This window comes from Mobula hypostoma, chromosome 5 (genome assembly GCF_963921235.1).
Source record: "Mobula hypostoma chromosome 5, sMobHyp1.1, whole genome shotgun sequence".
Classification (NCBI taxonomy): Eukaryota; Metazoa; Chordata; class Chondrichthyes; order Myliobatiformes; family Myliobatidae; genus Mobula; species Mobula hypostoma.
In genome coordinates, this window is record NC_086101.1 from 109859193 (window position 1) to 109911987 (window position 52795).

A 52795-nucleotide genomic window follows, 5' to 3' on the forward strand; every position below is an offset into this window, starting at 1 on the left:
GAGATTAAGCCGCTAGGTGAAGCGAGTGTTATACGTCCCTTTAGAACAGAGATGAGGAGGAACTTATTTAGCTAGGAATTGGTGAATCTGTGGAATTCATTGCTACAGACAGCAGTGGAGGTCAAGTCACTGGATAAATTTAAAGTAGAGCTTGATAGGTTCCAGATTAGTAAGGGCGTCAATGGTTACAGGGAGAAGGCAGGAGAATGGGGTGAGAGGGATAATATTTCAGCCAGGATCAAATGGCAGAGGAGACTCAATGAGTCAAAGGGGTTAATACTGTTCCTGTGTCTTATGAAGGCAAACAATTATCTTGTCCTCAGGAATTTTATTTTCTGTTGGTATATTTTCACAGTACCTAGTGTAACGGGTTTCTTCTTTCATGTTACTTGCTAAGGCTAATAAAATGGCTTCTCTGTAATGTTAACTGATGAGGTAATGTTCTCTGTAGCAGCAAGTTTGGGTTATAATTAGTGATAATGGGACATGTATTCATTTGCTAAAAAAATTGGGATAGATGTTATTCTTTCTTGTGTATCTGAAATCTGTTGTTTGCGTGGAACTTGGCGGAGAAGGCGTGAGGAGGATGAAGAGAGAAGACGTGGCTTGAGGAGACGGTTGCCGGACCCGCTGGGCCTGGGCTCGGGGCGGGAACCCAGAGGCTGACAACAAGCGGAGGAGGATCAGCGAAAGGGAATCCGTGAGCTCCAACGTTTGTGCACTGGACATGTTTATGAGATTACAGCATTGGCGCCTTTTATTTGTTTTCCTTGTCTTTTGTTTCTCTACTAACCCCATACTTAAATATAAAATCTTAATCGTGTAAACGCACATCGTGGACTGAATGTTATTTCGGGTACTGATGTTACACAGGGGACACAACACACAGTATCCACCCAAACAGGAGTGCTAAAGTTTGGCCGGGTAGAGGGTGCCACCCCCGAGATCATGCCACTAGGCAAAGCGAGTCTTACAATGTGGGGTTACTTGTCCGGGATACGGATTTTTGTGGGGTGCTGTGTGTTCACCCTGTTTAAATCAGTGCTGGTGTGTCTCTGTGGGATTGTGATTAGACACGTGTGCCCCTGTGGGATTGGGGTGAGTAACGGGCTGAGTGGGGTGGATATTCGTACCTTAGATGGATTGTTATTTCGATTTTTGAGTATGGTTAAAGCTGATGGTGAATGTGAAATTGTAGAGCAAAAAGTTGATAAAATGGTGGGCTCAGACCTTGCTTTAGTGCGGGCCAGCGCTGACGTCACAGAGGTGGGATTGCCAGTGTCTATTGGTGCCCTGGGTGAGGCGGGGCCAGGGGCTGTCCATACTGTCAGGAGGGAGGGGGCAGAGGCGTACGAGACGTGGGCGGAACGGATCCCTCAGTTGTTAGATGACTGGCAGTGCTCGGCTGAGGAAGAGCGGCAGGGATTGGTTGAAAGTTTGAGTAGGTGGGCTGGTGATGGTGTTCGAACAGTCAGGGCCAATTACCCCATAGTGACAGCGGCCAGTTATCTGAAAGCGGGGGAAAATGCGTTTGGTTCCACTGGAAGTAAAATGCAGCACCAGGGGGCTTTCCATACCTGTGTCAGGAGATTGGGGGAAAGTTTTCAGGGTATCTTCTCTGGCTAGGGGGGGCAGATAAATTGCTTGTGGTGCCAGGGGGATTAGCCCCTCCCTTAGTTGTTCAGCTGATCAGAGAGGTGTCGGTAAACTTAATGGAGGTCCAGTGGGGGAACGGCTTGGGGTCTCTGGGGGAACACATTCCCAGCAAAGTACCAAGGAACTCCAGGAAGAAAATGACCCTATTTCTGAGGGCTTAGTGGGACCACGCTTCAGTGTGTTACGGATGGAGGGAAGCTATGCTAAGGCCTCCTCAACACTGGGGCGCAGGTCAAGTTGCTGTACAGTTCGTTTTACAACCAGTATTTGAAGTATTTACCCTTGACACTATTCTGGGCACTGGAAATTCGGCATATCAGTGGTGGGGATTATCCAGAAGATGATTATTGGTCAGCGAAACTGGAGCTCTCGGAGGCCAAGGTGTAGGTGTCTGAGGTTCAGGGATCGTTAGTGCTGATGTGTCTTGACACTGTTGAGACGGGCAGCGTTTCAATTTTGCAGGGAACCCACACCCCGCTGGTGAGGAGGTGCATGGGGGCCTGCCAGGAGGAGGTGGGTGAGAGCTGTCTGGGGGCATTATCTGTGCACCCAGTGTTTCGAGCTGCTTGTGAGGATGTGCATAGCAGCAATTGGGCCAGGTACCGAACTTAAGTAAGATCCGATGGTGGTACGGCACGGGTGAAGTAGCTGAGGGTGAGACCCTCTTAGTGGATGCTCCGACATACCACGCGGGGGGGGGGGGGGGGAGTTGACCACTGAAGACACCTCGGTGAGAGAGAGGTTGCGGCGACTGGCCCCTGCAGACATGGAGGATGCAGGCAGCATGTGTGTGGGTTATAGGACCCTGAACAGGGGCACCGTCCCTGACCAGTATGTGGTCCCGAGGGTGGAAGACGCGCTGGTCTGTCTGAGAGGTGTGAAGTGGTTTAATGTGCGGGATCTGAGGAGTGGATGTTGCCAGATCCTGAGGCTGACAAGGAAAAGACGGCCGTTATAAGTCCCCTGGGATTCCTCCAATCCGAAAAGATGTTCCAGGGCATATCCGGAGCCCTTGCAACTTTCCAGCGGGGCATGAAGAAGACGGTGGAGGATGCGGAATCATTTGGAGTTTTGGTGTATTTGGATGATCTCCTAGTATTTGGATCTGCCTCGGAAGAATATGAAGCGAGGCTGTTGCACGAGCGGCTGAGAACTAAAGAGTTAAAGCTTTCGCTGGACACATGCCAGGTCTGGCGAAGGTCACAGCTCGTGAGTGACTGGCTCTACGGGATCAAGTTTGAAGTGAAGACGGAGAGACAGAATTCCCAGCAGAGACTGGAGAAAGTGATCCAGAACAAGTTGGAAGACTTGCAAGTTGGGGAAGACAAAGAAAGCTGTCTGACTAAGGCCAACAGAAAATCGAGAGCCCAGAGAGGGAGGTTTGACTACACTTCCGAGGAGGTGAAGCAATTGAGGACAGATCTCAAAAGAGGGAAGTGGAAGCTTGAAGGGAACGTGAAGATGACCACTGACAGTTTAAATGAAGTGGAAAACCTGAAAGTTGACCTGGAAGAAGTCATTAGTTAGAAAAAGCTGGGGATAAGTTCAGTGAACACTAAACTGGAGGCTGTACCAATCTTAACTGCTGCTTTTCAGGTCGGGGTGGAAGAAGCCGATGGAGTAACTGTGTCCCAGATTGAGATGGCCAAGAAGCATTAGTCAGAACTGCTGAGACTGTGGCGAGAGTTGGAGGAGTCCAAGAAGAAGCTGTCGTCTGGATTACAGGAGGCTGAAGCAGTCCAGGCCAAGTGCTCCAGCGTGGAGAGAACAAACCAGCAGCTACCGATCGAGGAAAAGGGGAAGAATACAGATTCGACGGATGGTGAGATGGAGGTGTGGTACATGCTGCCTTTCGCAAACTTCCCCTTGTTGGATGAAGAGGCTCCTGGCTCTTCTCCCGCTGAGCCAGGTGAGGTGGGGGGGAATAGCTGTGGGCAGCCTGGGTTACTGCAGGACCCTGAAGGAGAAACAGGGTGCCTGGACACAGGACAGGAGGCTCCGGGTTGTAGTGGGGGCATGAGTGAGAGATTGAGAGAGGATTTGGCAAGGAGACCCGAGGTATCCCCAGTAGAGTCCGAGCCTGAAGGGTTTAGGTGAGGGGGTACGGAGGTCTCGGAAGATTAGGAAACTCCCAGATAAGTTGGCCTATGTAGTGCCTGGGGAACAGGGCATGAGGTCTACTGTTTGGGGAGCAATGTCACTGTTTGTACCTGGATTGGGTTTTTGTGTCTGCAGGAAGGGTTGATGAGTTATTTAAAAGTCATGAGGACATGACTAAATTTGGTAGGGGGAGAGTGTTATTTCGGGGTACTGATGTTACACAGGGGACACAACATGCAGCACCCACCCAAACAAGAGTGCTAAAGTTTGGCTGGGTAGTGGGCACCACCTCCGAGATCATGCCACTAGATGCAATGAGTCTTACACTTGATATGCACTTAACACAATGATATAATTCAGATGGCACAATATACCAAGTGTTGCAAGACTCCAACTTCACAGGCTGGAGAGAAACTACACAGACTTCCTCTAGATCTCCCGATTATGACAGAGTCATCACACAGCCGAACAGAACCACCAGTAATAAGGTTAGTATGTAGTGACTGTGAATCAGAGTTGGTTCTGTGCCGCTCCAGGTCTCTGTTGGAGAGAAGAAAAACTGGATGAAAACTTGGGCACTTTGAATTCTGAGTTCCCCATTTCCACTCTACCCACTTACAGAGAAACGACGCAAAGCATGGCTTTATCTCCTGGAGAGCACCCCAGTGCCCCCCCCCCAATTAGTCACCACGAATCTTTTGACCCCTCCCACTCTGCTATCTATTCCCCCCCACTCCCCAAACATGTGCTGATGTACCGGTCAAACCAGTCCCTGTAAGAACAGAAAAAAATAGGAGCAAGAGTTGGCCAGCTGGCCTACTATTCAATTAGATCATCGACTCCGCTCCACCTACCTTCCTCTTCCACATAACTTAATTTAGGCAAAAATCTACCTAACTGTGGCTTAAATATATTTAATGGGGTAGCCTCTACTGATTCCTGCACAAAAGGGCACAGCCTCAGGATAGAGGGGCGCCCTTTCAAAACAAAGATGTGGAGAAATTTCTTTAGCCAAAGGGTGGCAAATCTGTGGAATTTGTTGCCACATGCAGCTGTGGTGGCCAGGTTGTTGGGTTTATTTAAGGTGGAGATTGATAGGTTCTTGATTGGACATAGCATCAAAGGTTATGGGGAGAAGGCTTGGAAATGGGGTTGAGGAGGAGGGGGAGAAAAAGGATCAGCCTTGACTGGAGGCCAGAGCAGACTCGATGGACAAGATGGCCTAATTCTGCTCCTATGTCTTATGGAGAATGATCACTATTGCCAATACTACCATCGGGGTGGGGTGGGGGGGAAGAGGTATAACAGCTGGAAGACTCACACACAACATTTTAGAAACAGCTTCTTCTATTACACGCGGAAACAGAATTAGGCCATTCAGCCCATTGGGTCTGCTCCAACATTCGATCATGGCTGATTTACTATCCCTCTAAACTTCTGCCTTCATCCCCCTAATCTTTGACACCCTAATTAATCAAGAAACTACCAACCTCCTCTTTAAATACACCCAATGACTTGATCTCCACTGCTGTCCATGGCAATGAATTCCAGATTCACCAGCTTCCGGCTAAAGAAATTCCTCCTCATCTCTGTTGAGAAGAGACATCTTCCCTGTCATCAGATTTCTGAATGGTCGATGAACCCTTAACACCACCTGACTATTCCTCTTTCTGCACTAGTTATTTATCTACTTATCTATTTATTTATAATTTTTTTTATTGGAACTCACAGTATTTTTTTGTCTTACACTACACTGCTGCTGCAAAACAACATACTTTCTGACATTCATTCTGTGGCCATTTTATTAGGTATTTGCTCATTAATGCAAATGTCTAATTGGCCAATCATGTGGCAGCAACTCTATGCACAAAAGCATACAAACATGGTCAAGAGGTTCAGTTGTTCAGACCAATCATCAGAATGGGAAAGAAATGTGATCTAAGTGACTTTGGCTGTGGAATGACTGTTGGTTTCAGACAGGGTGGTTTGAGTGTCTCAGAAACTGCTGACCTCCTGGGATTTTCACACATAGCAGTTCCTAGACTTTACAGAGGATGGTATGAAAAACACACAGAAGAACAACCAGTGAGCGGCAGTTCTGTGGGGTGAACACGCCTTGTTAATGACAGAGGTCAGAGTAGAATGGTCAGACTGATTCAAGCTGACAGGAAGGTGACAGTAACTCAAATAACCACATGTTACAACAGTGTTGTGCAGAAGAGCATCTCTGAATGCACAACACGTTGAACCTTGAAGTGGATGGGCTCCAGGAGCAGAAGACCACAAACTTAATAAGGTGGCAACAAGAGGCACCTAATAGAGTGGCCACTGAGTGAATGCCAGTGATCATAAACCCGATTCTGAAGAAAAGACTATTCCAAGTTACCTGCAACGATGACATTTGAGACCGCACAGCATTCTTGTTTGGAGGCGGAATCTTTGAAGCAACTTGTGTAGTTTCCTGCTTGGGAAGTTGTGATGTTTTTTAGCAGCAGAGTAGCATTTCCACTTGCATAGCTGGCCAAAACACCAGGGATCTCTTTTACAGGTGGCTCCTGGCCAATGCTCATGGTAGTAATCAAGTTTCTGCCTTGCATCCAGGTTAGGTGTAGATTAGATGTAAAACATTTCAGATTGTGGGAAAAGTGGAGGATTAGATCTTCCCCTGCCCTTACTGTGACCTCTGTGGAGCTTGCCCAGACATCTCTTTCACCTAAGGATGAAAGGAACACATAACTATACAGCAACATGCCCATGATGTTGTGCCCACCTTTCAACCTACCTTTAGTTCCTTCCCTCCCAGGTAACCCTCCATTTTCCTCTCATCCATCTGCCCCAAGGTCTCTTGTTGTTGTTGCTCCTTTCCACGCTTTGTGGCTCATTGGGTGGGACCTTGCTGGTTCTGTAGCATTTTTTGTCTGCTTCTTTTTACCAGGCCAAGTTGCTAGCTTGGCGCTCAACCCAACACGGTTGGAAAGCGTGTAAGGAGCTGGCCAGATTCGAACGCAGGACCACTCGCCTCAAAGTCCAGTGCAGATGGCACTTTGCCACCGGCCGGCAAATAATCCTCCCACATAATCCTCCAATTTTCCAATCATTCATGCGCCTAAGGGTCTTTTATATGCGCCTAATGTATCTGCCTGTATCACTATTCCTGGCAGAGCAATCTACACACACACAGTGTTAAAACAAAACAGCTCTGACATACAGTACCTCCCGCCGATCACCTTGAAATTATGCCATCTCGTATTAGCCATTTGTGTCATGCAGGTGTCCATTCTATCCATGCATCTTAAGTCCAAGCTCATTCAATCTATCCTCATAAGACTTGCTCTGTACTGCAGGCAACATCAAGGTAAATCACTTCTGCATCCTCTCTAAAGCCTCCACATCCCTCCTAAAATGAGGCAACCATAACTGAACACGATACTCCAAGATGTTGTCTAACCAGGGCTTTATAGATCTGCAATATTACCTCATAGCTCTTGAACTCAATCCCCCGAAGAAACACCCTCCACCTTTGCAACAATCCTATCAATTTCCATTGCAATTTTGAGGGATCAAAGTTCATGCTGTACAACTCTCATCCTCCAACACAGAGATTGCGAGTAAACATGTTCATCATGGGGGTACATTTTTACCCCACTAATCGTAGGGAGGTTGAGGAAGGCCAGCAGATACACTGACTCCTTCAAATAATCTTCCCATTTGCCCCCATCTCACTGTTTTGTTACTCTCTCTAAATATCCATTCAATGGACTTTTGAAGGCTTCAAATGAATCTGTCCTTAGATATGAAATCATGTAACTTGTTTACTGCACGCTGGTGAACATAGAGTACTGTGCAAAAGTCTTAGGCACATTATTACAGCTAGGGTCTATACCAGCTCTCAAAACAATGCCATTTCATGACTTACTCCTCTGTAACAAACTCACTGTCTCTCATATACCCTTCAGCTTCTCCCAATTCTCCCACCTACTCTTGAGGCCTTGGTCAGTCAGAGTTGGCCATGGATATTGTGTCCTAGCTGTTTAGATATGCAAGCCTAGGCAGTATGATATGGAGAGCAAGCCTGGGCAGTATGATATGGAGAGCAAGCTGTTGCCCACGTAGCAAACTCACCTTCTTCACACATTTGATGAACCCAAAGGAACGGCAGAGTTTGGTACCAGCGGCGTTGCGGGAGTTGCCAGTCAGCATTGAACTCAATGTCGAACTGTATTAGGGACTCCAGCTCCGGACTTTTCCCCTTGGGGTTTTACTCCCAAAGCCTTCCCCATGGGCAGGGCAGCGGAGGTTTGAGATCAGAGTTTTTCTTCTCCTAGAACAGCTGCCAACCATGGCTGACGAGCCCCATCTGCTGGAAGCGACAGGTTTTAAGGTGTCGGTAACCTGCCTTTGCCCATTCTCCTGTCAGAAACTGGTCCGCTGGGCTTAGTAGCCAGACCACACGTGAAGGCCAGGAACTGGACTTGGTTGCCAGAGTTTATTTGAGGTGCACACCATTAAGAACATTTAATAGACAGTGGGATCTTGGCCCCATTACCACCCCCGGCAGGGAGAGGGGAATCACGGTTGGGAAGAGGCGAAGGAGCGGAAAGCACCAGAGAGACACTCTGTAACAATCAATAAACCAACTGTTTGGATTCAAATGACCTTGCCTGGTGTGTCAAGGTTGGGCCTGTCTGTAGACGTGCCGCCCCCTGGCACTCCTCTGTCCCAAAGCCCTCCCGCGGCGTTCCACCCTCGCATTCCCAACACCCTTTGCTCCCGCCAGATTTAGAAACTCACCCTCCGCTCCATGTCGACAAATACAGTACTGTGCAAAAGTCTTGGGCACCCTAGAAATATATATGGGCCTAAGACTTTTGTACAGTACCGTATATGCACCCTGCAAGGAGTTTCACCTGGTTTACCACTGCACTTTAGGTATGTCCAATACTGCCTTCAACGTGACCTGTTATTCTTTATTGAAACATCCTAATCTTTCAGTAATATTTTCCTCTTGCTCAAGATAGAAGAGACAGAATTATGCTTTGAGAAGAAAGTACATAAAATACTTTGAAAAGAAATCGATATAGGGAGAGGTTGGAAGGCTAGGTCTTTATTCTTTGGAACGTGGGAGAATAAGGAGAAAACTTATAGAAGTGTTTAAAATTAGATAAGGAGGGTGGTAAAAGCCTTTTCTCCTGGGTAAGTGGACACAGATTTAGCTTGAGAGGGGAAAAGATTCAAAAGGGACTCGAGGGGTAACTTTTCACTGGGGGTGGGCAGTATGTGGAATGAATGGCTGAGGCAGGTACAACAGTATCATTTAACAAACACTTAGATAGGTAGGTGCAGGAGCGGGGCTTAGAGGGGTATGGGCTGGACGCAGCAGCTGAGAGAACAAAAGGAAAGGAAAATGTAGTCACAGTCATTTCATACTCAGACTAAAGATAACCAAAAATTCCAGTGCTAACAATTAACCTATAACATAGCCAGGTTCAAGAGGCAAGACACATGCTACTGAAAACTACAGGGTTTCTAGAAAAAAATACAGAAGCAACTGTACCACAAGTAATGGCAATAAGTAACTGAACAACTACATGAATAGGTAGAAGTGGAAAGAGTGAACAATTCCAAGTTTCTGGGTGTCAACATCTCTGAGGATCTATCCCAGGCCCAACATGTCGATGCAGTTACTAAAAGCGGCAGGACAGTAGCTATGCTTCTTTAAGAGTTCGAGGAGATTTGGTTTGGTACCAAAGACACTCGCAAATATCTACTGATGTACTATGGAGAGCATTCTAACTGGTTGCATCACTGTTGTGTGTGCTTGTGCATGGGGAGAGGGGGCTGCTAATGCACAGGACTGAAATAAGCTACAGCAAGTTGTAAACTCAGTCCACTCCATCATGGGCACTAGCCTCCCCAGCATCCAGGACATCTTCAAGGAGTGACACCTCAAAAAGGCGGCGTCCATCATTACCCAGGACCCCCCATCACCCAGGACATGCCTTGTTCTCATTACTAACATCAGGGAGGAGGTTCAGGAGACTGAAGGCACAGTCTCAATGTTTGAGGAACAGCTTCTTCCCCTCTACCATCTGATTTCTGAATGGACATCGAATACATAAACACTATCTCACCACTTATTAACTGTGTGTGTGTGTGTGTGTGTGTGTGTGTGTGTGTGTGCGCGCGCGCGCACACGCGCGCTCACACTATATACATATATAATTACTGTAATTCAGTTTTCATTATCAGGTACTGCATTGTACCACCGTCACAAAAACAAATTTCATGACATACGCTGGTGATATTAAACCTGATGCTGATTCTACAAAATTTCAAGCACATACATAGCAAAGTTAAAACTACAAGGAAAATAACAATTTTATTCAGGACCTACACTTACCTTCAACAAATTTTCTTATTAATATTTGTGGAAACATTCAGAAAAAGCAAAGATAAAGATCATCTTTTAACCATCCTAATATGCTCCCTCCTACACAAGTTTTTATTTTCTGCAGTAATCTTTGAGACAGCCCCTAACTAAATGCCTTCTGGAAATCTAAGAATAGTACATCCACCCTCATCTGGCAGTTCCCCCTTGATCCACAGCATATTATTTATTTATTCAGAGAACAGTCAAGTGTTCTAATGTGAATCCCGTTTCACGGAACCATGTTTACTCCATGTGGTTACCTTCAATTTTTCAAAGTACCGTGCTATGACAGTTTAATAAGAGTTTCTAATATTTTCCGTGATGTTAAACTAAATAGAATTTGGTTTCCCTTCTCTTTGAGTAATGGTTACTTTTGCTATTTGCTTCTCGTTGTTACCATCAGGAAGGAGGTACAGAAGCCTGAAAGCATACAGTCAGCGATTCAGGAACAGTTTCTTCCCCTCTGCCATCTAATTCCTAAATAGATATTGAACCTATGAGCATTACTTCACTTTTTAAAAACATATATTATTTCCACTTTTGCACTATTTTTAACTATTCTATATATAAGCACGTGGCCAAGTGGTTGAGGCATTGAACTAGCGACCTGAAGGTCGTGAGATCGAGCCCCAGCCGAGGCAATGTGTTGTGTCCTTGAGCAAGGCACTTAATCACACATTGCTCTGTGACGACACTGGTGCCAAGCTGTATGGGTCCTAATGCCCTTCCCTTGGGCAACACTGGTGTGGAGAGGGGAGACTTGCAGCATGGGCAACTGCTGGTCTTCCATGCAACCTTGCCCAGGCCTGCGCCCTGGAGAGTGAAGACTTTCCAGGTCTCACAAGACTAACGGATGCCTTTGATATTATATATATATATATATATATATATATATATACACACACATATTTACTGTATAATTTTTAAATCTTTTTATATTATGTATTGCATTGAACTGCTGCTGCAGCTAAGTTAACAAATTTCACACACATGTCACACATGTCGGTGATAATAAAACTGATTCTGATTTTTCAAATCTTAATGGAGTCTTCCCATTAGTTGAGGAATGCTGGAAAATCAGAACTAATACCTCAGCTATTGTGTTAAGCCACTTCTTTCAAGCCCCCTAGGATGAAGTTCACCAGGATCCTTGGACTAGTCAGCACGTAGCTCTAACAGTTTGCTCAGCACCACTTTCTTGGTGATTGCAAATTTCCCCAGCTGCCCCCATTTTGCTTCCTATTGCTAATTCCTGGGGCACATTTTTAAAATGACCAAAGGTCACTTTGTTAAAAGGGAGCAGGTTTAAGATCAGAAGCAGGAGATTTAGAAGGGACATCAGGGGCTGCTTCTTCACGCAGAGGGTGGTGCATATTCGGAAAGAGCCACCAGAAGTCGTGGCACATTAACGACATTTAAAAGCCATCTGGTTAAGTACACAAATAGGAGTTTCAGCAGGCTAGGGGCCAAATGTGGGCAGATGGGACTAGTTCACTGGCCAATATAGTTGGCATGCATGAATTGGGCTGAAGGCCTACTTGCATGCTGTAGGATTCTATGACTCAACCTAGTTATCCATTCTTACATTTCTGTTTTGTTTAATCTCATACTCATAAACTTTCCTCCTTAGAGTGGGAGGAGTTCTAAGGAAATCAAGAATCCTACAAGAGGTGCAGGTATGATCTCCGGAAAGCCACCTCACGGGCAAAGTGGAGATTCCGGACTAGACTGGAATTAAAGAGGGATGCACGACAAGTGTGGCAGGGTTTGAATGCCAAAAACTCCTACAAAGTTAAATCTGGTGACATAGGGAAGAGCAGAGCTTCACTTACAGATGAGCTCAATGCCTTCTATGCTCACTTTGGCCACTAGAACAGGGAGGAACCATTGCTCACCCCCATGTCCCCTGATGATCCTTTGGTCTCAGATTCTGAAAATGATGGAGAGTGAATCCAAGGAAAGCATTCAGTCGGGATGGAGTACTGATGATCTGTGCTAAAGGTTCAAAGGTTCATTTACTATCAAAGGAAACAACTCTGAAATTCTTCTTCTCCAGATAGCCACGAAACCAAGAAAGATCATCAATCCCTAAATCCCTCCTCCTCCGCACAAAAAAAAAGACACATAAACATCAACCACCAAATTCCCCTTTCCGCAGGAAAATAAGATGAGAAAGATCGGGTGAAAAACAGAAAATTTAAATAACTATAAGACTGAGAAAAAGAAGTCCATTGGCCATAGTCCAAGTCCATAATCCATATCCAAAACACAGAAAACTTTGGGCACAGTAGCAGGCCACACAGTTTCCTCTCTCCAGTATCAGAAGAAAAAGCAGGCAGACAGCGCTCACCACCTGCATTTGCCTCAATGTTTCAATCTCCCTTGCCGCTTTAATCAGCGAACAATGGAAGCTTTACTCAGCGAAATTAAGTCTCGATATTTCAATCTCCCTCATCATTTTAATCAGCAAACCATGGAAGCTTTAATCAGCAAAACGGAGTCAAACATCGGCTCACAGCCTCCTCGCCACGAGGCTTGCATTTGCTGCCTCTGCGTCCCGGAATCCTCTTGGAGACTGCAGAGTGCTGGATGTCCCAAACAATCGTCAGACTGCAAATCACAGGCTCCAACAGTTCCAGAACCACATTCAAGATGAAAAACAGGCATGAGAGACATGAAAGTGAAATAAATTGTTTTGTGGTCTATCAGAAGACGTTGCCCATTGGAGCATTGTACTCAGCCGCCATTTTAACCTGCCTCAATGGCAATTATCCAATGGCACTTACATCCACAGTGAAATGTCTTGAGGCTGCTGTTGAAGCATATCAGCTTCCGTCTCAGTGAAGACTTGGATCCCCACCAATTTGCCGACCAAAGCACATGTCGTCTTCATTGCCTCTTCACTCAATTACGATTGAGAAGGTGCCAGACAGCCCACCTCTCCCGGAAGTTCCGGGAGTCTCCCGCAAATTGATGGTGCTACCTCCCTGAAATGAGTTTTTGCAGGGTGGGATGTCTGAGGTGCTCAGGAAGCTTAATGGTCTGAGGGTGGATAAATCTGGACCTGAATGAATGCACCCTCGGGTTCTCAAGAAACTAGCTGGAGAGACTGTGGAGGCATTAATGATGATCCTTCAAGAATCGACAGATTCTGGCATCGTACTGGATGACTGGAAAATTGCAAATGTTACTCCACTATTTAAGAAGGGTAGGAGGCAGCAGAAAGGAAACTATAGACCTGTTAGCCTGACATCAGTAGTTGGGAAGTTGTTGGAATTGATTGTTAGGTATGAGATTACGGAGTAACTGGAGGCACATGACAAGATGGACCAAAGTCAACGTGGCTTCCTGAAAAGAAAATCCTGCTTGATAAACTTACTGCAATTCTTTGAGGAAATTACAAGCAGGGTAGACATAGGAGATGCAGTAGATGTGGCGTACTTGGATTTTCAGAAGGCCTTTGACAAGGTGCCGCACATGAGGCTGCTTAGCAAGATAAGAGCCCATGGAATTACAGGGAAGTTACTAGCGTGGATGGAACACTGGCTGATCAGCAGAAAACAGAGAGTGGGAAGAAAGGGATCCTGTTCTGGCTGGTTGCCAGTTACCAGTGGATTCCACAGGGGTCGGTGTTGGGACCATTGCTTTTTACGATGTATGTCAATGATTTGGACTATGGTACTAATGGATTTGTGGCTAAATTGCCGATGATACAAAGATAGGTGGAGGAGCGGGTAGTGTTGAGGAAACAGAGAGCTTGCAGAGAGACTTAGATAGTTTAGGGAAATGGGCAAAGAAGTGGCAAATGAAATACAATGTTGTAAAGTGTATGGCCATGCACTTTGGTGGAAGAAATAAATGGGCAGACTATTGTTTAGATGGGGAGAGAATTCAAAATACAGAGATGCAAAGGGACTTGGAAGTCCTTGTGCAAGATACCCTAAAGGTTAACCTCTAGGTTGAGTCTGTTGTGAAGAAGGTGAATGCAATGTTAGCATTCATTTCTAGAGGTATAGAATATATGAGCAGGGATGTGATATTGAGGCTCTATAAGTGCAGTTTTGGGCTCCTTATTTTAGAAAGGATATACTGACATTGGAGAGGGTTCAGAGAAGATTCATGAGACTGTTTCCAGGAATGAAAGGGTTACTGTATGAGGAATGTTTGGCAGCTCTTGGGCTGTATTCCCTGGAGTTCAGGAGAATGAGGGGGGATCTCATAGAAACATTCCAAATGTTAAAAGGCCTGAGCAGATTAGATATGGCAAAGTTATTTCCCATGGTAGGGGATTCTAGGACAAGAGGGCACAACTTCAGGATTGAAGGATATCCTTTTAGAGCTAAGATGCAGAGAAATTACTTTAGTCAGAGGGTGATAAATCTGTGGAATTTGTTGCCACGAGCGGCTGTGGATGCCAAGTCATTGGGTGCATTTAAGGCAGAGATAGATAGGTTCTTGATTAGCCAGGGCATCAAAGGGTATGGTGTGAAAGCAGGGGAGTGGGGATGACTGGAAGAATTGGATCAGCCCATGATTGAATGGCGGAGCAGATGCGATGGGCCAAATGGCCTACTTCTGCTCCTGTATCTTATGGTCTAATCCTAGAACACCTGGACAGCAAAGATACATACATCAGGATGCTCTTTGTCAATTATGGCTCAGTATTTAACACCATCTTCTCCTCTAAACTAATCAATAAACTACAAGACCTGGTCTGCAATACACCCTTGTGCAACTGGATCCCAGATTTCTGCACTTGCAGAAACCAGTCAGTTCGGATTGACAGAAACATCTCATCCGCAATCTCCATTAGCACAGGAGCACCACAGGGATGTGTGCTTAGCCCCTGGGCTTACACCTATGATTGTGTGGCTAAGCGCAGCTCCATGCCATATTCAAATTTGCTGATGACACCACTGTTGTGGGCCATATCAAAGGGGGTGGGGTGATGAATCAGCGTACAGGAGGGAGAGTCATAATTTGGCTGAGCGGATTAATAAGAACAACCTCTCACTCAATGTTAACAAGCCAAAGGAACTGCAGGAACTACTTGTAAACTTCAGGAGAGGGAAACCAGAGGTCCATGAGCCAGTAATCATCAGAAGGTCAGAGGTGGAGAGGGTCAGTAACTTTAAATTGCTGGGTGTCACTATCTCAGAGGACCTGTCCTGGACCCATCATTTCCTCAGGAGTCTGTGGCATGTCATCAGAAACCTTGATAAACTTCTATAGATGTGTGGTTGACGTGTACTGAGTGGCTGAAATAAGCCCTGGTATGGAAATACCAATGTTTTTTGAGCAAAAAATCCTCCAGTACATCACGGGTAAAGTCCACCCAACCACTGAGCACATCTACGTGAAACATTGCTGTAGAAAAACAGCATCCATCATCAAAGATTCTTGCAACCCAGGCCAAGCTCTTTTCTTGCTGCTGCCACCAGGCAGAAGATACAAGAGCCTCAGCACTTGCACCACCGGGTTCAAGAACAGTTACTACCCCTCAACCATTAGGCTCTTGAACAAAAGGGGATAATGACACTCATTCTATTTCTGGTGTTCCCACAACAGATGGTCTCACATTAAGCACTGTTTAATCTTGTTTTATTTTCTCTCGTTACTTATTGATATTTATTTTTATTTGCGTTTGCACAGTTTGTTGTTCGTTGATCCTGTATGCAGTTACTGTCCTATAGATTTGCTAAGTACAGTCGCAATACCTGTTTTTCTGCATTAATTACTCATAAAATATGGCCTGATTGTGCTTGGGAGGGGGAAGGGGACTTCAGTGCTTTTTTCCCTCTCTGTTTCATGGATGTCTGGAGAGTAAGAATTTCAGGTAGTCTACTGTCTACATTCTCTGATATTAAATTGAACCATTGAACCATTAATTTTCAAGTCAGTCTGATGCTGTGTTACATTACTTTGGACAATGACATACCCCTTTTATCTCCAAGTCTGAGACACTGCCTTTAATTTTTCTTAGTTACAACAGATGGTGAATCCTCCTCTGAAATGCTCTCTCTACTTGGAATATGTTTATTCTTTCAGTTCTGAAATTTAAGATCCCCTTAAATGTTTGCCACTGAGTCATGATCCCTTAACCCAATTTGTTAGTTTATTTCCTACTGCTCTACTTTCACACTTGTGAAACTGCTGCTAAATTTAAAAAACTCTAGTCTTTGTGCCATTTTTCTTTCTCCCTGACTTCCAAGGTATCACAAGCACGCCTACCTTGGTGTGCCCTTCATTATCAGAACGTGGGTCGGGCAGTGGTTAGCGTAATGTTATTACAGTGCCAGTGTGCTGATTTCAACTCCTGCTGCTGTCTGTATGTTCTCCCTGGTGATCCGGTTTCCTCCTACATTCCAAAGATTTAGAAGGTTAATTGCTGACATGGGTATAATTGGGTTCCAAGGTTGTCAAGCCGAGGAGTGGTAGTGGGGACAAGCTCCCACTACCTAAAAGTGCTCCTCACGGCATGTGCCTCAGATAGCCTCTGACAACCAAGTCCAGCTCCTGGCCTTCTTGTGTGGCTTAGATACTAAGCCCGGCGGAACTGTTTCTACTGACAGGAGAAGGAGCGAAGGCAGGTCCTGGTGCCTTAAAACTAGTGCTTCGGGTAGATGGAGCTCGTCAGCCTGGGAAGGCAGTCCATCAGAGAGGGAAAACTCTGATTTCAAACCACCGCTGCCTTGTGGCCATTCCCACTCATGGGAAAGGCTTCGGGAGTAAACCCTGAGGGCAAATCTGGAGCTGGGAATCCCTAAGGCAGTCCAACATTGCCTTCAACCTCGTTCTGGCAACTCCAGCGACGTCACTGGTGCCAAGCTGTATCGGCCTTTACCCTTCCCTTGGACAACATCGGTGTCATGGAGAGGGGAGACTTGCTGCATGGGCAACTGCCAGTCTCCCACACAACCTTGCCCAGGCCCGCGCCCTGGAGAGACTGAAGCAAGGCTTTCCAGGTGCAGATTCATGGTCTCACGAGACTATCAGATGCCATCCAGGGTATAATTGGGTGAATGTGGGGGTGGAGATACATCTCTACCAAAGAAGGTGTAGCCTCCATTTGCCTGCAGGTCAACCTTGAGCAAGGTGTAGCAGCTGCTTAGCAACCTCCCCCCAACAGATCAGGATCACATGAAACCATGGGAGCAGGTGGTGGATGGTCATATGAGTGGCCGGTGCATATCACAAGCCCTGGTTACACAGCTACTGACACCAGGCAGTATTGACAATGGCTGGGGTCACCTGTCTTGTAAAGACACTGCCCGCAAGGCAATGCCAAACCACCACAGTGGGCAAGAAAGGTGGGCTGTCTATCGTAACAAACAGGCCCTTCAGCCCACCGAGTGCATGTTGACCATCAACCACACACTTACACTAACAGTACAGTTTAAAATCAGTAATCTATCCAGGTCTAGTATTAGCCAGCTTTCTGGTTGGGTTCAGAATGTAGTCTTCTAAGAGACTGCCCCAAAGATACCATGATACTATTCCCCCGGGTCCAAATTAATCTCTTAGTTGGCTTCAGAAACTGCTTTTCAAAACAGTAACACTTATAACATGGCAACACGGGCAGCTGAACCATACTGTGAGGATCAATGGTGAACTGAAGTGCAGGAGTCACAAAGACTTCAGCTATTCAAATCAGACTAAAGACTTACTACATAAATTAACCAGAAAAACTAACAGGAGCTCAAACTATACAGATTCCTGATGAACAGAAATCACTGACGATACACAGAAGGACTCAATCTGAGATTCACATGACAAGGAATCACAATGACCCAAAAAGGAGGGGGTGGCATGCCCCCCCCCCACCGAAATACACATGAAGGAATTCCAGACACTGACAATAAAGTGCTAATTCAATTACCACAAATTGAATAAAAGTGATAAATACAAAGATCCCCATGATCACAAATGAGACAAAATGAAAACCCAGAGCTCGTCGAAAGACAAACCATTAGACATAAAAGGTAAACATTTCGAGGACAATGCAGACCCATGGGTTGATACTGAGCAAACACAAACCATATAGCAACTGACACAAAAAAATAACTGACCAAAAAACGGTCCCTGGTTGTGACAAACATGAATTATTCATAAAATATAGTACAGGGTGAAACAAAAATAAACTTAATGACAATAGCACAAATTGAGGGAAATAGAATCTGTAGCGGAATTACGGATTTGCAAGTGGTTTCAGGAATCTGATGGCAGAAGTTGAAACTTGAGATGTGGGTCTTCAGACCTCTGTGCTCCTGACTGACGACAGCATCGAGAAGAGGGCACAGCTCAGATAGTAGGTGCTGACCACAAGGTTTCTCTCTCTCTCTCACCCTCTCTCACCCCTGCGCCCTCTGGTGAAGTATCCCGCTGTTGCTTCATCATCACCGAGTCCAGATACCAGGACTCTCTCCCTGACCGAACCTTCACCAGAAGGACGGCAGCACCTCATAGACACAGCTCATCCCTTCCCACCGCTACCCCACCCCTTACCCCTCACATTCTTGAGGGGCAGTTAGAGGTAAGCGCTAATTTCCAATTCCCATGCACTACACGGGACACAGAGATGTCAAACAAGAGAGGAAGAGAGAGATTTAGAAAGAGAAGGAGGAAGGGAGAAAAAAAGGTGAAAGGTAGAGAGGAAGGGAGGAAGAGATTTAGGAAGAGAAAATATTTAGAGAGGGGGACAGAAAATGAAAAAGAGAAAATGAGAAAGGGAGGGAGAGATTTAGGAAGAGAAAAGATGAGGCAGGAAATGATTTAGAGATAGATAGATAGAGAGAAAGAAAGATTTAGAGGGAGCAGAAAATGAAAGAGAGTGCAGGTTTAAAAAGATAGGGAAAAGAAGTGACAAAGGAAAGTGATAGATTCAGAGAAAGAGAGATATTGTGGGAAAGAGGGAGAGATTGATAGAGAGGGTGAGACAGAGAACAAAGAGTGAGAAAGAAGGAGAGAGGCTGTATGGGAGATAGAAAGCAAGTCTTCTTGGCCTACGGACCAACCAGTGGTTCTGCGGCCATAGGCTGAGTGAGCTACTGCAATGCAGTTTGTAAGTGGTACATACTGTAGTCATTGCGCAGTGAGTAGGAACATTTAGGGTTCCCCAGTTGCTGAACTAGCAAACTCTGAAGAAAGATTTCATTGAATTACAACAATGCAGCCCACTCACAGAACAAGTAGCAATCCCCAGTGTCCGTGCATCGTGACCCCGAGGGAGTCCCCGAGTGAATTTGAGGAGAACTGGTCACCGAGGGACCGTCCAACAGCCAGCACCACCATGTGGCAAGGGGCAGAATCGCAGGACATAGACAAGATTTTGGGACAGAAATACCAGCCGATAGAACATAGAAAGACAGAAAACCTACAGCACAATACAGGCCCCTCGGCCCACAAAGTTATCTGACTATCCACACGATCAACGCCTCTCATCATATAGATGTACATCTTTATCCCCCCCTCCCGTATCTTGAATATTCGCTCCACACTGCCAGAGTGGGGGGGGGGGGGTGGAGTGGTAAACATAACCTGAATTGGGCCCTTTCCAATGTGTTTTCTGATTCTTGCCCAAGTGTCCATTTTAGTGGCATTAGAGGTCTGGCAGATGCTGGAAATCTTGAGCAACACATCAAAATGCAGGTCAGAGAGCATCTATGGAGGGGAATAAACTGTCGACATTTGGGGCCGAGATCCTTCATCGGCAATGGAAAGGAAGGGGTAGAGACCAATACAAGGTGGGTAGGAAGGGGCAGAGGAGTAGAAGCTGTCAGGTGAGAGGAAAGGTGGGTGGTTGGGGGAGGGTTTTGAAGCTGGGAGATTAGATGAAAGGGATAAAGGGTTTAAGAAGAAGGAATCCAACTGGAGAGGACAGTGGACCATGGAAGGAAGGGCTGGAGGAGGGGAACCAGAGGAAGGTGATGAACAGAGAAGGGATGAGAACTATTGTGAACTCAAGTGCAGGAATCACAGAGACTTCAGCAAGTCAAACAAACTGAAGACTTATCACAGAAATTAAGTAGAAAAACTAAAAAGAGCTCAGGCAAACTATATGGAATCTTGACGAGCTGAAAGCACTCCTGCTTCACGGAAGAACTTGGTCTGAGTTTCACCCGACAAGGAACCACAATGACCCAACAAAGAGGCATTGGCAAGCCTCCCTGAAATACACCCTGGAGCACGTAGGAATTCTGGAGCAATCAGACAAAGCAATAATCCCCAAAGACAGCAACTACATTGAAAGACATTGACAACACCGTACTAATTAAATTATTCCAAATTGAACAAAAGTAATAAAAACAAAGAGATTAACAACTCCCATGATCCCAAATGAGACACCTGTAAAACAAAGTGAAAACCCAGAGCTCGTCCAAAGACAAACAATTAGACATAAAAGGTAAACAATCCAAGGATAATGCACACCCACGAGGTGACATTGAGAAAAGACAGTCCAGGTACTGGCAAAAGAAATGAAAAACGACCCCTGGTTGTGACACACTCTGCCTGACATGTAATACACAGACACAAGACCTCCTATGGTCTGGCTGATCAAATGACTCTACTGCATGCTGACGGCAAGAACAGTCCATTGGAAGTCAGAGAAAGCTACAAAGACACACACACACATACAGAACCAATCCCAAAGGCTGTAATGGTGAAGATCAGACATGGGGAACAGCGAGCTGCCAGTTGAGCTCATGACTGTGTGGGAGACATTGAAGAAGGTTCCACGTAAACCTTGCACTGTCAACATTCGGTCAAGCCACTAGAGTGGAGATGGGGCCTCTCTGTACACAATTCACTGCATTTAATATCAGAGAATGCATACAGCATACAACCTGAAATTCTTACTCTTTGCCGACGCCCACAAAACAGAAAGCCCCAAAGAATGAATGATAGAGAAACATTAGAACTCCAAAGCCTCTCTCCACCCGCCACCCCGCCCCCCGTTCCAGCAGGAAGCATCAGCACCCACCACCCATCAAGTTAGCAATAGCAAAGCCCCCAAAGAGAATCCAACAAAAACCATTGTTCACCCAGCCCTTCGATATGCCACGGGCTCTCTACCTCTCAATAACAAGGGAGAGAGGTGTCACCCTTTCCACAGCAAGCGGGAAGACGAACAGATCGCTGTTTCAATGTTATAGTCTGAGTCTGAAGCGACACTATTTCGAGATTCATTACATGTGCACCCCATTTGTTCAACTTAGGAGTGAGACTATACAACATAGGAGTTGAATTAGGCTATTCAGCCCCACTGAGCCTGCCATGGCTGACTTATGTTCCCTCTGAACCCTATTCTCCTGCCTTCTTCCTGTTATCTATGACACCCTTACTAATCAAGAACCTATGAGCCCAAGGTTGAATTCTTACCTGGATCTACCTTCAGGGTTACCATGGAGCAAGATTTGCTTCTGGAATTTGAATTCAGGCGGATGTTGCATTCGTAGGTTCCCATGTCTTCCACTCTGAGGTCGTGGATAGTCAGATTGGCTGTTCCCATTTTGTTCCAACCTGGTTGCATTGTCGTCCGGCCCCTGTACTGATTTTTCGGCAAATTGTTTGATATGTAGACCACCAACAGAGGTTTCGTTTTCTGCCAGGTTACCTCCATTCCCTCTCCTTCAACTGTGAATGGGCAGGGAAGTACTGTGGTGCTCCCACAATTGGCCCGGGTGGCAATCTGTGTTGGGGTGCATATGGTTTGAACTGTAGCTGTGTGTGGGGGGGGGGGTGATGAGAAACAAAAAAACAAGCTTGCATCTCTATAAAATCCATTACAAGTTCACACCATCCCAAAGAGATGCAGTGTCAATTTAAGGTGGAAATATGGCTGCTAATGTGCACGTGGTACCATCCTGCACACAGCAATACAGTGTTGGTAGGATCCAAAGACACGCAGAAAACTCAGCCGTTGGACAAACCCACAAGGTTCATGAACACGAGAGACCCTGTAGTTGCTTGAAATCTGCGGCGACACACACAAAATGCCAGAGGAACTCAGCAGGCCAGGGACCATCCAAGAAGCAATAAACAGCTAACGTTCTGGGCTGAGACCCTTCACCAGGACTGGAAAGGAAAGGGGCAGGAGCCAGAGTAAGGTGGATGGAGGGAGGGGAAGGAGAACAAGCTGCTGGACACAGGAGCAAGATGTATGGGAGAGCTGGGCTGGGGGAGGGGGAGCGGAGATAAGAGTTCAGACTGGAGACAAGTATTAGGACAGCTGAAGGTTCATTCTAAAGAAAGCATCCTGGACTCCAAATTATAAACATTTCTCTATCTACAGAGCAAATTTCTCAAAGAAGGGAGCATTCCTTGCTGCCCTTGGAGCAGAGAAGAACAAATCCTGACAGCAGCAGAACAAAATTCTGAAGAAGCTTTACGGGATAGACATTATGAGTACATTCACCAAGTGGAAGTAATCTGACCCTAGAGGTCTGGTCTCAGGATAACGAATCACTCATTTAAGGCAGAAATTAGGAGTTCTTTTTCTCAAATGTTTGGAATATTATAACCACATTCAGCAGAGAATCTCAAATTATCAAGTCTTTGACTGATTCTTGGCCCCTTTTATTATCAAGGGTACATAGGGATTTTGGGTGGCAGGCTGGAGATACATCAATACCAAAGGAGGTGTAAGGCACTCCTTCCCTCTGCTAGCCTGCAGGTCACCCTTGGGCAAGGTGTAGCACCTGCTTAGCACCTCCCCCGCCCCCCCCCCCCCCAGATCAGGGTCACGTGAAGCCGTGGGAACAGGTGGTGGATGGTTTTATATCATAAGTCCTGGTTATGGGACCACTGACACCAGGCAGACAATCTCCGAAGAGTATTGATAATAGGTGGGGGGGGGGTGGCACCCATCTTAAAAAGATATTGCCCAGAGAAAGGCACTGGCAAACCACTTCTGAAGAAAATTTGCCAAGAACAATCATCTTTGCCTACGTCATTTGACATGGCACATTAAGAAATAAATGAACACAGGGATAATGATCAGGGTGATGCTAAAGATCAGCTTAGCTACAATACATTTGGATTGAGGAAGGTTTGAAGAGCATTGTGGTAGACTCCTGTCCCCTAGGTGTAGGTCAGATTCTTACCTTCACTGACGAGTGTACTCAAACACAGCACTTTTGCAGCAAGAGAAGCATAGAAGAGGACACCTTGGACCTGAAACTAAAGTGGCAAGGGACATCATGTAACAGCAGGAAATTATCTTCAAAAAGACATTCACAAATATGAGTTGCTGTTCATGGTACAGGTTTCCCCCACCATCTGAAGGTACAGCGTTTCTATGAAACGGTTCGTAAGCTGAAATGTCGTAAAACAAAGAAGCAATTACCATTCATTTATATGGGAAAAATTTGTGAGCGCTCACAGACCCAAAAATAACCTACCAGATCATGCCAAGTAGCACATAAAACCTAAAGTAACAGTAACATATAGTAAAAGCAGGAATGATATGATAAATACACAGCCTATATAAAGTAGAAATATTTTTCCACAATCATTATTGAACTCTTCTCCGTAGTGAAAATCTCACGCAAGCGCTGTCGGCAGAAAATCTCACGCAAGCGCAGGTGGGAAAAACACGGCGCAAGCGCTCTCTAGTAACCTTTAAGCTATGAAGCTGCCAAATCATACCAAATAACACGTAAAAATACACAGCCTATATAAAGTAGAAATATTGTATGTACAGTGTAGTATCACTTACGGGAATCCGGAAGACAGCGCCAAGCACACGGATGATGGTGTGTTAGGCTGAGTCAGAGGTTGGGGTGGTGCAGTGGCCCCCACCCTCCAGGCTGCCAAGCGATACATTGCTGCGAAGCATGCAGGGGTCCAGCGGTAGCCAGGAGGCACACAGCACATCTTGAAAAAAGCCAAAAAAAACATGCCAATTAATTAGGTGCCACCGGCACGTAATTGTCAGCCCAGATCAGTGCCGATTTCCGATTGCGTCGTCTCTGATCTGGGCCGACAATTACGTGTCGGTGCCACCTAATTAATTAGCATGTTTATTTCGGCTTTTTTCTTAAAGAAGTGCTGTGTGCCTCCCAGCTACCGTTGCATTCTCCACGAATCGGTATCTGTCCGTGGCCTGGGGGTTGGGGTGGTGGGACACGGGGGTGTCATCTCATCATCGTCTGTTTCCTTTAGAGCAGGCAGCTCATCTTCTATCTCTGTCCGCCTCGATGTCGAAGGTCGAGGTTTGTCATCTGCTGTGGCTGATGTGGAAGGCTTACTTGACTGCTGAACCTCGCGCATTTTTCTATCACACAGTTCTTTGTGAGGACTCAAACCATCCTGCAAATATCCCCTAAACTGATGTACCCTTTCAAAATTAAGGTCGTACTTTATCCTAAATCTCTTCAACATCATGTTCATCAGCTTCCACAAGCCAAACTCACGTTGTCCTTACTTCGTTCACCACGATCCAAACGCTTAATTATATCTAGTTTTACGCTAAGTGTAACACCCTTACAAGTTGTTTTAGGCTTTTCAGATACCATAGAACTCATCTTGCAAACGGCTGCTCACAGGCACGTGTTTAAGCAACGCCGGCGAGAATCCGGGGGAGAGCGGCTGCTCAGGGCGTGCGCTGCCTTTTATCGCGCGCTGATTTTTTTTCTTAACAGTGAAAACACCTTCTGAAAACGAAAACGGGGTACTGATGTAGGTCTTTCGTAACAGTGAGGTTTTGTAAAGCGAACGTTCGAAAAGTGGGGGACACCTGTATAACTTTCATTTAAGCTTATTATTGTAAGCAATTGCCATTGTTTAAATTTATGCCCAGGGTATAAATGCTATGAGAATCATTTTTTTTTGCGGTAGCAAGCAGCACTGTACATTACAGACAAGCACAAGTTAAGATAAACTTAAATTCACACGGTTTCTCCAGAATTTACATGACAAAATAGGCATAATGACAATTGTGCAAGTTAAGTGAGAAAAAGAAAATTAGGGTTAAAAGAACTGGATATTGCTAAAGCTTTATGACATTGTGGCATCCGTTAGTCTTGCGAGACCATGGATCTGCACCTGGAAAATCTTTACTCTCCAGGGCACAGGCCTGGGCAAGGTTGTATGGAAGACTACCAGTTGCCCATGCTGCAAGTCTCCTCTCTCCATGACACCGATGTTGTCCAAGGGAAGGGCATTAGGACCCATACAGCTTGGCACTAGTGTCATCGCAGAGCAATGTGTGATTAAGTGCCTTGCTCAAGGACAGAACACGTTCCCTCGGCTGGGGCTCGAACTCACGACCTTCAGGTTGCTAGTCCAATGCCTTAACCACTTGGCCACGTGCCCACACCTGACATTGTGGACATCCTGTATTTTCCCAACTAAGTCTCAACATCAGTACCACCAAAGAGCTGATTGTGGACTACAGAAAGGGTAAGACGAGGGAACACGAACCAATCCTCATAGAGGGATCAAAAGTGGAGAGAGTGAGTAATTTCAAGTTCCTAGGTGTCAATATCTCTGAGGATCTAATCCAGTCCCATCATAGTGATATAGCTATAAAGGCAAAACAGCAGCATTATTTCATTAGGAGTTTGAGGAGATTTGGTTTGTCACCTAAAACACTCGAAAACTTCTATTGATATACTGTGGAGAGCATACTGACAGACAGCATCACTGTCTGATATGGGGTGGGGGACAAAGAAACTGCAGAAAGTTGTAAAATTAGTCAGCTCCATCATGGTATCATCATCCTCCATAGTATCCAAGACATCTTCAAGGACATCCTCAGAAAGGCACCCTCATCACCCAGGACATGCCTTCTGTTACCATCAGGTAGGAGGTACAGAAGCCTGAAGGCACACACTCAACGATTCAGGAACAGCTTCTTCCCCTCTGCCAACCGATTCCTAAATGGACATTGAACACGCAAATACTATCTCACTTTTTAAAAAATTATTTCCGTTTCTGCACTATGTTTGAGTTACACACATAAAAGTTGCTGGTGAACGCAGCAGGCCAGATAGCATCTATAGGAAGAGGTGCAGTCGACGTTTCAGGCCGAGACCCTTCGTCAGGACGGTCCTGACGAAGGGTCTCGGCCTGAAGCGTCGACTGCACCTCTTCCTAGAGATGCTGCCTGGCCTGCTGCGTTCACCAGCAACTTTTATGTGTGTTGCTTGAATTTCCAGCATCTGCAGAATTCCTGTTGTCTATGTTTGAGTTAACTATTTTTAAATATATTTATGGTAACTGATTGATCTTTTTTCTATATTTATCATGTATTGCACTGTACTGCCGCCATAAAGTTAACAAATTTCATAATGTGTTCCAGTGATATTAAACCTGATTCTAATTCAATGTGCTGGCCGCAACTATTCCTTAGGGAGATAACACAGCTGCACATACAAGACATGGGTAGACAGATGAGCCACAAAACAACTTTTTGTCTTGCGAATGGGGGCGGGAGGGGGTGTTGCTTTCGCTCACTTGTCTGCTACTAGATATAAACACACACAAGAGAAAATCTGCAGATGCTGGAAATCAAAGTAATACACACAAAATGCTGGAGGAACTCAGCAGGTCAGGGAGCACCTATGGAAAAGAGTAAACAGTCGATGTTTCAGGCCCAGACTTTGCACCAGGACTGCAGAAAAATGATGAGGTCGGAGTAAGAAGGTGGGGGGAGGGGAGGAAAGAATACAATGTAGTAGGTTGTAGGTGAAATTTAGGAGGTGGGGTGTGAAGTAAAGAGTTGGGAAGTCGATTGGTGAAAGAGATACAGGGCTGAAGAAGGGGGAATCTGACAGGAGAGGATAGAAGACCATGGAAGAAAGGGAAGGGGGAGGAGCACCAGAGGGAGGCGATGCGCGGGTAAGGAGATAAAGTGAGAGAGGGAAATGAGAATGGAGAACGGTGAAGTGGGGGGCAATTAACGGAAGCTCGAGAAACCAATGTTCATGCCATCAGGTTGGAGGCTACCCAGTATATAAGGTGTTGATCCCCCATCCTGAGTATGGCCTCATCACAGCAGTTGAGGTAACCATGGACTGACATTTCGGAATGGGAATGGGAAGTGAAATTAAAATGGGTGGCCACCAGTGAATCCCACTTCTTCTGGTGTATGGAGTGTAGGTGCTCGGCAAAGCGGTCTCGCAATCTACGTCTGGTCTCACCGATATTCAGCAGGCCACTCTGGGGATACAGTAGACGACCCTAACCAACTCGCAGGTGTAGTGTTGCCTCACCTGGAAGGACTGTTTGGAGCCCTGAATGGCAGTGAGGGAGGAGTTGTAGGGGCAGGTGTGGCACTTGCTGATTTCTTTGTTACTCAGAGTTCCACACACGTGGGCTCTCCATCATATCACGGGTATCGAGCTTTACTTTAAGAATTCTCCAACAGAAAAATAGTCTGAAGTAGTGTGAGGCTTCTTGAGGGTCAGTTCAAGAACCTGATGGCAGGGGGGAAGAAGGTGTGGTCGAACCTTAAGTTGTTTATCCAGAACCTAGATTCTAGAGGCTCCTGTACCTCCTACCTAATGGCAGCATCGAGAAGAGGGCATGGCTTGGAAGGTATGGGTTTAGATCACCCCTCAAAGACATCAATATATTTTCCCCTCAGGCGGGTCAAGTTTACTGTCATTTAACTATATACACGTATACCGTCAAACGAGACGACATTTCTCCGAACCACGGCGTAAAGCACAATTGTACACATAACACACAGTAACTTAGGAAAGTTAGGATAAAACCTACAGATGAATTATGCATAAATAAACAAAGTAAAGGGCATAAATTAAATATTGTAAGGTTCAGAACAGATTAACTGGTGACACTTCAAACATGATGCAGCAGGGAGTTCAGAAGCCTAACGGGAAGAAACTGTTTCCCATCCTGACCCTTCTTGTTTTCACACAGCAGGCACACTCAGTAAATCCATAGTAAAATAACTACAATAGGCTCGATGAAAGAACGCACCAATTTAGACATTCAACTGGTGGACAAAAGACAACAAACTGTGCGAATAGAAAAAGAAAGAAATAATTAACATAAATAAATAAACAATACACATCATTAACATGAGACGAAGGTTCCTTGAAAGTGAGTCCATTGATTGTGGGAACATTTCAATAATGGGGCGAGTGAAGTTATCTCCTTTGGTTCACGAGCCTGATGATTGAGGGATTACAGCTGTTCCTAAACCCGGTGGTATAAATCCTGAGGCACAGTGAGAAGACAGCATGACCTCGGTGGTGGGCATTCCTGATGATTATTAACTGCTTTCCTGCGATAACGTTTCACGTAGATGTGCTCGATGGACTTTACCTGTGATGGACTGGGCCATATCCAAAACTTGCACCTCACACTTGCTTTAAACCTTCTCACGCTCACCTTAAAAACACACCCTCTGGTTGTTGACATTTCTATTCTGGGGATAAAACGCCCTGACTGCCTACCCTATCACTGCCTCTCATAATTTTATAAACTACCATAGAGTTTCAGATAGACAGAATGCTCCTTTCACCAAATCACTTCCATTCAAGCTGCTAGCATATTCCGGCAACATAATTACTAGGCGTGATGTTCAAAGTAAATTCTCAGTTCAGTATAGCTGCACTTTCTACAGAACATTACCACAGGTGGCTATGGAAGTCCAGTCATTGGGTATAGTTAAAGTGAAGTAGACAAGATTCTTGATTAGTAAGGGGGAAGGGGTCAAAGATTACAGGGAGAAGGCAGGAGAATGGGGTTGAGAAGGATGATAAATCAGCCATGATGGAATGGAGGAGCAGATTGACGGACTGAATGGCCTAATTCTGCTCCTAGTCTTATAGGATACCCATACAGCAGTCACATAATTTGTTGTTCTGGATTTCCAGCAGCTGCAGAACCTCTTGTGCTTGTGATTTACTGTGTCCCTTTCCTGGCCTTCACATAACACGTCCCTAGAGATGCAATCCACTTTCCATCTCCAGCTCGGCTCAGCTTGGATTGTGGCAGCGCAGGAGTGTAGCATGGGTTACTGTTGTACCATCTACAGCTTCACCTTGAAACCCAGTAACCAGGTTAGCATACAATTGTGGAGCGCAGAAATGGGCCCTTTCAACCCACCGGGGTAGGTGTCAACCGTGACGCCTATTTACACTAATACCATTTGCCTGCATTAGGCCACATCCTTTCAACAACTTTCCCATCGAGGTAGCAGAAAATCAGAAAGGTTCAGAATCAGGTTTAGTAATCACTGGCGTATGTTGTGAAATTTGTTAACCTGGCAGCTGCAGTACAATGCAATACATGATAAAATATAGAAAAAAAACTGAATTATGGCAAATAAATATGTGTATGTTTTAAATAGTTAACCTAGATTAAGTAGTGCAAAAACAGAAATAAAAAAGTAGTGAGACAGTGACCATGAGTTCAATGTCCATTCAAAAATCGGACGGCAGAGGGAAGAAGCTGTTCCTGAATTGCTGAGTGTGTGCCTTCAGGCTTCTGTGCCTCCTCCCTGACGGTAACAATTAGAAAAGGGCATGTCCCGGGTGGTAGAGCGGGAGGGACTGAAGAAGAAGGGGTGATGTCACCTGTCGTGGAAAATGTCATGGCAGACCAGAGAACTCGTCTATGGATGCTTTATGGGTGGAACTGCGAATGAGAAAGGTATGATCATGTTAATGGGGTTATATTACAAGCTACCGAACAGCCTGCAGGAATTAGAGGGACAAATTTACATAGAGATCACAGACAGCTGCAGGAAACATAAGGTTGTTACAGTAGGTGATTTTAACTTTCCACATATTAACTGGGACATCCATACTATAAAAGAGCTAGATAGGATAGTTTGTCAAATGTGTTCAGGGAAGCTTCCTTAATCAGGACATAGAAGTCCCAATGAGATAGTCTGCAATACTTGATCTGCTACAATGGAATGAAACAAGGCAAATGACAAAAGTTTGTGCAGGGAAACACCCTGCATCTAGTGATCATAATGCTATTAGCATTAAAAAAATTTGCAAGAAAATAGATCTGGTTCACAGATTCAGGTTCTAAATTGGAGAAAGGTGAATTTTGATCGTATCAGAAATGATCTCACAAGTGTGGATTGGGAAAGGCTAGTTTCTGGCAAAGGTGTACTTGGAAAGTGGAAAGCCTTTAAAAACAAACATTTGAGAGTACAACCTAAACACGAGGAATTCTCCAGATGCTGGAAGTTCAAGCAACACACATCAAAGTTGCTGGTGAATGCACGAGGGAGATGTCCTCCTTTTTTAAAGAAAGGGGCTTCCCTTCCTCCACCATCAACTCTGCTCTTAAATGCATCTCCCCCATTTCACACACATCTGCTCTCATTCCATCCTCCCGTCACCCCACTAGGAACAGGGTTCCCCTGGTCCTCACCTACCACCCCACCAGCCTCTGGGTCCAACATAATATTCTCCATAACTTCCGCCACCTCCAACGGGATCCCACCACTAAGCACATCTTTCCCTTTCCCCCCTCTCTGCTTTCCGCCGGGATCGCTCCATACGCGACTCCCTTGTCCATTCGTCCCTCCCCATCCCTCTCCACTGATCTCCCTCCTGGCACTTATCCCTGTAAGCGGAACAAGTGCAACACACGCCCTTACACTTCCTCCCTTACCACCATTCAGGGCCCCAGACAGTCCTTCCAGGTGAGGCGACACTTCACCTGTGAGTCGGCTGGGTGATATACTGCGTCCGGTGCTCCCAATGTGGCCTTCTATATATTGGCGAAACCCGATGCAGACTGGGAGACCGCTTTGCTGAACATCTACGCTCTGTCTGCCAGAGAAGGCAGGATCTCCCAGTGGCCACACATTTTAATTCCACATCCCATTCCCATTCTGACATGTCTATCCACGGCCTCCTCTACTGTAAAGATGAAGCCACACTCAGGTTGGAGGAACAACACCTTATATTCCGTCTGGGTAGCCTTCAACCTGATGGCATGAACATTGACTTCTCTAATTTCCGCTAATGCCCCACCTCCCCCTCGTACCCCATCCGTTATTTATTTATATACACACATTCTTTCTCTCTCTCTCCTTTTTCTCCCTCTGTCCCTCTGACTATACCCCTTGCCCATCCTCTGGGCTCCCCCCCCCTTGTCTTTCTCCCCGGACCTCCTGTCCCATGATCCTCTCGTATCCCCTTTTGCCTATCACCTGTCCAGCTCTTGGCTCCATCCCTCCCCCTCCTGTCTTCTCCTATCATTTCGGATCTCCCCCTCCCCCCCCCTTTTAAATCTCTTACTAGCTCTTCCTTCAGTTAGTCCTGACGAAGGGTCTCGGCCCGAAACGTCGACTGTACCTCTTCCTAGAGATGCTGCCTGGCCTGCTGCGTTCACCAGCAACTTTGATATGTGTCATTTGAGAGTACAAAGCTTGTATGTGCCTGTCAGAAAAGCTAACAAGTGCAGGGCAGTGGTCCTCAACCACCGGGCTGATGAGTCAGCTGCACCTTTCCTCATTCCCTGTCACGCACTGTTGAACTTGAAATAACCTACCAAATAACACATAAAACCTAAAATAACACTAATGTACAGTAAAAGCAGGAATGATATGATAAATACACAGCCTATATAAAGTAGAAATAATGTATGTACAGTGTAGTTTCACTTAACAGAATCGGGAAGATTAAGCCAAAACCGATTTTGGAGAAAAACAAATCGAAGGGTCCTGACGAAGGGTCTCGGCCCGAAACGTCGACTGTATCTCTTCCTAGAGATGCTGCCTGGCCCGCTGCGTTCACCAGCAACTTTTATGTGTGTTGTGGAGAAAAAAATCGGCACGCACACGTCACGCATGCGCACGCAGGTGCCCGCGCAAGGCTTCATGGTCATGGTAGTCTTTCTCGGGGTAAACACGAGTGTCCCGTATTTGACTGCTACTTTTGTCCCTTATTTGGGAGTGAGAAAGTTGGCAACCCTACTTGAAACCCCACCCCCGTCGGCCGGTCCGCGGTGCAAATATAGTTGGGGACTCCTGGTGTAGAGAGCCTTGGTTTTCAAGCGATATAGAGACCCTGGTTAAGAAAAAAAAGGTGCATAGCAGATACAGGAAGGTAGGAACAAATGAGGTGCTTATGGACTGTGAGAAATGCAAGAGAACACTTAAGAAATCAGGAGGGCTAAAAAAGGCATGAGTTTGTCTTAGCAGCAAACATGAAGGAGAATCCCGAGAAATTCTACAGATACATTAAGGGCAAACTGATCATAAGGGACAGAATTTGTCTTCTGGGAGATAAGAATGATAATCTATGTGCGGAACCAGAAGAGATAGAGGAGATCTTAAATAAATTTTTTGCACCTGTATTTACTCAGGACACGGACACAGAGTCTATAAAAGTGAGGCAAAGCAGCAGTGAGGTCATGGACCCTATACAGATTACAGAGGAGGAGGTGTTTGCTGTCCTGAGGTCCTTGGACCCTGTGGGTAAGTACAGAAATTGCCAGGGCCCCAGGAGAGATACTTAACTTATCCTTAGTGACAGGAGAAGTACCAGAGGAATGGAGGATAGCCAATATTATTACATTCTTTAAGAAAGGCTCTAAACATAAACCAGGAAATTATAGACTGGTGAGCCTGACATCAGCACTGAGAAAGTTATTGGAAGGTATTCTAAGGGACCGGATATGTAAGTATTTGGATAGACATGGACTGATTGAAGTAAAATTGTATGTGGTAGTTCTTAAAGACTTTTTCGAGGAAGTTACCAGAAAAGTTGATGAAGGCAAGGCATTTTGACAAGGAATGCGCATGGAAGGTTGGTTAAGAAGATTCAGACTCTCTGCATTTAAGATGAGTTAGTAAATTGGGTTAGACATTGGCTTTGTGGGAGAAACCAGAGGATGGTAGTAGATGGATGCCTCTCTAACTGGAGGCCTATGACAAGAGGAGTGCTGCAGGGATTGGTGCTAGGTCCTTTGTTGTTTGTCATCTATATCAATGATCTGGATGGTAATGTGGTTAACTGGATCACCAAGTTTGCAGATGACACCAAGATTGGCAGTGTAGTGGACAGTGAGGAAGGCTACCATGGCTTGCAGATGGATCTGGATCCGCTGGAAAACGGCTGAAAAATGGCAGATGGATTTTAATGCAAACAACTGAGAGGTGTTGCATTTCAGTAGGACCAACCAGGGCAAGTCTTACACAGTGAACGGTAGGGCCGGAGTGCAGTAGATTGGATCTAGGAATATAGGTCCATAGTTCATTAAAAGTAGTGTCACAGGTAGATAGGGTTGTTAAGAAAGCTTTTAGCACATTGGCCTTCATAAATGAAAATACAGTATTAAGTACCAGAGATGGTACTTTGAAATTCTACAAGATATTGGTGGTGAGGCCTAATTTGGAGTATTGTGTGCAGTTTTCATCACCTACCTACAGGAGGGATATAAATAAGGTTGAAAGTGTACAGGGAAAATTTACAAGGATGTTGCTGGATCTGGATTACCTGAGTTATAAGGAAAGAGTGAATAGGTCGGATCTTAATTTATTAAAATGTAGAGGATTTGAGAGGTGATTTGATAGAGATAAACAAAATGATGACGTGTATAGACAGGGTAAATGTAAGCAGGCCCAGGCTTTTTCTACAGGTTGGATGGGAGTACAGTAGTTCTATATCTCTTCCCCCCACTTCCTTCAAACTAAAGGTGTAGCCATGGGCACTCACATCGGTCCCAGCTATGCCTGCCTTTTTGTCAGCTACACGGAACAGTCTATGTTCCAAGCTTACAGTGTCTGCCGATCAAGGGTCCAAACCGTGGAGCAGGACGAGACGTGCTCACGCTTCTTCTTCCAAAAGGTGCACAGGGGGAGCTCTGTGATCCACAACCTTAAGGAAGAGGACGGCTCAGTCACGTCCTCGCAGAGCAACATACTGAGGATCTGCAAGTCCTTCTATGCCGGTCTGTACGACGAAAAGGCCACAGAATCCACAGCCTCCCACAACTTCCTGTCGTCTATCACGCAGGTCTTAGACGACGGCAAGCGGGAGAGTCTGGATCAGCCACTGACCCTGGATGAGCTGACAGGCTCCATCCGTTCCTTTGGGTTGGGTAAGACTCCCGGAAGCGACGGCTTACCGGCTGAGTTGTACTCGGCTCTGTGGAACTGGATGGGCCCAGACCTGCTGGAAGTGTACAACGCTATGCTTCTGGCCGGCAGTATGTCTGAGTTCATGAGGAAGGGCATCATCACCCTCATCTACAAGCAGAAGGGGGAAAGGGAGGACATTAGAAATTGGAGACCCATCTCTCTCCTGAATGTGGATTACAAGATCCTGTCCAAGGCTATCGCCAACAGGGTCAAGTCTGCTCTGGGACAGGTGATCCACCCAGGCCAAACCTGTGCTGTACCGGGCAGGAAGATCTCAGACAGCCTCACGCTGCTGAGGGACACCATCGCCTACGTGCAGGACAGGGGGGTGGACACCTGCCTGGTCAACTTGGACCAGGAGAAAGCCTTCGACAGGGTATCGCACACGTACATGGCGGACGTGCTCTCCAAAATGGGATTTGGGGAGGGAATCCGGAATTGGATTAGACTGCTCTACACAGACATCCGTAGTGCAGTCCAGGTCAACGGGTGGGAAACAGACAGCTTCCCCATCAGGTCTGGAGTCAGGTCTGGCAGGGCTGTCCCCTCTCCCGTCTTGTTTGTCTGCTGCATAGAACCCTTTGCGGAAGCCATCAGGAGGGATGAGGGCATAAGAGGGGTGACGCTGCCAGGCAGTGGAGGGACCCAAGTGAAAACCTCCCTGTACATGGACGACGTCACCGTCTTCTGCTCTGATCCGAGGTCAGTTCGCAGGTTGATTGGCACCTGCAAACAGCTCGAGCTAGCGTCGGGGGCCAGGGTCAACCGCACGAAGAGCGAAGCCATGCTCTTCGGCAACTGGCACCACTGCAGATCCAGTGTCCCCTTCATCATCAGGTCTGACCACATGAAGGTGTTAGGGATCTGGTTCGGAGGGGCCGAGGCATGCAACAAGAACTGGCAGGAGCGGACTGCCAAGGTGAAACAGAAACTGGGACTGTGGGGAGGGCGCTCCCTGTCGATAACGGCCAAGAACCTGGTTATCAGGTGTGAGGTGCTCTCAGGGCTGCTGTACTTGGCGCAGGTCTGGCCCGTCCCCCACCCCTACAGCTCGGAAATCACCCGAGCTGTCTTCAGATTCGTCTGGGGATCCAAGATGGAGCGGGTGAGACGGACCGTCATGCACAAGTCCCTAGACAACGGGGGCAAGAACATCCCCAATGTTGCCCTCACCCTGATGGCCAGCTTCGTATGTGGCTGCATCAGGTTGTGTGTAGAACCCAGGTATATGGGCACCAAGTACCACTATGTGCCCAGGTTCTACCTGTTGCCCTGGCTACAAAGGATGGGTCTGGCCCCACTCCTGCGCAACACCCCAGTCAGCTGGTCGTTGCCGGCATACCTGTCCTACGTAGCAAAGTTCTTCCAGGAGAACGCCTTTGACCACAGGGCCATCAGGCAGTGGTCGGCACGTAGTATCCTGCAGGCACTGCAGGAGAAGAACATGATGGACACAGTGGGGTGGTTCCCTGAGCAGACTGTCCAGTTCATCTGGCAAAATCCCTCATCGCCAGATCTCACCAACAGGCACCAAGACCTCGCCTGGCTGGCGGTGAGAGAGGCCCTCCCAGTCAGAGCCCTCCTGTACGCCCGGAACGTCGTCTCCGCACCCCACTGCCCACGGGAGGACTGCAGAGGAGGAGGAGTCTGTGACCCACCTCTTCGCACACTGTCAATTCGCAGAGAGGGTGTGGAGGAGGATGGACGGGCTAGTATCACGTTTTATCCCCAGTAGCTGCGTAACAGACGACTCTCTGATCTATGGGCTGTTCCCGGGGACGCACACGGAGACCAACATCCGGTGCTGCTGGCAGATCATCAACTCGGTCAAAGACACTCTTTGGTCGGCCCGAAACTTGATGATCTACCAGCACATGGAGATGTCCGTGGCAGAATGCTGCCGACTGGCACATTCTCGGCTGCAGGAGTACGTGCTGAGGGACGCACTGAAACTTGGTGCAGCCACTGCAAGGGCCCGGTGGGGAAGGACCACAGTATAGGTCTCTCCACCCGTGGGCGGGGAGAATACCCCTCAACAATGATATGGTAAGCTGAACTACTGGAGTGCCACGTGGGTGGCTATAAATACGGATATGTACAGACTATAATGGAAACGTATGTAAAGGATGAAAAGTTATTGAATGGTTTATTGCATATATTTATTTTTGAATATAGTTTGAAATTAAAAAAATACAGTGGTGTCTGCCCCCATTTTTCCTACGCAACATCGACGACTGCACTGGTGCTGTTTCCTGCTCCCATGAGGAGCTCATCACTTTGCCTCCAACTTCCACCCTGCCCTCAAATTTACCGGTTCCATTTCCGACACCCCCCTCCCCAATTCTCAATCTCTGGAAACAGCTTACCTACTAATGTCTATTATGGACTCGCATTGCTACCTCAGCAATACCTCTTCCCACCCTGTTACTTGTGAAAATGCCACCCCCTTCTCTCAATTCCTCCTTCTCCACCGCATCTGCTCTCAGGATGAGGTTTCCCTTCCTCCACCATCAACTGTGCCTTCAACCTCATCTCTTCCATCTCACGCATGTCTGCTCTTACCCCACCCTACCAGGGATAGGGTTCCTCTTGTCCTCACCTACCACCCCCACCAGCCTCTGCGTCCAGCACCTAACTCTCTGGAATTGCCACCATCCCCAATGCTATCCCACCTCCAAGCACATCCCCCCACCCCCACTTCCTGCTTTCCGCAGGGATCGTTCCCTCCCCACTGATCTCACACCTACCTCTTATCCTTGCAAGTGGAACAAGTGCTACACCTCCTTCGTCACTACCATTCAGGGCCCCAAACAGTCCTTCCAGGTGAGGCGAGAATTCCCCCGTGAGTCTGTTGAGGACATGCACAGTGACTGGTGCAGCTTTCTATATATTGGTGAGATCCAACGTACATCAGGAGACCATTTCACCGAGCACTTACTGCCAGAAGAAGCAGGATCTCCCAGTGGCCGCTCATTTAATTCCACTTCTCATTCCCATTCTGATATGTCAATCCATGGCCTCCTCTACTGTCTCGATAAGGCCACACTCAGGTTGGAGGAACACCATATATTCCAGTGTGGGCACGTGGCCAGGTGGTTAAGGCATTCAACTAGCGATCTGAAGATCGTGAGTTCGAGTCCCAGCCGAGGCAGTGTGTGTGTCCTTGAGCAAGACACTTAACCACACAGTGCGTCGACACTGGTGCCAAGCTGTATCGGCCCTTGCCCTTCCCTTGAACAACATCGGTATCATGGAGAGGGGAGACTTGCATCATGGGCAACTGCCGGTCTTCCATACAACCTTCCTCAGGCCTGCGCCCTGGAGAGTGAAGACTTTCCAGGTGCACATCCATGGTCTCGCAGGACTAACAGATGCCTCTATATATTCCATTTGGGTAGCCTCCAACTTGATGTCATGAATATCAATCTCTCGAACTTCTGGTAATGCCCCACCCCCCCAATTCCCCATCCCATTTTCTCCCTCTTATCTCCTTGCCAGCCCATCACTTCCCTCTGGTGCTCCTCCCCATTTCCTTTCTTCCATGGCCTTCTATCTTCTCCTATGAGCTTCCCCTTTCTCCAGCCCTGTAAACTTCCCAACGTTTTACTTCATCTCTCCCCCTCCCGGTTTCATCTATCACCTTGTGTTTCTCTCTCCCCTCCCCCCACCTTTCAAATTTTCTCATCTTTTTCTTTCTCTTCAGTCCTGCGGAAGGGACTTGGGCCCAAAACGTCCACTGAGCTATTTTCCATAGATGATGCCTGGCCTGCTGAGTTCCTCCAGCATTTTGTGTGTGTGTGTTGCTTAATAATGGTTGTTAGTCTTTTAAGTGGACAGGTGAAAATGGAATTTTGTGTAGGGTTTTTAAACATCGTTGCTTTATATCCAAATATCTGTATGCTTCAAGTAGTTATTTAGTGAAATGTAGTCTGTCATGAAGTGACAAAAAGATGGAATGTGGAAATCCACTTTTATTTGTAGTAACAAAATGGCATTTCTATCTGCAACAAAATGGAATCTTTATTGTACCAGAGTGCTTTAGTTTTTGTGCACATTATGCTGATAGAGCCCAAGTTCTTGACAAATTGTAGACCCACAGATGCATTACTAGAATGCCAAAATACAGTAACAGAATATACCCTGTCGTTGAACTGTTTTGTCTGTTGTGACTTTTTTTTTGAAGCTATCACTGGCTCTTGTGCAGCACTAGTCTTCCCTTGCAGCAAGTCAAATAAATGTGATTTTGATTGATCCACCCGGCACACACAAAGTGCTGGAGCAACTAAGCTGGCCAGGCAGCACCTGTGGGAAAAAAAGTCGACGTCTCGGGCAGTCTCTTCAGTCTTGGCCTGAAACATCAACTATACTGTTTTCCATAGATACTGCCTGGCCTGCTGAGTTCCTCCAACACTTTGTGTGTGTTGCTTGGCACTTCCAGCAACTGCAGATTTTCTCTTGTTTATGACTGATCCACTCAGTTAATTGTTGTGTGCTACAAGATCCTCTTTGTGGTGAACATTGGAGTACGGTATTTATTAAAGACCTCCCTTACCTCCCCCAACTCTAGGCAATTCATTAGGAGTTTAACAAGATTTGGTATATCATCAAAGTCTAATAACATTCTATAAATGTGTAGTGGAGAGCATTCTGACTGCTTCCATCAGCACATGGTATGGGATTCCTAGTGCACAGGATTGCAAAAAGTTGCAGAGGTCTGTAGACTTAGCCAGTTCCATCATGGGCTTAAAGTCTATACTTATGCATCAAATGTACGCCGTAGCCGCGAGCCCTACTCTGTAGCCTATGCACACCTCTCCCAAAATGTAACTATGCATCGTGGCGTCGCAGACCACAACTATGATTGGTCCGCTTGGTAGCATCGCATTTCCTCCTACGCTGCAATAGCGTCCCATTGGGCGACTGAAGGGCAGGGAAGGAACTCTAGCTTCAATGCTTTCCATCAAGCTTTACAGATCTCCGAAATTATGGAGGACCCTGAGCTTGACGCCAGTTTGTAGCTAACTGCTACAGCCTGTTGACTTCCACCTGAAGCTAAAACTCGAATGGTGATTGCCAGTCTCTGAGTATACTGTACGTACACTGATGCGAAATAAATGGTTGGAGATGATGAACCAAATCGTCAAACCTACCTGCCAACATCCGAAAATATCTGAAATGCATTTCCTCGTCCATGTCTCTCAGTGGCTGGACAAGCACAGAAAATTCACCCTCCTTCAGTCTCAGTCGCCATTGTTTGAAGTTTGAGTTTCTTTGTGTTGAGTTTCAACACGAAGAATCTCAACACAGTGGCATAGAAACCCCACTGCCAACTAGCATTTGGGCGGTGAATTGCAAAGCGACGCAGACACACCAACACACAAGTATAAATGCTCACAACGGCGTAGCCCACTTGCGTAGGCTGCGACGTAAACTAGTACACACAAGTATAAATCAGCCTTAAGTCTCTCTGCCATCAAGGACACATTCAAGAAGGCAGCATCTATAATTAAAGGCCCTCACTATCCAGGACATGTGCTTTTCATGCATCTACCATTATGGGAGCAGTACAGGAGCTTTAAGACCCTCACTTGATGTTTTAAGGACATCTTCTGCCCCTCTGCCATCAGATTTCTGAACACTCCATGAAAACTACCTTGGTATTTCTCTTCAGCACTAATCTCTGTAATTTATAGTAATATTACGTCTTTGCACTGACTGCTGCCACAAAACAATGAATTTTGGTTCATAAGAATAAACCTTGAATTTGATTGTTAAGAGGATGCTGGGCAGAGGTTACATCTGTAGGTGAGTGATGACTTGGATGGTATCCTTTCGCACCCTTCCAATTAAGGACATCTTCAAAGTTCAGAATAAACACACTCGAGTAAATGAATCTCAAGGTAGTATATAGTGACAAACATATGTGACCTATAAGAACATATATGTCACCATATACTATACTACCCTGAGGTCCATTTTCTTGCAGGCATTCACAGAACAAGCAGATACAGAAAAACTACAAATACTGACAACCAATGTGCAAAAGAAGACAATCTGCGCCAATATAATGATAAATAAGTAAATAACTAATACTAAAGAGTACGAGTTACGGAGTTCCGTAGGTTGTGGAACGTATTCAGAGTTGAGGTGAGTGAAGTGATCTACGTGGGTTTCAGGCCTCTGGTGGATGAAGGTTTCCTGAACTTGCAGCACCTAATCACCAACATGGCGTGAAACTTCAAATTTCGCGCCATATAGGTAGTGATGACGAAACTGATTTTGAACACTTCTCCTCCGAGTTTACCCTTGGACGAGATCGTGGGGGGTAGTGAGCTCCGGAATAACGACAGTGCTACTCCAGGAGTATTTTTACGTTACAAGGAGGTTTTGAAACTGTTAAATCGCTTGGTCCTTACCAGGTACAATAGAAGAAAGTTACGGGAGAGAGCAACAGGGACTTTCACCCTCTGTTTCTCTCATTCCAGAGGTGCTAGCCGACCCACCAAGTTTTTCCAGCAAATTCTTCGGAGTTCATATATCCCACGTTTTACGGCTGTTAAACCCGAAACCTCATTTTGACTGGAAGTATAAAGCCACACGACCCATCCTGTCGGTTTCCACGCCTGCACAACAACCTCCCTAGCGCCCCAGACCATCCCGCTGTAACCCCTCTCACCAGAACCCAAACCCCAGAGTCAGATACCATGGATGGCGCAGCCGACCGCCACGGAAGCGTGAGACAGAAAGACACGCCGTTCCGCGAACTTCCGGCTTCTGGACTTCCAGCCAATAAACGACAGGTCACACAGGACCTCCCACTGGAGAATCTGCCATGCACACTGTAATACTTCCTGTCAATCAGTAATGTGCACTTTTCATTCCTTCTGCCGTGTTGCAGATAACGGATCTCAAAGTACTTATGTCAGTAAAATACAAACGCGTAATAAACTCCAAGACCTTGAGGTGCAGAAGTCTGCAGTCGAACACAATCTTTGGCCTGTCTCCTGGGCGGCTGTGAAAAGGCGGCACCGCGGCTTGAGCAAAACAAAATGCTGGAGGAACTCAGCAGGCCAGGCAGCATCTATTAGCCTTGGATTTCCAGCACCTGCAGATTTTCTCGAGTTTGTGATAGATGCTGACCTCAGTTGTTTTTTTTTCTCTCCATTCCTGCCGAAGGGTTTCGGCCCGAAACGTCGACTGTACTTTTTTTCCCCCTATTGATGCTGCCTGGCCTGCTGAGTTCCTCCAGCATTTTGTGTGTGTTGCTGAGATACCCAGCACCTGCAGATTTTCTCACTCTGCGCTCGCTACGACCGAGGCCATGTATCTTCCCCCGCCGATATCAGTGAATCGGACTTGCAGAATCTAAAATTAAAAATGTCAACAGTCTTGCGATCACAGGAAAAACAACTAAGACGATTGCTCGCTCGCTATAAGACTGCACGCCTCCTTCGCGCACCGATTCCTCCGACGCATGTCGGTCGCAAGCGGCAGCACGATCCAAGTCCAGCTCCTTCCAGTTTTTTTCCGCTAACGAGCAACTCGCTGATGTGATACACTTTGAATTCTTAATGTCCAGCATTGTTCTTGCGATCGGTAAAAAAAAATGTGTAAAAATGACAGTAATACCTAACACGAGAAAATCTGCAGATGCTGGAAATGTAAAGCAACACACGCAAAATGCTGGAGGAACTCAGCAGACCAGTCAGTATCTATAAAAAGGAGTAAATAAATAGTCGATGTTTTGTGCCGAGACGGTTCCTCGGGACACGTAGCTGTGTTGCATTCAGATGGGATGCTCTCCAGAAACCGATAGATTCACTAAGGTGCTGCCTGGTTTAGAGGGGAAGTTATCAGGAGAAGCTGAGCAAATTTGGGTTGTTTTCTCTGCAGGGACATTGGCTGATAGGTTTAATATTACCGGTAGGTAACGTGAAATCTGTTAACTTTGCGGCAGCCGTACAATGCAATACATAATTATAGAGGAAAAAACGGAGTTACAGTGAGTATATATATTAAATAATTAAGTTCAATAAGTAATACAAAATATAGGAATAAAAAAGTAGTGAGGTAGTGTTCTTGGGTACAACGTCCATTCAGAAATCGGATGGCAGAGGAGAAGAAACTGATAGAAATTTATAAAATTATGGGAGCTTTAGATCGTATAGACAGTCCGAATCTTCCCCACCCCCGAGTAAAAATGACAAATACTAGAAAATTAGCATTTATGGCGAGGGGAGGGGGAATTTAATGGAGAAGTGCGGGGCAAGTTTTTTTTTAACGGAGGGTGGTGGAAACAGACACCACAGTGGTTTTTAAAAAGGTGCAGCAACTGGAGGAAAATGAGATTATATGGCAAAAGACAATTAATTTCAATTTTGATGCATATGACGGGCCAAAGGGCCTGTTCCTATGCTGTGTTACACACAAAGTGCGCTGCCGGAACTCGGGGGAATGAACATTCAGCGCTTCACGTCGAGACCCTTCGTCAGAACTGGAAGGGAAGAGGGAACGAGCCAGAATGAGAAGGAGAATGAGTACAAGCTGCCAGGTGAGAGGTGAGACTGGGAGGCGATAGGTGGAACTGCCTGGAGATAGGACTGCCTGGAGAAGGAGGAATCCGATCGAAGAGCTGAATGGATCATGGGAGAAGGGGAAGGAGAAGGGGGACACAGGAGGTAGGCGATGGACCTGCGAGAAGTGAAGGGAGAGGGGGAAAAAGTTGCCAGGTTAGAAAAATCAATGTGTTTATACTGATCTAAGTTCTATATTCAGTAATACTCGTGACATCAGAAGAATAGCAGATGTTAATATTTCAGCTTATTTTATGGGAGCTGAGATATTAAATATGCTGCTCTCCGTTCAGAGACGCCCTGACCTGCAGATTTTAACAAGCGTTAATTCTGCATTTTCTGTTAACCATTTAGATAACACTCTAATCTCACAACATTTCTCTGCAAGAGCTTCACTTTCATCCACAACACTAAGTTAGCTCCTGCATACATCTACACGGTTCAGTAATCTCTCCGCCTATATAATTGAAATATGCCAGTGGCTACATTTCATTAAGAGTTTGGAACGTCATTAAGAGGTATGGTATGTCGCCAAAATATCTTGCATATTTTTAGAAATGTACCATAGAGAGCTTTGTGACTGCTTGCATCAGCGTCTGGTATGGAGACGCCAATCCACAAAAATCAGAAAAGGCTATGAGCTTTCTAAACTCGGCCAATTCCATCATGGGCACGAGCCACCACAGCATCCAGGACTCCTCCAAAAGGTGGCCTCCATCATCAAAGACCCCCATCATCCAAGACATGTTCTCTTCTTACTGATACCATCATGGAGGGGTAGAGGAGCCTGAAGACACACACTCATTCTTCCGCTCTGTCATCAGTTTTCTGAATGGACAATGAACCCATCAACACCACCTCAGAATTTTTTTCCTTCTTTTTGCACTACTTACGAAATTAAATTTTCTTTTTTTGCATATCATCATTGTAACTTACAATTTTTATTACTATGTATTGGCATTTACTGCTGCCTCAGAAAATCAAATTTCACAACGTATACCAGTAGTACTAAAACTAATTCTGATTCTGATTGATTCTAGCAAATTTCTACAGCTGTACGATGGAGATTCTAGCTTCTTACTTCACAATCCCCATAGAGAGACCACTGCACAAGATCAGAAAAAGCTTCACAGGTTTCTAAGCTCAGCCAGCTCCATTATGGGCACTAACCTCCTCACCACCGAGGACATCCTCAAAAGGCAACGCCCCAAGAAGGTAGCATCCATCATGAAAGACCCCCACCATCTAGGACATGCCCGCTTCTCATTACTTGCATCAGGGAGGAGATACAGGAGCCCTAAGACATTAGGAACAGCTTCTTCCCCTCCTCCTTCCAATTTCTGAATGGTCCATGGACGCATGAACACTACCTCACTACTTTGCTTTGCTTTTGGCATGACTTATTTTTGCATGGCAGGGTGGAGATGCATCTCTACCAAAGGAGGTGTAAGGCGCTCCTTCCCTCCGCTAGCCTGCAGGTCACCCTTGGGCAAGGTGTAGCACCTGCTCAGTGCCCCCCCCCCCCAATTAGGGCTACCTGAAGCCATAGGAGCAGGTGGTGAGGTGGTGGATGGCCGTATGAGCAGCTGGTGCTCATCACAAGTCCACTGATGCCAGGGAGACAATCTGAAGAGTATTGATAATAGCTGGGGTCACCCATCTTGTAAAGACACTGACCAGAAGAAGGCAATGGCAAACCACTTCTGTAGAAAAAAATTGCCAAGAACCATCATAGTCATAAGACCATGATCACCTATGTCATATGACACGGCAGAAAATTGATGATGATAATTTTTTCCTACATAATCTTATTGTAATTTATAGTAATTTTTTATTACTATTTGTTACTACTTTTGCTGCAATGCAAAAGATTTATTGAGATGTGCCAGTGATAATAAACCTGATTCTGCAGAATTTGAAACGTTACTTCCAAAACAAGATTGATGTCATTTATAATAAAACCAGTGACTCAGAGCGCTCCACTAGAGCCATAGAGTCAGTGATTCAACGGCACAGAAACAGGCCCTTCAGCCCAACTCATCTATGCCAGCTACAGCATCCTTTCTGCTAGTCCAATGGCCCGATTTGGCCCAAAACTCTTCAAGCCCCTCTGTGTACCTATCCAGATGCCTCTTAAATGCTGCAATTGTACCCGCCTTGACCACTTCCTCAGGCAGCTCAATCCAGGTACCCACTACCCTTTGTGTGAAGAAGCTGCTTCTCAGGTCTCATCCGACTTATCTGTGCCTTCCCCAACCCTGGGGAAAAGACTGACTAGCCACCTTATCCATACCCCTCATGATGTCATAGACTTCTATGAGGTCAGCTCTTGGCCTGCTAACATTAATTGCCCTTCCTCCAGTTAAAGCATATCACTCACCTGTATTCTCTGCTTCCTTTCCATTGCACAATAACCTACCCAAACTAACATAAGACTTATTTACTTACTGCCAGTCACGCCCCTGGTGCTTCTGGCAGCAATGAAGACCCTTCATCTCTTGTGGTGTTCAGGGCTTCCTTCATCGTGACTATAGCTTCCTCTCGGTTTTCACTACTGTTAGTCATGCAAGTCCTTGGTGGAGACTCAGGAATACCATCACACTCAGATGTAGGAAGACTCTTCATTACTGCTTCCATAATAATTTTTGTTTTACCAATCAGGGTTGTTAGCCATGAGCTGAACCCCCAGAACTGGAGGACCAGTGGACCACTTAATCTGGCCTCTACCCTTTGACCTGTTTGGCATGGGTGACCCTACCAAGAGCCAAATCATAAAGCCCTGGCTCCAGCTAACAAGCTCTCTGGATCATTGAGGCACGCAAGCTTCGAAGCCCTTGTTGTAGTCTTCTTGGAGGATTACCATAGAACATGGGTGCAGAATTGTGCCATTCTGGTTACCGGATGTTGGAGAATTCATTCTTCATTCCATCGGGTTGTAGATCACTCTGGCAGAGTGAAACGGGAGCCACTGCCCAGCTCCCTCTGCAAGGCTGAGTGCATGTCCCTGTCTGTACCAATGGTGCTGATGTGGAGATGATACAGAACTTTGTAGTTCTTCGGTGTAAATATCACCAAATAATTTGCACTAGTCCAGGCACGTTGACTCTCTTGTGATGAAACCTCAACAGTGCTCCCACTTCCTCAGGAGAGCATAAGGACATAAAATATAGGAGAAGAATTAGGCCATTCAGCTCATCAAGTCTGTTCTAGATCTATTTTCCCTCTCTAACCCATTCTCCAATCTTCTAATGTCCTTACTGACACCTTTGATGTCCTTACTTTTCAAGAATCTATCAACAGCCACTGGAGGTAATGATTTGGCCTCCACAGCCATCTGTGGTAAGGAATACCTCTGATTCACCACCCTCATGCTAAAGAAATTCCTCCTCATTTCTGATCTAAAGGAGCGTCCTACTCTGAGGCTGTGCTTCCTTGTCTTACACTCTCCTACTAGCGGAAACTTTATCTCCCCACGCCCACTTTATCTAGGTTCTTCAATATTCAATGCAATTTCCCCAAACACCCATTCTTATAAACTTCAGTGAGTACAGACTCAGTGTCATTCAATGCTTTTCATACATTAATCCTTTAATTCCCGGGATCATTCTTGTCAACCTCCTCTGGACCCTCTCCAATGCCAACACATCCTTCCTTAGATACAGGGATTAGGAGGGTAAAAAGTTCAGCAAGTCTTTGTTGACCTGCACCAATTTTTATCAATGCACCACAGAAAGCATCTTTTCGAAATGTATCACAGCTTGATATGGCAACTATGCTGCCTAAGACCGCAAGAAATTGCTGAGAGTTGGGGATCATGACCACAAGAGATTCTGCAGATGCTAGAAATCCAAAGCAACACACAAAATGCTGGAGGAACTCAGCAGGCAGCATCTTATGGAAAAGAGTAAACTGCTGACGTTTCAGGTCAAGACTCTCCATCAGGACTGGAAAGGAAGGGGAGAAGTCAGAGTGAAAAGGTGGGGAGAGCAGAGGAAGAAGTACAAGGTGGCAGGTGATAGGTGAAACTGGGAGAGGGGGTGCGGGTGAAGTAAAGAGCTGGGAAATTGGTTGGTGAAAGAGATACAGGAGAAGGGGGGAATCTGATAAGAGAGGACAGGCCATGGAAGAAAGGGAAGGGGGAGAAGCACCAGAGGAAGGTGATGGGCAGCTAAGGAGCTAAGGTGAGTGAGGGAAACAGGAATGAGGAATGGTGAAGGAGAGGAAGTGGGGCCAATTAGCGGAAGTTCGAGAAATCGATGCAGATGCTGGAAATGTAGAGCAACACGCTCAAAAACGCTGGAGGAACTCAGCAGGTCAGGAGCAATATTTCAAGCCGAAACCATGGAGAAGGCTGCCTGACTCTCTGAGTTCCTCCACCATTTTGCATGTATTACTCCAGAGACTTGTGGACACAACTCAGCACATCACAGAAACCAACCTTTCCACCACTGGCTCTGTCTACACTTCCCACTGCCCCAGGAAAGCAGCCAACATAATCAAGGAACCCTCCTAGCCTTTGTTCTGAGAGAGAGAGAGAGCGAGAGAGAGAGAGAGAGAGAGAGAAATCACCTTGCTCTCTAAATGCTGGTGCTCAAAGCAGTTGTTTATTTTAAACTGGAACTGATTTACAGAGTTTTAGCCCAAAGGGCGTGATTGCTATTACTGTCTGGTTTGGCGCAGCATCCTCGCACAATATACAGAAACGACAGCCAACAGTCAGGTCAGCAGGAAAGGTCATTGGCTGCAGTCTACCATCACTGCAGGACTTGTCTGTGACCAGGACAAACAAGCGGGTGGAAAAATCAAGGCGAACTCTACCCACCCTGCAAACTGCCTTATCCAAAAGCTCACTTCTGAAAAGCGCGAGAGCATTGTTAAAACAAAAACTTCACGCCACCTTAAAAGCTTCTTGCCCCAGTCAGTCAATCTGATCGACCATCCTAGTTAACCCACTCCCCCTTCTGTCTATTACCCCCATCACCGCACTGCACTTTAAACCAGTTTTTTTTTAATGCCTTTTACATTGTAAATGGATGCTGGTATTTACATATTTGCGCCGACTGGTGGTATATTGATTTCCATACCGGGTTTCGAGGCGAGTGATCCCAGGTTTGGATCTGTCCGGCTCCTTGCACGCTCTCCATCCAGCATCGAGCTAGCAACTTGGCCTCATAAAAAACAAAATGCTAACGAAACTGCAAGGTTGCCACCCAATGCGTCACAAGGCTCGGGGAGGAACAATTTATGTATCTATGCACATTTTATTCCATATCTGTACTTAGACCTCTAAATTTATATTTTATATAATTCTTTACTCTTTATGATAATGGAATTTTTTGTTGTTGCATGTCACACCAACACACTTCAGCAAATTTCCTGAATATGGCGGATAAAGCTGATCCTTGATTATACTGGAGAGGTTGCAGAGATTCACCAGGATGTTACCTTAGGATGAAACTCCTTAGCTATGAGGAGAGACTGGATAACTTAAAAAAAAACTTCAGAACTAGGAGCAGAATTAGATCATCTTTCCCATTAAGCTCATATCTGATCTGGCCGTGCACTCAGTTTCACCAACCTGTCTTTTTCCCATAACACTTAATTCCCCTGCAATGCAAAAAATCTGTCTAACTGTGTCTTAAATACATTTAATGAGGAAGCCTCTACTGCTTCCCTGGGCAGAGAATTCCACAGATTCACGACTCTCTGGGAAAAGCAGTCTCTCCTCATCTGCATCCTAAATCTATTCTCCAGAATCTTGTGGCTATGTCCTCTAGTTACCAGTGGAAACAACTTTCCTGCTACTATCTTATCTATCATTTTCATAATGTATGTTTCTGTAAGTTCCCCTCTCATATTTCTGACTTCCAGCAAGTATAGTCCCAGGGGACTCAATTTCTCCTCATAGGTTAACTCCTTCATCTCCGAAATTAATGTGGTGAATCTCCTCTGCAGTGCCTCCACAGCCGTTATATCTTTCCTCAAGCAATGAGACCACAACTACCCAGTTCTCCAGGTGTGACCTTACCAATACCCTGTACATTGCAGCATAACCTCCCTGCTGTAAATTCAGTCCCTATACAATAAAGGCCAACATTCCATTTGCCTTCTTGCCAACCTATTGCACCTATAAACCAACTTTTTGCAATCTTTGCACAAGCACTCTCAAGTCCCTTGGCACAGCAGCATGCTGCAATCTTTCACCAATTAAATAATAATCTAATCCTCCATACCCCACTCTGGCCTTTTACGTCTTCTCAGCTCCCTTTTACTTTCCCCTGGGTCCCCTCCTCCTTCCCTTTCTCCTATTGTCCACACTCCTTTCCCATCAGATCTTTTCTTCTCCAGCCCTTGACCTTTCCTTCCTACCTGACCTCACCTAACACATTTCAGCTAGCCTCTTTCCCCTCCTCCCACCTTTTAATTCAGACATCTCCCCTCTTTCCACTCAGTCCTGACAAAGGGTCTTGGCCTGAAACATCAGCTGTTTATTCTTATCCATAGATGCTGCCTGACCTGCTGAGTTCCTCCAGCATTTTGTGTGTGTTCCTTTTAATTTTCTCGTGTTTGTAATCTAATCTTCTATTTTTCCTTTCAAAGTGGATGATCTCATATTTATCAGCATTGTACTCCATCTGCCAGACTCTTGTCCATTCACTTAACCTATCTATATCTCCCTGCTGACCTTCCTCATCCTCTGTACAATTTGATTTTCCACCTAATGTACTGTCATCAGCAAACTTAGATATGCTAAACTCAGTCCAAATCATTAATGTATATCATGAGTAGTTATGCTGTGTTTGTTTTCCTTGGAGCAGAGGTGGCTGAGGGGGGACTTGATAGAGGTGTATAAAAGTAGCATATGTAGTAGGAAATAAAAATAGATGTTGGAAATTCTCACCATCAGGCAGCATTAATGGAAAAAAAGAACAGTCAAGATTTCAGGTATTAGAAGCTTTGCCCCTAAAATATCATCTGTTTCTCTCTCTACAGATGCCGTCTGACCTGCAGGGTTATTTCCAATCACAAACAAGAGAAAATTTGCAGATGCTGGGAATGCAAGAAACACACACAAAATGCTGGAGGAACTCAGCAGGTCAGGCAGCCAAGTTCAAGATCTAAAAATTCAAAGTAAATTTATTATCAAAGCACATGTGTATCAGCACATGCAACTCTGACATTCGTTGTCTTGAGGCATAGTCAATAAAACCAGTCACCATAATAGAATCATTGGAAGACTGCACCAACAGGGTGGACGACCAGAGTGCAAAAGACAACAAGATGTTAAACAGAAAAGCAAAAAATAATAATAATAATAAATAATAAGCAATAACTGAGAACATGAGATGAAGAGTCCCTGAAAGTGAGTCCATAGCTTGAAGGAACAGGTCTGCGAAGGGGCAAGTGAAGTTAAGTGAGGTTATCGCCTCTGGTTCCAGACCCTGATGGTTGAGGGATAATAACTGTTCCTGAACCTGGCGGTGCGAGTCCTGAGGATCCTGTACCTTCTCCCCGATGGTAGCAGCGAGCAGAGAGAGCATAACCTGCGTGATGGTGGCCCCCCGATGATGGATGGTGCTCTTTTGTAGGATTTTCCGTTCAAGGTCTAGTGTGCTGGGACCTCTGGTGCTACAGGGTATATGGTGATGCTAATTGGGCAGGGATTTCTTCAAACAAGCCTGACTGAAAACTCTGACTACGATTTGAAATGAATCGGGGCAGAAGCTTCTTCCTTATCATGAAACACACACCCCCACGGTCTGCCTTTTCCAAATCAGCAGTTTTGTCCATTGTATGAAGAAAACTGTTTATTCCTCTCCGCAGTTGATGTCTACCCACAGATCCCCCATTGTTTTTTGTGTATGTGTGTGTTCCCCTTATATATTTTGCATATTGCTCTAAACCCATGGCCTCTAATTTTCGACTCACCCAACCTGAGGGGAAAAAGCCTGCATGTATTTACCCTGATTATCCCCTTCATCTACATATGAGCGGTCTCTCTCTTTCCCTCTCACTCACTGATCCCAGAGTGAGATGATCTGTCTACGGTTGGATGGTTTCTCTCTCTCTCCCTTGATGCTGCCGGAGGATGGTGCCAGACTGCATGGGTTTTGGGCAAAGTTTAATTGACGTTGGCTGTGGAATAGACTCTGTAGTTCACGTTATGCCGTGTTTCTGGTTTCTGGACACTCAGTTTTTTGTTGTTGCTGTGCTGGTGCTATTTTGATCGAGGCAGGCTAGTGCTGTGGCCTGCAGATAGCGAGAGACATGGCGCTGGATTGAACTGAACTGAGCTGAACAGAATATACCTGGACTCTTTCGATGTCTCTGTGATTTGCCGTTTTCTACTCTGTGTTTTTCACTCATTCTTTTTTCTTGCTGTGCATGCGATTTGTTCTTTCTTTTCGGCATTGGGAGTTTGATGTTTTTCTTTAAACGGGTTCCATGGTGTTTCTTTGTTTTGTGGCTGTCTGTGTGAAGACAAATCTCAGGGTTGTATACTGCATATGTATTTTGATAATAAATGTACTTTGAATCTTTGAACACCTTCCGGTTAGGAAAAAGGGAGGTGCAACGAGACCTGGGTGTCATTATACACCAGTCATTGAAAGTGGGCATGCAGGTACAGCAGGTGGTGAAAAAGGCGAATGGTATGCTGGCATTTACAGCAAGAGGATTCGAGTACAGGAGCAGGGAGGTACTACTGCAGTTGTACAAGGCCTTGGTGAGAACCACACCTGGAGTATAGTGTGCAGTTTTGGTTCCCTAATCTGAGGAAAGACATCCTTGCCATAGAGGGAGTACAAAGAAGGTTCACCAGATTGATTCCTGGGATGGTAGGACTTTCATATGATGAAAGACTGGATGAACTAGGCTTATACTCGTTGGAATTTAGAAGATTGAGGGGGGATCTGATTGAAACGTATAAAATCCTAAAGGGATTGGACAGGCTAGATGCAGGAAGATTGTTCCCGATGTTGAGGAAGTCCAGAACGAGAGCTCACAGTTTGAGGATAAAGGGGAAGCCTTTTAGGACCGAGATTAGGAAAAACTTCTTCACACAGAGAGTGGTGAATCTGTGGAATTCTCTGCCACAGGAAACAGTTGAGGCCAGTTCATTGGCTATATTTAAGAGGGAGTTAGATATGGCCCTTATGGCTAAAGGGATCAGGGGGTATGGAGGAAAGGCTGGTACAGGGTTCTGAGTTGGATGATCAGCCATGATCATACTGAATGGCGGTGCAGGCTCGAAGGGCCGAATGGCCTACTCCTGCACCTATTTTCTATGTTTCTATGCTTCTATAAGATTCCCCTCCTCCTGCACCCCAAGGAATAAAATCCTAGCCTATTCAACCTTTCCCTATAACTCAGGTCCTCAAGTCCTGATAACATCCTTGTAAATTTAGAGAGGGGATTTCAAGGAGAAATTTTTCACCCAGGGGGTTCTGGAACCCACTACTTATTGCCTGAGGGATTAGTGGAGGCAAAGATGCTCCCAAAATTTAGGAAGTATTCTCATTGCCAAGGGATGGGAAGCTACAGAACAGGTGAATCAAACTCAGATTTACTATCTCTGACTTATTGTATGTATCATGAAGTTTGTTGTTTTGCAGTCATAGTGCAAAGTTAGACTCAGTGGCCTCTTTATTAGGTGCACTTGTACACCTGCTCACTAATGCCAATCATGTGACAGCAAATCAACGTATAAAAGCACGCAGACATGGTCAAGAGGTTCAGTTGTTGTTCAGACCAAACATCAGAATGGGGAAGAATTCTGATCTAATTGACTTTGTTCATGGAGTGATTGTTGGTGCCTGATAGGGTGATCTGAGCATCTCAGAAACTGCTGATCTCCTGGGATTTTCATGCACAACAGTCTCTAGAGTTTACAGAGAAGGGTGCAAAAAACAAAACGTTCTGGGACGGGCAGTTCCGGGGGTGGAAGCGACG

General features: G+C 45.9%; 1 protein-coding gene across 1 annotated transcript; it reads right to left on the reverse strand.

The window, feature by feature from the left end:
- Window positions 1-4072: 4072 nt before the first annotated feature.
- Window positions 4073-41002, reverse strand: LOC134346906 (uncharacterized). The gene is made up of 5 exons (XM_063048740.1): window positions 40975-41002; window positions 23290-23365; window positions 21566-21907; window positions 6143-6469; window positions 4073-4296 (listed from the first exon to the last, which is right to left on the reverse strand). The coding sequence occupies exons 1-5, from the start codon at window positions 40975-40977 to the stop codon at window positions 4199-4201; spliced, it is 846 nt and encodes a 281-aa protein (XP_062904810.1). The 5' UTR covers window positions 40978-41002; the 3' UTR covers window positions 4073-4198.
- Between the last annotated feature and the right edge of the window lie 11793 nt (window positions 41003-52795).

What these genes read in the sequence shown, in the direction of transcription:
- LOC134346906 (XM_063048740.1), bottom strand. An exon ending in GAGTACACTCGTCAGTGAAG is followed by an intron (nt 21,908 to 23,289) that starts GTAAGAATCTGA and finishes CCCCACACACAG; the next exon opens with CTACAGTTCAAACCATATGC. An exon ending in CTCAAATGTCATCGTTGCAG is followed by an intron (nt 4,297 to 6,142) that starts GTAACTTGGAAT and finishes TCTCTCCAACAG; the next exon opens with AGACCTGGAGCGGCACAGAA.